Source organism: Haemaphysalis longicornis, unplaced genomic scaffold (assembly GCF_048455015.1).
Source record: "Haemaphysalis longicornis isolate Haplotype H1 unplaced genomic scaffold, Haemaphysalis longicornis Haplotype H1 scaffold_12, whole genome shotgun sequence".
Taxonomy (NCBI): domain Eukaryota; kingdom Metazoa; phylum Arthropoda; class Arachnida; order Ixodida; family Ixodidae; genus Haemaphysalis; species Haemaphysalis longicornis.
Genome location: NW_027526225.1, coordinates 114,422,236 through 114,493,529, shown reverse-complemented (window position 1 = coordinate 114,493,529; position 71,294 = coordinate 114,422,236). Strand labels below are relative to the sequence as shown.

At 49.1% G+C, this 71,294-nt stretch overlaps 3 protein-coding genes across 4 annotated transcripts; all 3 read left to right on the top strand.

Moving 5' to 3' along the window:
* The first annotated feature begins 4,142 nt into the window (after positions 1–4,142).
* On the top strand, positions 4,143–7,624 carry LOC144163312 (gamma-interferon-inducible lysosomal thiol reductase-like). The gene has a single exon (XM_077694241.1). It carries the CDS (start codon positions 4,433–4,435, stop codon positions 5,378–5,380), a length of 948 nt encoding a protein of 315 aa, XP_077550367.1. The 5' UTR covers positions 4,143–4,432; the 3' UTR covers positions 5,381–7,624.
* Positions 7,625–42,872: 35,248 nt separating this feature from the next.
* On the top strand, positions 42,873–43,661 carry LOC144161801 (gamma-interferon-inducible lysosomal thiol reductase-like). Its single transcript, XM_077692398.1, has one exon. The coding sequence runs from the start codon at positions 42,873–42,875 to the stop codon at positions 43,659–43,661; it is 789 nt and encodes a 262-aa protein (XP_077548524.1).
* Positions 43,662–50,072: 6,411 nt separating this feature from the next.
* Positions 50,073–64,572, top strand: LOC144163313 (gamma-interferon-inducible lysosomal thiol reductase-like). Of its 2 annotated transcripts, XM_077694242.1 has the most exons (4): positions 50,073–50,564; positions 53,499–53,799; positions 57,994–58,113; positions 63,831–64,572. In XM_077694242.1, the coding sequence occupies exons 1-4, from the start codon at positions 50,245–50,247 to the stop codon at positions 63,999–64,001; spliced, it is 912 nt and encodes a 303-aa protein (XP_077550368.1). In that variant the 5' UTR covers positions 50,073–50,244; the 3' UTR covers positions 64,002–64,572. The 2 variants fall into 2 exon arrangements, with proteins under 2 accessions (XP_077550368.1, XP_077550369.1); XM_077694243.1 differs by lacking the exon at positions 57,994–58,113.
* The last annotated feature ends 6,722 nt before the right edge of the window (positions 64,573–71,294 follow it).

The following is a 71,294-nucleotide window of genomic DNA, read 5'->3' as shown; positions in this document are numbered from 1 at the left end:
CGTCCGGACTGATTTCGCGTGGCGCCAAATGTGCGGGGGAAGAGTTTTCCTTACAAGAGCCATGAAGACAAAAATGTCCCCGCATTTCCCCGAGGGGAAGAATGTGAAAGTGCGAATGCACGAGTTGAATTTGCGCGGTTCGGTAATGTTCGCGAAAGAGAGATCACACACACACACACAACTACAAAGAAAGATGCATTTATTCACAGACACCTATTTGTGTTGTCGTTGTACTTGATTGCTAGAGCGGATCTCAGCTTTGAAATTTCGTGTCAGTACTCCTTTAAGCAGGTGCATTAGCCCTTCTCACGCCCGATTCTTGGCCAATCCCCCACGTGGGTATGCGCCATGTCAGCGGCCAGGCAGCGCGCGCCCATCTCCCCCCGTTGCCAAGGAAGACGAGGAGATTCCTGGCCAATCCCCCACGTGGGTGTGTGCCATGTCAGCGGCCAGGCTGCGCGCGCCCATCTCCACGTGCGCGGACATCGCCGGTGGACGCAGGTTCAGGGTCGCTTAAGAAGTGCATTGCACTTAAAACAAAAGTTTGTTTTATTCGAAAGATTAGGTGTTTCATAGTACCCCAAGTGCTTTCCCGGACGGAAAAGATGCTTCATTCACTGAGAAAGAAGGCAATTTAACCAAATTTTTAAATCTCCAGCTAAATTGTACATTTCCTAACTTAAATAATGGCGTCATATGAGCCGGTACATAAAACAGATACTTAGTATGTCGAGTCCATATAGATACTTAGTATGTCGACTCCATATTGTTTTCGTTAAAGGCACCCTGCAACACTTTCTCTAACTTTTTTTTTTGAAACATTAAATGGCTGCAGAACCATGGTCACCCAACACACAGTACTTAGATTAGGGGGTCGCAAAGTACCTCAGCCAAAATATACTGCTCTATGCTCATCAGAAAACTTGGAAACTCGCTCAAAAGATTATTCTCTCTTTCTCGGTCTTGGCGCTCTTCGACGGCTCGAATTTAAGGTCCCTAAAATTACTTTCTTTCAGGGACCTTACTCGAATTACGTCACTGAGGCCATCTAGCGGCTGTTGGCCGTTTTTCATTGTTGCAGCAATGAATGCTCTTCGATAGCAACTTTAAAAATGAAGCTACAAAAACAAAGCAGAAACGGCAGGCGTATCTGGGACGGTATTCCCGTGTTTTGTCCCTTTTGTGTCCCTTTCAAAACTGTCCCTTTTGAGCGAGCCCTGATTGGCTACAAGCGTACACCCGGATGTGACGCCATGCAAGCACGGCGAAGCTATGAGCCGTGGCTACTCGGAGCAGACGATTTGGAGCAGACGATTTTTCGTCGCCTTATTGTTGATTCGCTCGCGGAACAATAAACACATAAAATATACTCTGATACGGTTTTAGTTCTTTAAAATGCGTTTGCAAGAACAGTTACGGTATTTCAATTAAAGGCCCACTGCTTAACCGGAAGTACGTCACGATGAAAGGGACGCAAAAGGGACGTTTTCAAAAGGGACAGTTACGAGAATAACGCCCCTGGTGCGACGAGCAAATCACGTAGTGCCGCTCCGTGACGGAGATAACTGTAGCTTTCGCAGTGCTTCCAGACGCGAAGGAAAGAGTGAAACCGTTTATCGAAAGTGTTGCAGGGTCTCTTTAAGGTTAGACAGTGTTACGAATTAGCGCGTCACTACCCTCGGCGCACGTCATTCAAGTTTGAGGCAGTGCGGTGAAGTTACTCTGTGTTGCGGTAAAGCCAACCCTCCTCAAACAATTTACGGCAAGCCGGAGCGTGCTGGTGGCGCGGACCCTTGCTGGCGATTATTCACGCCCCGGTAGATGCAAAATCCGGAACAAATTGGTTGTAGCGGGGTCGTGTTCTTCCTCATTTTCCGGCGACCGAAGAATGAAGAAGAAAGTAGCATCACCGACAACGCCGCGCAAAAAAAAAAAAAAAAAAAAAAAAGCAGCGCGTATGCAACAAACAAATGAAGACACCAAGGTTAGCAAGCAATGTTCCGAAAGAACCCGCCTTCGCCGCCAGAAACCCGAACTGGAGGCTGCTGTAGCAGCTTTCAGCCAGGGCACACCTCGGACCACTGTATAAAACAAGCTGACTTGCAGAAAATCTTGCACCCCTCCATTTAAACGCGACAATGGTTGACGGCGAAGCTTTTCCGTGGGGGATTCTGTGATTGGCCAGTCGCACACTGCGAGTATGAGTTGCTCTATGAATAGTACGCTTAACTTTTCTAGAATATGCTTAGCAACTCTCGGGGGTGCGCTCCGTGGCCTGACATCCGTGCTTGGAATGTACGTCGCGAATCGGTACCTGCTGCCTGGCGTTCAGTGAGCGATTTTTTGAGTGGATGCCGGTTTCAGAAGTTAAACCCCAAGATGTGACGTTAGGCCTAAATGTCCTAAACCTCAAAATAGGGAGTTAGGCCTAGAGTCTTGTGGATAACAGCCTTACAGCAGGCAGAGCAACGCCACTCTTTTCGTGACTGGTTGTTTTGTGGTCTGAGTTTTGCAAACCACTTCGACCATGTGTAAATATCGTTTTCCTACATTGACATGTAGTGCAATAAATACCATGTGGAATGCTGAGCGCGAGGACGCGGGTTGGCTTCCCGGCCGCGGCGGAAAGCAAAAACGCCCGTGTGTACGAGATTTCGGCGCACGTTAAAGATCCCCAGGTGGTCAAAAGTAATCCGGAGCCCTCCACTACGGCGCGCCTCATCGCCTCCGTTGCGTCGGCGCGTTAAACCCTACAATGAAACAAATACCACGTGGAGAAGACAAACAAACGAATTGAGCAATCGGATAGACGCCGGCTTCATAACGCGAGGAACCTATTTGCGATACCGGCACCGGGAAGCATTTTTTGATCATGGGTGAAGACACAGAGAGAGAGAGAGAGAGAGAGAGAGAGAGAGAGAGAGAGAGAGAGAGAGAGAGAGAGAGAGAGAGAGAGAGAGAGAGAGAGAGAGAGAGAGAGAGAGAGAGAGAGAGAGAGAGAGAGAGAGAGAGAGAGAGAGATGTTTTCACTCTCTCTCTCTCTTTCACTTCACCCACGATCATTCATCATCGTCGTCAGAGAAAGTTTGCTTTCCTGCAGGGCGCACTAGATAATTCTGTCTAGGTTATACTACTGCCGGTTGACCGACTTCCTGGCATCCTCCCAATAAAAAAATGCCTTCTTCCAGCAATAATTGGTTGCTTAGAATGTATTCTTTGGGTAGATATGGTAGACCTAGCGTGCAATGCAACTTATAACTCAAATTTCGCGCCATAGTCTATAACATATTCATTTCGGACAAACTAAGTGGACAAAAGATCCAAACTGAGAAAACGTTTCCGAGACAAGGAAAATCACAAAATACTTACCACTGGTCTCTAAACTTTGCAGAAAGAAACCGCGCATAAACACAGGACTGTCGTTGCGCAAGAATGTAGAAAGGAATATCTCTGACTGTCAGTTCAACTTAGAACACGCGTTAGAGAAAAAAGACAAACAATGGCAAAAAATAAATGCTTTCGCGAATGCGCAAACTCAAGGAACGGCTGTAGCCGTAACAGAAGACTCCATGCATAAGCACTGCCGTCGATCCAGAGAGCTAAGTTCACTATCAGTTCGCGCCTAACCGAACGGTTAAAAAAAGTATCACATGACACCTTTCTTGCCGTAGAAGAGCACTACCAAAGTACACTTTGGTACTGGTCAGGGCTAAAAACACAGTGTCAGGAGGCTCACTGCAATATATAATAAATACATGTATAATCCCCCAAAAAAGACATGAATATGTAAGGAACAAATTTTGTTTCGACTGTAGGCGGTGAACAATAAACAATTTTCAAAAAAGAGATCCAAATGTCACGCCTAATTACTGGAAAAATGGCGTTCCCTGTCTGCCGTTTGTAGAGTTTAAAGTAAGCCGGCAGCTGGCAGCGTATAATTATCGTAGTCTTTGCAAGCGCATAGGTCGAAGGTCGAAAGGAAACACGAAGAAACAAATGACAAGAAAATCGCAAAACAATTGCTAGAAAAAATAAATTAGAAGATTCGAATGAGTGCCGCAGCTGAAATGAAATAAAAGTCAAGGTTGCTGGAGGCATAGAAGGAACGCTTGAAGTGAGCCGGAGTGGGGAAGTTGTCGCCAAACACGAGCTCGTTCTCTCCCATATGGCACCAGCCCGCAAAATGTCACACTCCCGGAGGCGCTATTGTGTTTCACTCTTTGCTTCAGCTCCGAGGGTCGGCATTGTTCCGCGTTCAAAGGTAAGGAGGAAGTGACGAAACGCAACGTCACTTCCCTTTCGCGCGCCGCCCGTGGCAGCTTCACGATAGATCGGTCATTGTGCTCGGGAGCGACCTGGTTGTATCTTCTGCAGGCTGCGAACTTCACACGGAGCCGCTAACACCGCCGTTCGTGGAGTGTCAGCGCGAACAATGACGCGCGTTAGTACCGGTGGTTTCCCGTGGCATGCTCTCGTGATGTTGTTGGTGATGTGGTGTGTAGCAGGAATGGCAGCAGGGGCGCCTGAACTCCTCACTGGGAATGAGGTCGATCAAGCCGACGATAACGATATAAATGGAGGACATCAATCCGAAAAGGGATACAAGAAGTCTTTTCCATTCAAGATTCCGTTCGCAGATAAGTGGAGTAAGTGGTTTGATTGGACCTGGAAAAAGAAATCAACACCTATACCAACAACCACTACCACGACGACAACCACTACCACGACGACAACCACTACTCCAGCCCCGACTACAACTACGGTTGCCAAGAAGAAACCTTCCGATCTCTCCGTCATCATAACGAGGAAAGTGAGAGTTGTGGTGGTCTACGAGTCGCACTGCCCATTCAGCCGGAGGTTCATCTACGGCCAGTTGTACCCCACCTTCCAGAAGCTGGGCGCCTTCATGGACGTCACGATCCTCCCGTTCGGCAAGGCCCACGTCGACAACGTCAACGCAACGGTTCCCCACTTCACCTGCCAACACGGGAGCAACGAGTGCATGGGCAACATGATCGAGACGTGCGTGGTCAAAGTGGTCAAGAAGAAGCTCACGGCAATCAAGATCCTGGCCTGCATGTCCACCAGCTATCAGCCGCACCTGGCCGGACCCAAGTGCGTCGAAGGCACCGGCGTCAAGTGGAGCAGGATACAGGAGTGCGTGACCAAGAAGGGGACCAAGTACCTGCTCCAAGTGGGACTCGAGACGTGGAAGATTCAGTCGTACGTGGCCCGCGTTCCCCTGGTCGTGGTCGACGGGCAGATGGACAACTACGTGGAGTACTACGCGCAGACGAGCATGACGACGCTCATCTGCGAGCACATCCCGTACGAGGAGTACCCATACTCGCCCTGTGGCAGCATCGGCAGGAGGAGATAAACCAGGTACCCTGTGAACGCAGTGCTCAACCGTCTAATATTTGGAGACCGAAAGGAAAAATTTCCCCTCAAACATCGTTTGTCTTGATTCATCCGAAACTTGATAAGATGCCAGAATTTCTAAAAAAAAGGGTATGTTAGTGAGGCCACTGCCTTACGTTGAGTGAATTTAATAAACATCACTAATTACACGCGGCTGAAATTGATAGGGGTACGGGCAGCTAATGCTTGCAACTTTGGTTGTCAAAGGGAAAATACGCAGCGTCTCTTCACTTGTTTTGAGCTGGGACGACTCGTGACATTTGTTTAATATCCCCGAAGCAGAAAGCGCTGTCACATCTGAACCATATTTCCTACAGATGGAGTATGTGCTTGTCACTGAATTTGCGCTACAAGAAACAATACAGGAGGTAACGGGAGAATGCGCATGTCTTTTCCTCTCTTGGGTGTGTTTCTTGTTGGGCTAAAATGTTTCGTAATGTCACATCTGGTTTCGTGTTAGAAGTGCAACAGCAGCGGACTCGTTCGGCGTGCGAGAATTCCGATTGTTTTTTTAGGATTTTCAGAAAAACAAACGCGGCATTTGAGAAATACATATTCCTTCCCGTTCTCTTGATGCTCATGTCAATTTATGCTCATGCAGCCATGTTGACAACTTGTGCAGAAGCTTCGAAAAAAGAGAGGGAAAGAAACGTACCGATCAGAGATTAGCAATGCAAACATATCGTTAGCATGTTCAAATTATACCAGAGCAGAAATTTCTCTTTTAAATGCCAGTAAACGCAGATGATTGCACTGTTTTGGGCATGCTTACAAGGAAGGAACGTGTAAATTGACGTTCGTTGTTAGCTATAAAACAATTTCAGCAAAAATAAAAGGCATCCAGCAGCTAAACGGGCACAACGTATACAGGAGTTGGAGTAAACTCAGGAAAAAATACTTCCAATGTAAAACGTCGCTCTGTATAAGTTTAAGGGAAGTAACTGCAGGGTGTAACTGGCTGCCAAAAGATGGAGTACTTCGTTGTACCTCTTGCCTTGTAGCAGCGTATTATTACAGTAGGCAAGCCTCGCATGTCAAGTTAAGCCGCGAGTGTACAAGAACTGTACTTGCTTTCTTGACCTTTTGTAAACTTCCCATACCCTGTATCCTGCGTCAGCGTGTTACAGTTTGAAGCAGTCAGGTCGTGGCTGCGTTCTGGAGAGGCAAAAGGGCAGTGAAGTGGTAGTCGGGATCATGAACATCTGTCACTGTCGAAACAACTGCAAAAATGGTTGATTTTCTATGCCCTGCGAAACAGGACGTATGAGCATTATGTATGAGCATATTGTGTGTTTCTCGTGTATAAGTTTTAGCACAAAATTGGCTTCGAAGATGAACTACCCACGCATGTCTTCCGGAAGTACCATTTCAAAGTAATTTTAATTAATACTGCTTGTCGCGGTATTGCAAATCTATAAATGTGCCCAATTCCGCCAGAAATACATAAAAGAGTGTGTTACGACTACAGACCCGGCAAAATGTGCAAGATTAGAATAAAAGTCATTATATCGATCATTTTTAGCCAAGCAAACTAAACTGCACCTTCTTGGAGTTGTGTCTTTTTATTTTAATAGAAGTCGTGTCAGTTGGGAATACGCCTTTTAAGATTTACGGTTCTAGGCGGGACACCATATTACCTCCAACATTTACGTTTTTCAGTGTCTTATTTCGTCATTTTTATCTTTCATTTTACTGCTGATCTCTGGCCTTCCTACATTACTTATTACTTCTGTTTGATATTACAGTGTGTGTCGTAGATGAATAAGTTTTTTTCATGTTGCTTGCTGTTGATGCCCTCTTCTGGAGAAGCGGGGATTTCGTTCATGCGTGTTTGTTTTTCTGTGTTCTTTTCGGGTTGTGGGTTTGACAGCTAAGCCGACGTAAATCAGCTTGTGATGACGTCTGCCGCTGACTACGCCAGTATATTAAGGACAGTACGAAAAGGGTGGCCTAGGCGTCAAGAAAAATAAACTTGTTGGCCTTTGTTTACCTCACACACTCTTATCTTCCGAGTGAAAAACGAAAATGGACAAAAAACCGCCACCCTCTAGTCTTCATAACCGGTTGTCATAAGCATGAATTAATTAATCCATAACGCGCCCCGCCTCTTTGCGGAGAGCCCAAATATTTGTCGACACATTTTGTTACGGCTGTTTTTGTTTACAGAAAATAAAAGCCTCGTACAGAGACCACGACCCTTGAATACCCCAATGGTCCGTCTGAAGTTTATAACAAATCCGAACTGTTTAGAGCTCGCCCTGCTTGTCGCCAGAGCATCTAGCGCTGCTTGTTGCCTAGGGCAGATTGCACACTTTTCTTCGTACCTTTCTGTTGCCAGACCGACCTTTCCTTGCAGCCAATGAAGAGCTCACAGCAGAGCAAGAGGTCTGGCTGACGCATGAACAGCGATTTGAAGTTGCAGACGTCACTGCGATTTTCCCCTGCTTTGCACATTCAGGGCTGGACTTAACACAGGTCTTTCCTCCAAGATGGCATGCGCTTTTAAATGTCACGCTCCTTTTAGAAGCGAAAAAAAAAATCAGCTCCTTAATTGAGCGGAACAGCGCCCTTAGAGGTTCGCATCGCGGCGCAGACGGCAGTAAACAGCGGAAGACTCGCGAAGGCTAACCTTCGGCCTTTGCTTCCGTATGAACTGTTCGCAGAAGCGAATATCATATTCTTAGACGTGTTGGAAGATTTAAAAAGTGCAGGGACGCTACCGCAAACAACGTGGCAAAGATTTGATGTTATTTTTAAGAGCTCCATCTCGTTCTGTATGAGGAAAGAAATAAAAATAATTTGTAAAATTTGTATAGGTCTAAGATTGTGTCAATGGCAATAGCATTATTTAGTTTTCTATTCGTTACTAACCTGGTGTCACTAAATTGAGTATGCTCCTTTTCCCGTCCTCCTACACCGGTAGTGTTAACCAAGAAGTTGGCCATATCTTTCCGAAAAAGCGTGGTAGTACGGGCTTGTCGGCACATAAATAACAATTGAACAACAGCGCTTAGACGGCACAAGAGATTGACAGATTGTTGTTCGATTGTTACATCTTTCTTTAAAAAGTTCTTTCTTGCACGTTTCAAAACTCATCTCTCTCTCACTATTATATATATATATATATATATATATATATATATATATATATATATATATATATATATATATATATATATATATATATATATATATATATATATATATATATATATATATATATATATATATATATATTTATATATATATATAGGGAATCCGAAAAATGGGAAATGTTGGGCTGGGTGAATAAAATAAGGGTTGGCAGTCAAGAAAACTTCGGAGAGCAAAGGGGGGAATGCGGTAGGTCATAGAAACAGATGAAGAATTTTTTAAGTCAGGAAAAAAGTGGTGAAAAAATTCCCGTTTAACTTCGAAATGCTGGAGGTGCGTGTTTTCCATAAAAGCACGACCGCAAGAATATCACGCGCTCTTGTTGTCATCGTGCGCTTCAAGCTTTGAGAACACCGTTGAACTTGCAACCGCGAACTTTGTCGTGCCTTGATGGCGTCGCAAAAACGGGAGGCGCTTTCCCTTCAGGAAAAGCTTGACGTACTAAACAGAGTTGTTGTTGTTGTAAACTTTATTAGAAAGGAAGGCCAAAGGCCAGGTGGGGTCGGGGGTGGGGGGGGGAGAGAATGGGGAGGACGGAGCACTGTTCTTATGATGCCGGTTTCAAGGGTTCTCTTCAGAAGTCGTCGTGCAGACCACTGCTAAATTGCCCGTACTAGGCCGCTTTTTGTGGCATAATGGCGATTTCGAAGAGTGTGTCGTGTGAGAGGGGTGTTGGGTCGATGTAGGTTGAGGTGTCGTGGTGAGGTGGAGTGAATGTACGGAATCGAGAAAACTTGGGGCAGTGTCAGATGAGGTGGTGGAGATCGGCTGCGATGGAGTGGTGGCAGTAGGGACAGAGTAGACAAGCAGCCAGTGCGGAATAGAGTCGACATTGCTACGGGCCTTGCATTGCCACCCGTGGCGTTTTCCAGTGATCGGAAAAAGCGGCAATCCTACATTCCCGAGTTTTTGAAGGTTCGAAAGCCGAAGTTGCAGAAATAGATGGTTGCAAGTCGAAACTACTCTGTTTTCGTTCATTTTCGAAGGTTTCCTCACCGTTGCGTGTTCCTGGTTGTTACGTTTTCTTTTCGCGGTCCGGTGAAAAATGTATGAACCGGGTTCCACTGTTTATAGAAATTCCTTGTGGTTAACCCATAATATCAAACACTGCCTTTCATAGGAGCTAGAGGACATCAACTCCACAAAAATCGGTTGTCTGCCCCTTTCATTGTTGTCTTGAGCCTTAATTTATCTGTAGCGGACGGCCGAAAGGAAAATCGTCTGCATCGTTCACGGTCTCCACACGAACAACCGCAATGACGTCACGCTGGCTGGAAATGCGGTTTCATGCTACCACATCCCTTAAAAGTTGACTTCTGTTGCATGATTAACATCGATTTTTTTTTTTTTTTCTCAAGCAGCGCCGCCTGTATAAAGTTGCCTGTCGCGTCAGCCGAAAATGGTCCAACAGCCACTTTCCTGTTTGTCTCTCCTGCCTTTTCCTGCGCTCTAGCTTCCTCGTCTTCTCCCGTCTCGGGGGCTCACTTAGAGTGCCACGATGCCAGCGCCGCCGTACAGGCGGTCCCGTACCGCCGCTATTGGGTCAAAGTGCTCAACGCAGAGTTGTTTTCGTTTCCCACAAGACCCAGCAACGTGAAATAAGTAAGATTATTCAAACTTCGCGAGTAAACCGCGTTGCGGTCAAAGTTATAGCGCGGTCTTGCTACAGTGACTTGCTGCGGCGGTGAGCGAGGGATCCAAAATGGCGGCGCCGACGTATACGTGTCTCAACCCTGCACGGCGCAGCGTGTAATTGAACTTGAAGCACCCTAGGGATGCCCGATTCCGCGCTCCACACCATGGATGAGCGGTCGCACTAGCTATCATATTGTTCCAATTGGAATGCGATTCACGTGACAAGCAATGTTATATAGGCGGCGTTAGTTCACGCATAGGCTGAATCACGTTACATGGACTAACAATAAGAAATTTATCCCTGCAGACTCGACAGTGCGTCATCGTAGCCGTCCCAGGTGGATCGGGGGGAGGATGGGGCAAGAAAAATTAACGGCACTTTCGAACACAGTTCTCGCATTAAAAATGCGCTTAAATTGGCCAGAAATTGTCAGAACAGCCTACGCATTCCAGGTACGGTAATTGGTCGATGTTAACAAATAACTCACTCGGGCGTTTCTTTACGGGCTTGCACCTGATATTCAAACTCGCGTTCTTAGTCAAAAATTATAGCTAAGAATTCATGCTCTTCTTTTTTCTGTAGAAATGACTTCATATGGTGGGCTGAAACAATTGCTCTACAATCGCCAGAGGCTAAATGAGTTGTTTACTTTAAATGCTATTTACCGCCCTTTTCGTCAGCCGAAGGTGCAACGCAGTTGATTGCAATTTGAAGTTTTTGAAGATGAGCCGAAGCCAAATAACAATGCCCCGACGGGCGAGGTTACAGTACAGGACTCGAGCAGAGTGACAGCATTGATTCACTGCTCAAACATGAATGAAATAGGCACCGGACACTGCAGTTTGCGCGCGACTCCAGCGCCGCCTCTCGCCCCCGCATAGCAACTCCGGGTCGGTGGATGTCGCGACCGGCCGTTCAGCGCAAGTAAAAACACACGCGCTGCGTGCGGTTCGACGTTGTGTATAATTGCAAGTTGCAGGGTCCGAAAGGATCAAAAGGCTACAGGAAAGAATTAGTGGTAGCACCGCTACTGCTGCGCGAAGGACAGCCACAATCGCGAAAGGCAGCCTGCCATCGTTCTGTACAGGTTTCGCGCTCGGGCAGCCGTGGGAGAATAAGCGTCGCAAGAAATGATTTTAGCAGTAAGAAAATTCAAGGAAGTAAGAAAGTCATGACATTTTTTGTCAGTGGAAGGAGTAAACTTATGAGTGCGATTACCGTTTGTGCGCAGCGCAGACAGGAAGGGCCGTAAAACTAAAACGTTTGCTTTCAGTGTTCATACACATCACGCGCTGCGATGAATCGCATGCCGTCGTAGTAGTTGCATAACACAAGGTATTACCGCTTCCACCACTATTGTTTTATCAGCAGTAACCTTTTTGTAGCAACATTCACGGCACCGAATGGATACCAAAAGGCGACACAAGAATATGCATTCACAGCACTTCGCGGGTGATGCCAAAAGCAATTGATTGATTGATTGTGGGGTTTAACGCGCCGACGCAACGCAGGCGATGAGGCGCGCCGTAGTGGAGAGCTCCGGATTAATTTTGACCACCTGGGGATCTTTATCGTGCGCCGAAATCTCGTACACACGGGCGTTTTTGCTTTTCGCCTCCATCAGAAAAGCGGCCGCCGCGGCCGGGAATCGAACCCGCGACCTCGTGCTCAGCAGCGCAACGCCTTAGCCACTGAGCCACCGCGGCGGGTCCAAAAGCAATGTCAAGACGGTCAATACGCATCCCGCTTACTGCCCTACTTGGTTCCCCGAAGTGTACATACTTCGGCCACGCATTCCAAGCGAGAGCGTGGAAAGCTATCAAAAGCCAGGTTGCATTCACTCGCACTGACTTCTTTAATACGTTTTGCGTACTCTGAAAGTTGAGGTTATTATTGTTTAAGCAGAGTATGGGGAGGAGGAGGAAATGCTTTCTTGGAGAATTCCGAACGGCCTGAACAAACGGTATCCCAATTAGCCGCTAAGACGACTCTAACATTACTCACAAGATAGAAGCCGAAATTAAACGGAATCTTCGTAAAGACAACCGCCACTCCGCAGCAGATTTCGAACTGTGTGGAACTGCGTTTACTTTTGTCAACAGCTAATAACGTTTGGAATGCGTTGTTAATTAGTGACAACACCAACCGAGCTGAAGAAGGGCAACCGAAAAAGTAACCGTAGTGTGATTGCGCGAACAGAGGAAACAATAACACAAACACGGTTCTGTCGTGGAGCGCCGTTGTATACGCTGGCTACTGACCTGAATTGGCGCTGTAAATAACCTTCCCTTGTGTCAGCTTGATCGTGGCTCATATTGAGTGGGAAAACACTGGGGTTTGAGAATTTAAAAATATGTTTAATTAACTGAAAAAAACTGGGATTACATATATAGACGGAGGAGCACTCAAAGAAGACGTCTGACGCACTGCTCGGGCGTGGGGCGACTCCCTTGGGCGAACAGCTCACACACGCACCACGCGAGAGTCCAAAGCTCGCACCATACACGCTCGGTGGTGTGAACATCCGGCCGCGGTCGCTGCGGCGGTGGTGGTTTCGAGTGCTTCGTGATCCGAGCCCGGTCCCCTCGGCAGGCCGCCGGTGTCTGCTTTCGTTTTCGCCTCTCGGCGCAAGCATTCCCGGCGCGATAATTATTTGATGCTTCGGAGACGGCTTACACTTGCTGATAATGGGACTTCGCAACGATGTCTGTCCCGTCAATTTCTTTGACGGCGCACACGCGCGCGGTAACGTACAATCTCTAACTTTTCGCGCACGCGAGGCCGACAGTAGTAGGTCAGCCCCGTAATTGTCCGGAAATCGCACAGATGCACTTGAGACACGGGGGAAACTATTCGCCAGAACAGTTTTCAAGGTCTAGACACCTTTCAAAAACAATTGCAGAATCGCAAAAACAAACCGAGAGGTGCTGAATATATGAACGCGCGGCCGCCGTCTGCCTCTCACCGACCCGAAGTTAGCTCAAGCTTCCGCGGGGCGGCGCTGGGTGTACTTTTTCGTCGCGCCCTCTGAGCAGTGACCGGTGCCTATACAGCGCTTGGAGGGGTCTTATTTATACCCAAAGCGCTAACGGTCTAAACAAGCGTTCCATCTAGATTGTGCACACGATACGACGGCACAGACACACATACCACTCTTTCCAGAGTTCGTGAGCAGTCGGTAGTAGCGGCGCACGCTGAGTCCGAGAGAGCGGAGAGAGGAGGTCTCCGCAGCGGACGCGGGGCTTCTGCGTCCTTGGGGCAAGTCTCGGCCTGTTGCGTGGGCCCGCCACCGCAGTTTGATCGCGCCGATAGCGAGGCGCCTGATCCAGGCTTGTTACAGCTTGCTGGAATTGTCGGCGGCAAGTGTGAGTCACTGACAGGGAGGGCCTGCTTGAAAGGCGCACGTAGTGGAGGCTTCTCCGCACAGCCGAGGAGTATTGAAACAAAGGCCAGCGGCGGGCTCATTCGTAACACCGTACAATCCGGGTGAACTTCCCAAGCGTCGTATAGCTACCCGAAATCATTGGCTCAAAGAGGCAGAGCGCCTTCGGCTGATACAGGCTTTCATTATTAGTCGCATCACTTACTCTCTTCCCTACTTGCTACCTTCGCCCACCGAATTAGCTAAAATTAATTGTCTAATTAGGAAAATTTATAAAACAGCGCTGCAGGTACCTCAGAGCACATCCACTGCCCGCCTTGAATCACTTGGGGTCTTTAACACCGCCGAAGAGTTCATTGAGGCGCATCTCTTGAGTCAGCTCACTCGTCTCACAGCCACGCTCTCAGGCAGAATGCTTCTCCGACGGCTGCGCCTTGACAGCCCATTCCTTATCGACGCGCCCATTCCCCTTCCCAGCCACATTCATGAGCTAATAACGGTGAGACCCATACCGCGCAATATGCACCCGACGTTTCATCGAGCGCGCAGGGAGCACAGGGCGAGGACGTTAACCAAGCGGTACCCAATCACCCCCTCCACCGTCTACGTCGACGCTGCGAGATACAGGAGCCGTGAAGCTTATGCGGTAGCGGTCATTAATGGCCCTGACGCCCCTCCGCTTGCTTCCCTTACTCTGTACACTAACTCCCCGGCGACCGCGGAAGAGGCGGCAGTAGCCCTAGCCCTTACCCTCAGGCCGTCCCCCTCCATCGTAATCTCCGATTCCAAAACGGCCGTTCAAAATTTCGCCAAAGGAATGATCTCGCCTTTGGCCCTCAAAATCCTTCTTCAAAATTCTCCCACCACCCCAGTCGAGCTGGTATGGACTCCGGCCCATACAGGTGTGGGAGGGAACGAGGCAGCACACAGGGCCGCTCGAGAGCTCACCGTCCGAGCTGGTCCTGGCCTTGAGCCCTTCCACGGAGCCCTATCAGCCCGCGACAGACTTGTTACCTTCAACGACATAACCTCGCACTACCGCCTCTCCCGCCGCCAACTACCCCCAGCCGCTCCGACCTTCTCCAACGAAGAGGAACGCCTATGGCGACTCACCCAGACACACGTACTCCCCTGCCGATATCGACTTCACCTAATCTACCCTTCTTTGTACCCCACCCCTTTGTGCCCCGACTGCGGGTCCCTCGACACCCAAGACCACTGCATGTGGCAGTGCCCCCAAAACCCATTCCCCCCTTTCACATCGAGTAAATGGAGCTTTCAATAGCTCCCCGGTACCACACGAAGTACAACTGGTTATACCCAATTGCAACAGAACAAAAACAGGCCAACCGGCAAAGAGAATTTTGTCCACACGAAGGTGGAGAGAAATTAACGGGAAAGACTTTCTTGCGACCCACCGCCAGGGAGACGAGCCCGGGGGGACCCCTCTTGTCCCCCCTAGGAAAAAGCCGGATAGGGTGGGTTGCTGGGAACGGGAACTTGGACATCGGGATGGGTTATGGGAAAAAGGGTGGGAATGAGGGAAGCAATTTTGCTCCAATCCTTTTGTCTGACTCTCTTCCAAGACTGATTGCTCAGCGAGGGCCTCAGACAGTGCCAATTGCCAAATATGCGGCCCCTGCCACGGGTTACCGCTCACCCATAGGGTCCGATAACTGGGCCCCAACTGTCGGAGACAGGAAGTACCCTATTTAGTGGCGACGGTCGCCTCCCCCCCCCCCGACCCCCAGCTCTGCGGCCGATGCGTACTAACGTCCTCGATCAACTTTCCCGCACCAGGTACTCACGAATCACCAGTGCAGCTTTCCACTAAACACGGGTACTTGCAACGGTCTCCGGACACCGGAAGTTTGTATGCGCACGGTGCCTCAACGGCCCGTTCGCAAGGTCCGCTCAGCATATTAAGGACCTATTCTTATGTCCTCCTCTTTGCCTACTCTGTCGCTCATAGGAACAAGAGTCTCTTGGCATTGCCTTGCATCTGGCAGAGGAGATCGGTCCGGGCCTACTAGCCGTTACTAAGCCAGGAGAGTTTCCCCGGTCGGTGTACTAACCTCACCTTTCCTCGTTTTCCCCGTGCGGAACACCAAGTAGCTCGTGGTAGCACGTCCCGTGGCAGCCAGAGAAGATCAGTCTATAGGCCCCTCGCAGCAAGGTTACAGGGGGGCGCGACCCCCCCCCCCCCCGGCCTCATACGGACTGTACAACATCTGGCCCCCATGACATTTGGTTGCAGGGGTATGTCACTCCCCCCGACGTATTGCGATCAGGTCGCTGGCCCCGCCAAAGCTTGCGGTTACAAGGGTCGCCAGTCCCCCGGCCCGTAATGGTTTCCCGAATTTAATCGGTATTCCCAATACAAACGACTGTACGCTGACCAGCACTTGCTACTTTTGCAACTTGACTTGCCGGCCTCCTCCCACGCTGGATTACAGGGGTGCGTTACTTCCCCCGGCCAAAGAAAGTCATAGTTGATCGATCTCGACACGCTTTCCTGCTTCAGTCGCAGACGGAGAGCACTGGGCGAAGGCGTTGTGCAGCTCGGACCGTGAGGTCCAGGCTAAGGTCATTCAGCGAGCTGCAATGGTCACCGGCCGGTTACCACCGCCGGTCACCCGCCACCCAGACTAGCCCCATGGGGCTCAAATAAAGTTTCTCTCTCTCTCTCTCTCTCTCTCTCTCTCTCTCTCTCTCTCTCTCTCTCTCTCTCTCTCTCTCTCTCTCTCTCTCTCTCTCTCCCAAGCGTTGTATTCCCACACAAGGGCTGAGCGCCAGGCCGGGGAGTCGCTTGTACCTATTTAACCGGTAGGTGCCCGGTGCCACCAAGGAACACGAACGCACATGGTGACTTCCACAGCCACGGTGGACGTTCAACTAGCAACCGCCTGTGGCAGGACATGCCGCCAGACTCTTTCACCCACCGGCGATGCGGTGTTGTAGAAGGCCGGGGGGCCCCGCCAGATGGACAAGGGTCAGGGGCTCCTCGCAAGGGTAAAGGCAGCTTTCCAGGCGTGGGTTCCCTTTTCAAGGGTCCGCACTCGATCAGGGACGCCTGTACCCATTAAAGAAACCGCTGGGCGCCCGGTGGTACCGAGATTCGAACCCGGTACCTCCCACATACGATGCGAGTGCTGGACATCTGAGCCATCGCTGCGGTTATTCAGTTCTGTCCTCTTGTGTTTAACGTTAACAGAAAATTTAGCAGGCACTTAAACTTCTCAAATGAATTGAAGGCGACAGCCAGCGATTACCAAAGACCTTTCCGCTGCTGGATCGTGTTTGCATGTGCCGTCACCCTCACCCGTCACGCAGCCCGCATCAGGCTCATTCTCGTTCCATTCTGGCACGGTACCAGGCACATTGGCCACCATAAGGACAGTGATTTAAAGCGTGTCATACGTGTGTGTCTTCCGCCAAATACAAATACGTTTTTCTTTAAGCTGCACACATCAACACTCCCAGTGAAAACATGGTTGCGCGAAAAAGGAATGTCTATTCCTTGGTCCGACAATTGCCGCTTATGTTATATCAACCTGAAACCTTTGATAATTGTTTTGTTTTGTGCCGGGAGGCGGTGTTTTTCTGGGATGTGTTTCAACGTACTGTTAAAAAGGATATGGAGGCTTTTGCCCTGCAGTGGGCGTAGATAGGCTGGTGATGATGATGACAATTTCGAGATGCTACTGGAGTGCCTTATGATATCTTTGTTGTGATGGAATTGTATAGCTTGTGGGAGCGTCGCATGACTCACCGGCATGCGGAAGCCCCTCTACCAACGAAGTTCATTTTTGGGGAGCAGGCGTCGTTGGTGCGGAGCACTTATGCGGCGCAAAGTGGCCCACTAGAATGGCCGCATTTCTTGGACGCGTGCGTCTACTTGCAGAAGTTTTGACGGACGGCTTATCTCAGCTGCAGTGCTCTGCATCTTCTTGGATGGTTGATAGCTTTTGTAGGCTGTAACAATTGCGATTTTCCATGCAGTAAAAAAAAAAGCATCAGGTAAGCGCTGTCGTTACCGCCCTTGGCTGATGCTCTTGCGACCGCGGTTCAAATCCCATTCGAGCGCAAATGTGCTTTTATTTGTGTTTTATGAATTTATTTAGTAAAAGTATGGTCACATTTTGCTTTTGATGAGAATAAATATGTCGGGTTTCTTACAAGTGTGTTCGCAATCGTCCTTTTTTCATTTTTTTATACTATCTGAAAAAAAAAATTGTGGTTTATGTCTCTTTCACAGGAATCGGTAAAGCACGAAAGTTGAAGGTGCCTTCACATGAGCAGTTGAATGTTAAACGAACCTCCTTCATGTGCGAAGGGTTCGCGAGCCTGACCCCACCAGACGAAGTGACGCCGACATGCAAGAAACAAAAAATAACCAGTTTATTCCGGGACAACAAAACCAAAAATGACATGCACAGAAACAGTAGCTTGAAATACATAACGGTCATGCGAACAACGCGACAGCGAAGGGTGACTCAATTCACGCCTATCCCCCGTACACGAAGGCGCTGGCATCGAGGCGCCAACTGTCGGCACTCATTAACGTCATGATGCGCTACTTCCCTTCGTCTCTCCTTGGCGGCAGCACCATCTGAATGACTCTTAGTGAAGGACATAAGACTGTCTCTCTTATGGGCCACGTCTGCTCGCCTTAGCAGCGACGTTGGCTGTCTGTCGCATCTTTCGTGTGCCCCAGCCACGGGACCCGTCGAAACAGCGTGCGATCGGCGCGTCGGCAATGGAAGGTGGGGAGAGAGAGAGGGGGAGAGAACGAGAGGGAGAGGGGGACTTTATTTTGATTTAAAAATTGGCCGCGTATCTGCTCCTTTCGTTGCAAATGTCGACGCAAGACGATGGTCGACTGGCGCCCCTGGCAAGTAAATGCCTACCTTCGCTTTCCCGCTCACCTCTCATGCTGTTCCTCCCAAGATAACACGCTAGAGAGGTTTGCTCAAGTCAATTTAAATTTACCCCGTTCCACTGCTCCCAGTCGGGTGCCTCGATGCCAGCGCTGCCGTACGGCAGTGACGCGCGTGAAGCGAGGCAACACCACCTCTACTTGGTGTTGATCGAGGCACCCGACTATAACGGGCATGTATGTATTTATTGTTCTTAGGAAAGGAAGATCCACCAACACGCGTAAATTGTCTCGCCTAGGGGGCGCACACCGGAACGCCTGTTGGTGGAGTGGGGGGGGGGGGGAGGATAGGTAGAAAAGAATACATACGAATAGGAGGATAGGGGAGAAGGTTGGCATTACAATGTAGTTGTATATAACACACACAAGGGTAAATATAAAACGCAAAAGAGAAAAAAAAGAGGAATAAGAGAAAAAAAGGAGTTACACATTGAGAAAATTAACATTACAGAGAAAGACTACAGATATAGACAACACATGAATCTACAAAGGGCAATGTTTAGCACACATGTAAAAGGGGTCACACACACACATGCATTTACTTACCAGTCCTGGACCAACTGCGGGCAGTCCGAGCACTGTTTGGACCTGAAGCCCCATAGGAATGCATAGCAAAATCGAGCGTCTGATCGCGTCTCGGGCAGTCCGCAAAGAGAGAGAGAGAGAGAGAGAGAGAGAGAGAGAGAGAGAGAGAGAGAGAGAGAGAGAGAGAGAGAGAGAGAGAGAGAGAGAATCCACCTTATTTGTAACTCTGGTGTTAGGGTGGGGGAGTGGCGGTGGCCCAGAGGGCCGCCGCGACGTCGAGGGCCCGACCGGTGACCAGTTCTTGGCGGTCGCGGTCCGAGCACCCCAGAGCCTGTTCCCAGAGGGTGGGGTAGAGTAGAGAGGGGAAGGGGTCGCGCGGACATTCGCAGAGCGAGTGATAAAGCGTGTCCGGCGAGTCACACAAGGGGCAGTTGGGAGAGGAAAACAGGTGAGGGTACGTGTGCACTAATAGAGTGCGATGAGGAAAGGAGTGCGTCTGAAGAAGGCGCCACATGTGGGCAGCCTCGGCTGTGAGGGAGGGGTGGCGAGGGGGGAGTTGTCTGCGAAGGAGGCGGTAATGTTGGGTGATGTCCCGGTATGTGAGCACTGAGCAGTACAGAATGGGACATCTCGGGAACGCTGTGTTTAGGTCGCGGACGACCCAGGACTGATAATAGAGGAGGCCCAACGTTTATAGGACCACGTTGGCCTACTCCACGAGCGTTCCAAGCGGAACGCGGAACCTATCTAGTGGAACCTTTCGTTGATATTGCCGTTTGACTTTTTAGGATTCCGCCAGGTAGCGCGAACAACAGCAGGGGACCGTTTTCTGCAGTTGATGTAGTATTTTATTTGATATCGCAAAAAGCAAGCATCCGTAAATTTTTCAATAAAGGAACACTGCAAATATCACTCATGTATTGATTTTCGGCCTCATATTTGTGTAATGTCTTGTTCTTGTTCAACAATGTTTACAGGTATGAACATATAACACCGGACTTAGACGTTTAGATTTGGCTGTGAATATATGAGTCTATTGCGGAGATAACGTTTCACTTTGCCGGCTGGCTGAATCGAGTGACAGACAGACAGACCAAAATTTTCCCGTTAATTAGCCCAAGAAAGACAATCGTATTTAAAATTTTGAGCATCGACCGCCACGCTCAGACTTGACTCGCTGGCAACGTCGACAGAGTTGTGATGGCAGCTCTCTTGCCACTCTCTCGTTCTCTGCTCCTCCGTCGCTTTCTTGACGAAAAAAATTGACAAATTTTGCCGACGTGCCTCACCTTTTGCCATCTTTACAATAAACAAATGGTTTCATTAAAATGGTACAAACATTATCAGCGCGTTTTCGTCGACAGAATGTTAACGACGATAGTCAGCGCTGGTGTCACGAGATTCGACGGCGTGCTGCTAGGAGACCATGGGGCTTGCCAGAGCGAGTTTTTGAGCGCGTCATCAGGATGAATAAAAAAGTTGTGGGCGGAGTGTGCAGAGTTGAAGACTGCAAGAAATAATGTTGAGCAATTTATTCCGCGGAAACGCTGCGACGAACGATAAGAATTTCTTGCAGTCCTACTGCGTCGCCTTTTTTTTTTTTTTTTTTTTGCGTGGGAAAACTTGATTTACGAGCTACGTCTGTTCTGTATGAAGCAAGAAATTAACAAGCAGCTGGCAAGGCTTTCTTTTAATAGTACGTTTTTTCTAGGGTTGTGAACTTCTGGCGAACGACAGGATGTATGAATGTGCTAAAATGGAAGTGTAGCCAACTGTAGTGAGGAATCGATAAATAAGGGCTTTAATATCGTGGCCAAAGATCCAAATGGACGTTGTTTGGACGCACACGAATATGGCAATAGTAATAAACAATATCCTCATCATGGCGGCTGCCACAGGTTATTTGCCATGGGCGCCGTACTACATAGGTGCGTATACGCCACTGCGCAGCGATCCCTCAGGGCTATATGGTTTGAGGACGGCACTGAATTTCAGGCGTGCATTAACCAGCATACACAAAATCCTTTTCGTGGACAGCCTTGGTGCAAGGAAAGCGAAAGCTCACACACACTAATTGTGCGATGTTCGCACAAACATTTCAGGTATGTCAGAGAAGGCAAGACCGTCGTGTATCGCCTTGTGCAGATAGTCGGTCGGGGAAGTAGACGAGCACACCAACCTTGATAATCATCAAGTGAAGGATACTGATGGTTATTTGGTTATTTTAATACATAACATTTATAGCTACTACATGCATATTTCTGATCATGGCTCGACTGGCCTCTGACCTGACCGATTGGCCGCGATGCAAGGAGCTAAAAACCCTCGGCGCGCATGCGTCGGGGTGCAATCGCATGCGGTATTTCACATTCCCATCCAAGTTGCGAAGGAATCATTTAGAACTGACTTCTAACTGGCGCGCCAAAGTCACGTTGACGGCAACTATGGGCTCGTAAACCGCTTATCAGACACGATATTGAACCACTCGTCATGTCAGAAAAGATCGGTACTCCCAAATGAACGCCACCCGTGGAAGACGAGCTCCTCAAGAGAAGGAAACAGCGTCTTGCATCCGCTGAGCGTCGCCGATACGCAGCGAAGGCAGACGATGGCAACCAACGGGGCCTACCTAATCTGCCCCCGGGCCATCGGGTCACTCGGGTAACCCGCAGTCACACACCTAACCCCACAAATTGACGCGCAACTAGTACCAAAATGGTTTAACACGAGTTGTTTGTGTGGGTCCTCCACCGAATGCAACTGTACCACTCTACCGAACCTGTACCTAACTACTTACTCTACTGCTGGTACTAAGAACTGGCCTGTTGCGCGCAGGTACCAAGGACTGAGCCGATCATTCAATCAACTGTGTCTATAGAAACTGCCAGCATTTGTTTATTTTCCCTTTCCCTTCCTCCTCACCTTTTTCTTCCATTGGGACCAGTGGTCCTCCTCTTAAAGTATAAGTTCTACTACTACTCTTGTAGGTGACGCTTCGTACGCAAGCGGTCGTGATGTGGCCAAAATAATAAAAGTAGTAAAGAAATCTTTAGATGTTACATACAAAACGAAGAGTTCTTCAAAACCTGAAAATCAACTAGCAAAACCACAAGGTTTAGTAAATTCAGTGCCCTCGCGCGAATAACTCGAAAGAGAAGATGAATAAATGATGATGATGAATAAATCTTTATTTGTCAAGCTGGTGCAGATGTGAGGGCACCCGCCCGGTGGGGGGCTTCCCTATTCCGGGATACCCTGGTGGCTGGCGGTCCAGGCCCTCTTCACCAGTTCACTCTGGATCCCAAGGTCCGGGCTCGTCAGGCGATTCACCCACTGCTTGTAGGAGGGGGAGGTTATTGGGGCAAGGCCTGGGGTCTTCTGGCCCTCCCAAATCTGTTGGTACAGTGTACCGGGAGTTGGACAGAAATTGCAGGTAGACGGGTATTGGGTAGGGTAAATCGCATGGAGTAGGGTTCTGGGGGGGTACGTATTTGTCTGTAGTCTTCGAAGGGTGGTGGCTTCTGCTCTTGTTAATTGGGAGTGCGGAGTCGGGAAGGTTCTTCGGCCTTGACGGTAATAAATGAGAATGTCAGCATACCTGACAAGCGGTTCTGTTTTGGGGGCCGCAACCGGTGTTTGTCCCTCTATGGTAATGGCCCAGTGTATAAGCTCGCGGGCAGCGGCGTGAGCCGCCTCATTACCTTCGAGAGATTCGTGTCCAGGTATCCAGACGAGCCGCGTTTCAGGTATGTGGGCAGTATTCTAAAGAATTTGAAGTTCCGTTTTGCTGATGCGGCCTCGTTGGTAACTGCGGCACGCCGCCTGCGAATCCGTCATAATTGTAATTGCATCTTTTCCCGTCGTGATGTATGTATGTATTTATTGCACAAAAGAAAGAAAGGAAGGCCCACCAACAGGCGTAAATTGTCTCGCCTAGGGGCGGACACCGGAACGCCTGCTGGTGTAGAGGAGGTGGGATAGGGAGGAAAGAGTACATAGGAATAGGGGGATAGGGTAGAGGGCTAACATAAATATAAAACACATGGGCAAGAATAACATATATACAACGTTAGGTGAAAGAAAAAAAAAACGAAACACTGGACATATAAATAAATATAAAAATACGGGACACAAAAGCTACAACTGTACGTAACTGCCCGGGTCGCAGTGGTGTAGAATCCCTGTGGGTGTATTTGTGTGTGTGTGTGTGTGTGTGTGTGCGTGTGTATGTGTGCAGGTGTCCTTTTTGCTACTCCTTCGTGTCTCATGATGGCCAGGGCAATAGCGGCTTCTTCAGCAGCTTCCGTTGATGTTGTGCGGACGGTGAGGGCGGTGTTACTTGCCCTGCTGCATTGGCGACACACACGACGTGGGCTGGTTTGTTTATGTATGGAGACGCGTCCGTATACCTTGTTGTTGGATTGTCGCCGTATTTATTATTCATGGCTCGTACTCTTGTTATGCGTCGAGCTTTGTTGTGGAGTGGGTGCATGTTTCTTGGGATGGGGGCTACCCTGATGGCTTGTCTGAGTTGGAGTGGAACCCGCTCCTTATGGTCTTGCAGTGGCGGTATGGCATATCCCAGCCGTCGCAGTGTAGCTCGTCCTGTTGGTGTTAGGCGTAAGCGTTCCAGTTGAGAGCTATGATGCACCTCCTGTATTTCCTCCCATGTGTTACGTAGTCCAAGATACAATAACCTCTTCGTCGATGTTTTTTGGTGCAGTCCTAAGGCTGTCATATATGCTTGACGAATCATGACATTGAGCCTGGATTTTTCGGACGTTTTTAGAAAAACGCGACGAAGACGATTCAACTATGCGTTGAATCGACTTTGTAGAATATTCGTATGTATGCTACACACCGTATATCAGTTCCACGGCCAGGAGTTCTGGTCAAATTTATTCTATCTCAAGCTATGCAGTAAATTTGTACGTCTTCGATGACTGCTTTCACCCCGACGGTCAGCCATTTTGGCAATTGCCATCAAGGCTAAATTAAGTCAACAAGAAAATCGGAATCTCATATAAGTGCGCTCACGGCATCACAAAAATTTTCATTTTTATTTTGAATTCATTTGTTGTTTAAAGTAGCTTCTTTGTTGTATTGTTGTTTTCTTACTGTTCTTTCTTTTCATGTTCGCCTTCGTCGTTTTATTTTCTTTCCTTTTTGCGGATCACATTATCCGAGGTTCGGTTGCCGCTTCGCAGCAGCGCGGACGTGTCTACACGCTTGACCGCTTCGTTGTGACTTCAAATCGGCTGCCCGTTCTCAACGCGGGTTGTCGCCCTGCATATGGGTTTCCCCAGCTTGTGTTCTGCAGGTGCGGGCCGTCGAGTGCGAGCCCCAGTACCCGTCGGTCAGCCGCACTCCATTTTAGAGAACTTTCAAGTACTCGGAACAAGCGCAGACTTCGCTCTTCGTCACGGACAGCTCGCCCCTACGCTTCACCGCTCCCGTCGAGGCTCCGGCCTCGCGGACGCAACCTGCACTGTTTGAGGTGTGCTGTGTGCGGAGGGATCGACCACAGTGAAAGTACGCTCCTCTACGCTTCTCTTACCTTCATAATCTTTATTTTCCTCTACCCTATCCTAATATGTATGTACCACTATATTCCCATTCCTGGACTGGGTTGGTTGAACGCAGGTGAACTCCCAGATGGGCTCAGTAATATCCCCAGTCTATTTCCGCCCCTGTTCCTTTAACTCTAACCACTAACAACAACAACAAAAAAATATATATACCCCGTGTACGCCACTGGAGGACTATGTTCAACGGCGGGGAGAGTAGTTAGTCGCCGTCGTGCCGATGGCCGCTTCGTCTATACGTCAGATATGGTATTCCTCGGAGGTGCGATGGAGCCCCGATCTTTTTAGGGCGCAGCCCTTTGGCGCCCATCTGTGGGCTGAGCTGCGTCGCCGTCGTCGTTGCCGGACGAACGGTGGCAAGACCGAAGATTGAAAGAAAGAAACGGAGGAGGCTGTCTCAAAACTTGGGAGGGGAGGGCGGCTCTCCGTGGAGTCGCCAGACGCTTTTTTCGAAAATGTGCGGGTGGGGGGGGGGGGGGGGGGGAGGGGGGGTAAGTGCTGTGCCCACACGAGGCGCTCGACTGCACGACGCTCGGTGAAAACGTGAGGGTGGCGTGCGCGCGACGATGATGTGCGTTCGCTTCCTAAGACGCAGTTCGCGGTCCCTTCCTGCGACACACTTCGCGCCGCCGACGCGGAGGTGCACCATAGCTGCTGTCGAGTGAACCCAGGAGTGAGTGCTGCCTCAGCGCGCTGCAGCCATCAGGAGTGAGGATAACTGCGAGTGAGGCAACCGGTCGTGCGCTTCGTCAGCCGCTGCAGCTACACGAGCTGCCAGAGTGGATGCCCAGCACCGCCGACGCCAGAACCCCGAGAGAGGCAACCGGCGCATGTGCTTCGTCAATGCCACTGCAAATACAAGTTTTCTGTAACCATACAAATATGACCGCGTGAAATTCTTTGCCTGAACATATTTTGCGCAGTCAGAACAGCTAAACAGCTCCGCCCAAATATCGCATTAGGGAGTAACGTAATCATCAGCCATTTTTTTTTTAGTTTGAGTTTGAGTTAATTTCACAACCATGCTGCAGGAAGACCAGGAAAAAAGCTGTTGAAACAGCTTGAAGGGCCCTGGCCCCTTACACAAAGAGCAGCAAGTAAAGCATGACAAGAGGAATTACAAAACAAGTTTAGTACAAAACAAGTGTAGCCCAAAACAAGTGCAGGGCAGTGTCGACACAAATCATAGCAATTAGAAATGTCAGGTACAGCATGAAACCAAATCTTATTACGGTGCATTGCGCTTGCAAATGATGAGGCTTATTGATTTTTTGGCGCAAGGCCAGCTAGGGCAAAGAGCGCCAATCAGAAGTGGTTGACAAGAAAAGTGCGTACTAAAACCCGTAAGCCAGAATAGCAGTGAAATAAATTAAAGGCAAAGGTGATCACCAGTGTATAAAACCATGTAGTTTTTAAGAAATGACAATTATAAATTTAACCTCTGACAAATACTAAAAAACGCGTTTCATGGAAACCATGGCGTCGTCTCCAAAAACAACGATGGATGTAATGGAATATTGGGCTTACAAATCATTTCACGCAGCTGTCTGAATGAAAGCGTTGAAACGGCGACTTTTAATGGTATGAAAACAGTATTAAACATTGTAGGCAAAAAGTACTGGATCATTTGTGTGCCGTAGTTTATGCGGCATTTTTTGACGTTCTTGTTTCTCCCGTGGCCCAGGTCGGCAGCGCAGTAGTGTTGTTCCTGGCTACGGTGCGTCACAAGCACACCTTTTATTTGAGCTGTTTGCATAGAGTTTCTTAGTAAATATACTAGAGAGGAAACTGCGCCTGGTAATCCATGCCGTCGGGGGGGTTTATGGGAAGAACCCCTCTTTTGGCTTTGACTTGGCATGACAGTTGAATTCTTAAGCGGTTTTTTGAATTTGCTTTCTTCACTATGCATTGACACGTCTACGAGCTACGAGGAAGCCGAATTTCTTCCTGCTCTGTGGTAGCCGTGTTCGGTGAAACAGCCGGCAGTGCGTGATCGTACGTAACGTTGTTCATGCCGCAGTCGAAGGACGTATGAGTGAGCGGGTAATATGCCGTCGTGAAATTTGCAGCTGACGAAAAAAAAGAAACAAAACGTACTTCGGCGAAGACAAGATACAACAGATACGGGCACCTGTATCCTTCCTATCTTGTCATCGTCAACGACTGTTTGACTCCACGTTTTCTTTTTTTTTTCTTGTTAAACTGTAGCTGACGGTCGGTGCACCGGTTCGCCACGAAGGCGACGTTTTCATAGGCACGTTCAAAAAGCTTTCCAAACTCTTCAAACAACTGATTATTTGAAATAATGGTATAAATAATAATATATAAGTCTCTAATGAGTCCCCCCCCCCCCCCCAAATATTAACATTGTTCGTAACTACCACCTTGGCCTGCAGTATAGCAGGCACAACTATTCCGGCAAAAAATACTTTTTTCTTAGTTTTAAAACAGCCTGTTTTATTTTCCACTTACATATTTGCACACTATTCTTCGCGTATTTGTGGCACTGATTAAATTTGCGGTCACTAAAACGTTTCATCAAAGCCAATGATAAAACTAAGGCGAGCGCATGATGTAATGGCGGCCCATGACGACACAGACGGCCTTGGTGTGAGCCGCATCGACGCTAGCGCCAGATTCCTCTCTAGTGTATATTGTTAGAAAATCTATGGCTGTTAGCAACTATCTCGCCTCTTTCGACGCCGTTTTTAAGCCAGATGCGGCTGTTTGAATTTTTGGAAAACATCCCGCTTCCTTGTTGCTAGGGAGAGACATGTGTGATAACGTGTTTGAAAAGCCATGTAGTCATCCGTAATAAATAATAAAAAGTTGTAAACATGCACCAATTACGGCAGTTTTTTGCGTAGGATCGTCAGATCAAAAGTTAATGCACAGGTGCAAGGCAATTTGAAAATATTAAATTATGAAAATATCGGGTCTGCCGTCTGCCAGGCAGTGACTCAGCGAACATTGGTTCCCCAAGTTGACTGCGTCGACCGCGAAGCCAGAGAAGTCAAGAAAACATTTCCAATTATGCCCAGCCGAATAAGTGGCATATCGCTGAACATTCAACGAACAGAAAATTTTACCGACCCCGCTTTGTATCGCTCCCGTGTAAACATTAGATATGATACTTCGAAGAAGCGAGGTGGAAAAGACTGTCGATAGAGCCTTATAAGAGCCAATCTCACAAATGCAAGTATATAAACGCGTGAGGGAGATGCCAGTGGGATCCATTAAAATATAATGTATACGAATACCAGTTATTACGGCAGTTCCTTTTCCCCGTCGCTTCTTGCGTATCGGAAAGAGGCATGCTTTTGAGAACGAAAACAAATTGCGACGGAAATTCCGCTTTTCTACGGAGAGTGCGAGAAAGGGCAGCAGGTGGCTACGCTTGCTGGCTGAGCTCGACGCAAATGCAGCAAGGAATGTGGGAACGTAAAGGACACGTAGACGTCAGACAGAGCGCCTGCGAAGTGCCCTTTGTCCAGTCCAGGCGACTCGGCGGCTCACAACAACGACGTTCTACTGCTCCGACAGGATGAAACCTCGAAGCGTCGTCGGCGTACTGTCGGCGCTCCTGTGTTTCCTCGCCACGATCTACGTCTGCCACTGCCAGAAGACGTACTATCAGGCTAGTTCCAGTGTCAGCGTCGTCCTTTACTACGAGTGCCTGTGCCCGTACAGCCGTGCCTTCATCACTCAGCAGCTTTGGCCGACGTTTCTGAAGCTGGGACGCTACATGAACGTGCGAGTTGTTCCTTACGGCAACGCCAAGATGATCACAGGATCACGTGGGTCAAAGGTCACGTTCAAGTGTCAACACGGCGAAAATGAGTGTTATGGGAATAGGGTGCAAGCGTGCGCAGCTAACATGGCGAAATCAATGAAGTTGTTCTTACAATTCCTCTACTGTATGTCTCTAAAGTCAAACGCGCATCTTTACGGCAAGTCCTGCGCCACTTCTGTTGGTTCCTTCAAGTGGAATTTTATAGAAAAGTGTGCCCGAGGACGCCAGGGGGAGAAACTTCTTCGCCAGATGGATAGACTGACTCGCGGGCATTGGCCCCGCATCGGCTACGTGCCTTACGTCGAGGTCAACGGCCACCTAAACCCCAGAGCGACAACAAACCTCTTCGCCTTAATTTGCGAACTTCTTGGATATATGAAGCCCAAAATTTGTCTGGCAGAGTGAGTGAGAAAAGGTCACAGCCCAACGAACCTTTCAGATTTTCAGTCAGTGCCGCCATTTACAGGATCTCACTGCAGTACAACCAAACTATTGGTGCTTTCCGGGGTGCGGTGGGGGTATAAAAAACGAACATGTTTAGCAATGTATGAGAAGACGACAGCTTGTTCTCGAAGATACTTTTATACGTGATGTCGTTAGGCCTCTAGTCCTGCGTGAACGGTGCAACACTGCACTGTAAACGCAAACTAGCCGGAAATGGAGTTTTAATCAAGTAATGTGCCCTGAAAAGTACTTATAGCAAAAAATGTACTCCCTAGGCATGGTCTAAAAATGTGGACGAACCTCCATGGTAGTACCGTTGCCCATCCGTGTAGCAAAAGGGAGGATTTAGAACCACTTAACACCATTTGTGAGATGGCGTTCGGTTCCTTGTATAGTACCACGTCCAAAATAAACTCCCCATCTGGAATAATCATCTCAAGCGGGCGGTCGCCATGTTAGTCTTCTGTTGTTTCCGTGTATCAGCACTTCAACCGTGGCCTAATGCTAATTAGAACGAGTAAGCAGGACGCGACGGTTGCATGCAGCTACAAACCCCATACCGTACGTATACCCGTACAGATGCTTCAGCCAGCGCGATCACAGGCAGAGAGCGCGGCCGTGTTGTTTCAATCTGTTTATTTTGGCGATACGTGTTGTCAAACTCTGCTGATAACAAAGAGGCAGTTCTCGCCGTTGCAAACAATTGGAATGCTCATCTGCTTCGCTTGCTTGCGCATATATAGACGATTGAAATTCTCGTGCCAGCGCGCCAACGCACCCGACTGCAGCGACTCAACTTGCCCTGGCGGCACGACTTGCTGCCTGGATGTAAACAACCTGCGTTCCGTGCTATCAACGCAGCGCGGCCGGTGGCTCGGTGCGGCCGGAGCTTCAAGCCTCGCCTTGGGCCATCGTTTTTTCTTATTTGAGAAGGACTAGCAGTGCCATTTGGTGGGTTTTATGTGCCCCTGTCACACGAGGAACGGCCGCTAACAGCATTTGGATACAGCGACAGCTGTGGACAGCTCGCTGGTAAGTGGTCTGTTATCAGTCGATGCGTTTGTCAAACGTTTGGATAGGGTTAACTGCGAAGTACCCGTGCCGCACACAGCACGTACACGCACGGGCAAAGAAAAAAGCGCACACTCGTTTTATTGTACTTGTTTGTGGCTTTTGGGGTATGCATTCGCATTCTCTTGTAGGCCGGTTTGTAACAGGGCATTCGAGATGAAATCGTTTGTCGCGCGCGGAGTCGTTTCAAAGCAACGTGACGGTTACTAAGGTAGCCGAATCGCCTCCGACAGCGGTGCATCGTCGGGCCCGGTCGGTGAATATTGTGGGACTCTGTCTCTCATATGCATCGAACTGCTCGTGTTCTTTTTAGTTAACTGCTCTACTTTGTAATATCTATTTGTTAACGCTCCTGATGGCTTGCCTGTCCAAATATAAGTCTTTGTGTTGTTTTCGTTCAAGGCTCTGACTCATTCTTAGCGCTCTGGTCGGCGAAAGCCGCGGATCAGACGGCCACCCCCTTCGAAAACTGTACCCTGTAGATTCGGTGGGGTTGTTTGCTCGCTTGAGTCGACTGTTCACATCTAACAGCGTACCCTATTAAGGAAACGGTGACATGCGTAAAAGATGCTATGAGCCTATCGAACGATTAAATACATATAGTGTGGACCACGACGGCGACGTGGTACGAAACCGAAATGTTTTTATTCCCTTTCGGATGATAATGAGGGGTATGTATGCAATCGGGGCCCATCAGTCGCCAGCTAAGGCCCCGTAATTAAAAACACAAATTCATGCCCTTATGGAAGAGAACCGAGTTTGCCGTAGCATGACACAAGTCTGCCGGGCATAAAAAAGGATATCATTTTTAGAAGAACAATGCACACACTCTTCTTTTGTTGGTAATAACCATACACAAAGTTACTCGATTCATCTGACACTCGATTTTGACACGGAGCTTGCAGCTCCAAAAAGTGCACTGTGGCTTTGCGTGACGGAAACTTCTACAATCACGGTAAATTAACTAAGGCAGGTGTGTGTGGCATGCAGCGTTGGTAAGTTTGCGAGAATAGCGTTTCCATTTCAGCTGTTTTTTTTTTGGTTGCCATGCAATCACAAGTAATTTGGTGCCATGAACGAGGTTTACGTTAGCTAACAAGGCTGTAGTAACGGTTGCGGCTACAAATGACCTTATGCACCAATCATGCTTGTCAGCTCGGTGACACAGAATATTAAGTTGTCAGAATACGGATGACTGATTCGCCTAGTTTATCACTACTGTAAAAAAAGAAAGTGTTTTCTGACCCAGTGAAGGACTTTCCTGTATGATTAGCTGTGTTATGACAGATGACCATACTTGATGAGACAAGCCGTAACAAATTAGCTTTGGATGTAACACCAGGAGGGAAATAGGTGGATGTATCTGCAAGTATAACTGAAACAGTGGGTGCCTGTCCGGCATGAATTCATTATTTGCTGACACGATTTTCTTCTGCAGATCCTGATACATGATCGAGTTGAATGACTTCATAGATCTTAAGGCAGGATAGGCTGTGCTGTACAAGGCAAGGCTGCATTCGGAAACCAAGTTGACCCCTCCAGCAGAAGTGAGTATTGCCACGGCTTGCAACAGCCGTCCAGCTCGAAAAAGCTGCACTTTTTCTATGAAAGTGAGCCACCATGGTAGGGGAGAGGCAGTGTAAGGGTTTGCATCTTTAACTGTGTGCCCATTCACTTGAAGCTGGCATCTTAAAGCAAGAGACAGCAGTTAACAAAATCATGCAATACCAAGTGTTTTTCAGTCAAAAACAAAAACTAATCTATCAACCTACAGAGACTTGCATTTTATCTTCACTGTCATTTAAAGTTGTGCTCGAGTATATTCTGCGGAAGTAATATCTTTTTTATTGCTGCCAAAGCCACGACGGTTAATGTACTGGCACTTGGTTTTATGAAGCCTTTGCATTCCTAATTTAGGTACTGGAATTCGCAGGGAACCTGGCCTTACAATTTTATTACTGTACCGAATTATTAAGTTCACTTAACCATAGTGTCTGTTTTGAATTTTACGTGTGGGGCATTTTTTTCTTTTTTGCTTTTTCAGGCAGATGTTCCTCTGACTCCCTGCCTGCATTCCGTGAACGGGGAAGTTAGCCTGCACATCGATGGCCAGCGTGTCTTGACTGCATCATCTTTACTGGGAGGACTGTGTAGTCTGTTCGCATCGTTCTGGGTTTTCAACATTCAATATCCCAAGAAGGCACACAGAGTTCTAACGTTTGTGGAACATGCCTTTTTGGACCTTGCCAGCACCAAACCACGTGTGAAGGATTTAGAACTAATTAACTTTTATCGCATCAATATCGCTCACTAATATTTGTTTTCAATCCTGTAATCATTGGATAGTAGTCAAAAAGAATTCCGTATTATATTTCAGACTTTTTCTTTTTTCTTTTTTTACTGAAAAGGGGATATTTGATGGGCCGTTCTGTATGCAGATAATACAGCTACCTTTCAGTGACGCAATAATATTAACAAAATAATTTAACTTGAAACAATTATCTAAATAATATTGGCAACTGGTGCGAAATGAATCAACTAAAAATTATCCGAAAAACACGAATTTCATGACTTTTTGTTCTCACTCTAAAGAAGCTGTCGCGATACCACCCATTCTGTTCTATATCATTGCAATTAACCCGTCAGACTCGGTCACTTTTCTTGGCGCATTTGTGTCTTTATCAAAACGCACTGGTATTTTCCGCAGCATATTTTTCGTTCTTTATATTACTCATTTATCCATAGCCATCTCACTGCAGTCTGTTTCCTACATCATTTATCTCTTGTGCCTTTACCACCTACAAAATGCTTGTTACCTTTCAATATCAAATCGTTGCACAGCTCTCGCTCATTTCACCACAAATTGAAAAATTGTTTTGTTGTTGTAAACCACTGCAACCATGCAACCATTTTTTCTTCACTTTGTGTATGTAGTACTAATGCGTACTGATAAGTTCTGATAAATACTGACGCGTTCTCGATCCTATAGTATTATATAATGATTTCATTTACCATGCGGTTGTGTTTGTGCCTATCTGTTTTTCAAGTATTTCCAGTTCTTGTATTATTATTGTTTCTACAATTTGTTCAACTAGCACACAGCTCTCGCTCATTTCACGACGTACCGAATTTTTTTGTTGTTGTTGTAAACCACTGCAACCATTTTTTTTCACTGTGTACTGAGCGCTGATGCGTACTGATAAGTTCTGATAAGTTCTTCGCGTATTTCCAGTTCTTGTAGTAATATTGTTTCTACGGTTTGTTCAACTAGCATCGTATTGCTGTCTTCAATTCCTAACTGGCGTGTTATTTAGCAATGTACCATTTGTGATTCCCAATATGAGGTCGCCATAAGTATTTATTTCGGAACCTCCTTGTGTACACCATGTACCATGTAAACGTGTCTGCGAAAGTTCGTTTGAAATAAACCTGAAATCGAGAAAAACCGTGTGAAATCAGTACTCCCGCAGGGAACTAGAAATTCTCCCTTGTGGCCTTGAAAACCTCCTTTCGGAAGGCCTACAAAACTCCCCAAGCTTTCGTCAAACTCCATTCAAAAGAAGTAAATGCTTCCCTTGAACCTCCTAAAAACGCCCCTAAACTAACATAAGTACTTCCAAAAGGAGCCATAATAGGCTCCTATTCAACCGCCTAAAAATTCCATAAACATCACTTAAAAACGCCCTTCAGGAAGTAAAGAATACTCCATTTTGACCTCCTTATATTCTCCCGAACATTTCTTAACACTCCCTAAATACATCCTTTCTATAACCTAAAAACGCCCTGTTTTGAGGAGGTAAACAAAACCTCCCTGTTCCATGTAGTAAAAAAACTCCAACAAGGAGGATCACTAGAGGACAGGCGAAAAAGAACCTCTAGGGAGTATATGGGAGGGAAAAAAGTTTAGAGTGTGGGGCTAAGTGGCATCATCCCATGAGTACGCTTTGTTCCGCAAAAGTGCCTGGTACTTAAACTATGACTTAAAATAAACATTTCACTTAAAGTTTAGCACTGAAAGACATGTATTGTATTCACTCAGCGATATCTGCTGCTGTTTTGAAGGCTAGCGACTGGTTTTCTAATAAGCCTACGGGCGTCGATGAGTATAACGTAGGGAAACTTCCGCAAAAGAAAAGTGCTACACTAAGATGAATTAGAATACAGTTTACTTAAGCCTTTATATGACTAGGGTGTGTGAGCTTAGAATGCAGACGCCTGAAATAGGAATGCTGCCTATAGGAAATCCTGAACTGGAGCCTTATGCAGTCGCCGTTCTGGTATTATTATTGTTTAACAGTGTAAAGGAAATACGTAAGCCCTTTCACTACATCAGTATCACTGCACATCCGGACTACGCCAAAATTTCCCTTTTAACCAGCAAAGGCAACAAAAAGAGAGAGAGAACAGACTTTATTTACAGATCCTGCGTGGGGTTGCCAACCGGCCGCGCAGGGCTCGGGGCTTCCCTTCTAATGCCCTAGTCTATTAAAAGTCCTAGGGCACTGGGCCTAGATCTCGGGGTGTGCTCCTGGCAGGGCGTCCGGTACTGGGGTCCCACGGCACCCGGTAACCGGGTCCTTGGTCCCCTTTCTCTTCTGCCTAGCCAGGGCCTCCTCGAGCCGCTGGATCGCCCATCTCTGTGATGATGAGTCTATGGAGCGCAACCAGCGTTCCACTTGCTCGGGGTACGTGGCATCCAGGGACTGCCCGTCCTCATCGCGCACTTCACCGCCGCACTTCATGATGTGGCCGAGTGTCGCTAGTTCCCTTTCACAGACGCTACACACTGGGTCTGCGAACACCTCGGGGCAGATGTGGCGCGCCAACGCCGGGGTTAGCACGCATCCCCGCACACATGGGGGAGCTGCCGAGCGTCGACAACCGCAACGAGGAGGCGGACGCGGCGGCCCGTGAACTCGTCAGATGCCGGGACGCCAGCACCAGCCTCTCCGCGGATGCAGGCGAAACCAACGCCGAGGAAGACCTCGAGCCCCTGACGGACTACGGAGAGATCCTAAAGCGATTCAGGGGCGAGAGGAGGGAGTACCCGGCCCCGCACCACGAACTATCCCGTGCGGAGTCGGTGATGCTTCGTCAGATGCAAGTGGAAGGCAACAAAAAAAATGAATGTTCGTTCACGTACATCTAGTATTTGAACAACAGTGACCCACATTAGATGTTCCAAAAGTCCGTCTGTATTTGTATACTTTTATTAGGATCTTTAACCGTCGTGATTACACGGTTGGTCGCACGCAACCGCGTAACCATGCAGCAGACTAGGCTTGACGTGTATGCGAAAGCGAACGCCCGCGCGCTGTGCCTGTGGTCATATTGAGTCATTAACTCGACCCCGTGTTACGAAAAAATTATATTCAGATCTAATGCTAATCCGGTAAGCAAGCCTTGTACGAACTTTCAGTGCCTTATCACCATCAAGAGACTTTCTGGCCAACCTCTGTGCTGCCCAGTACATGCTGGCGACATTTAACCCGAACTATATTAGAATGTTATCTTCTTGTCTGCCCGGTGTTGCTTTAACCCGCTCTTATGATTGTGGAGGCGGGGTAACCTCTTTTATGAAGAAATCAGTTTTGCTGGTGTGTTCGGTCGCCTTGCTTATTTTGCTTAAGACGAGGAGAATCGTAGCGCAGGCCTTATGATAAGGGCATGGAAGTACTTTAACGGGGCCTGAAAGGCGTTTTGAGCACACTAAATGAACTAGCGCAATTGTTAGATTGAGTCGTCAACGTCATCTGTGCCAAGCATTACTCTTCTACGCGCAGCGGAAAGCTCACACTTTTGTTGAAATTTTGTCGCTTTTTTCTCACCCTTCCCTTCGTATTTTTGGCCGCCGCCATCTTCACATGTCTACGTCATCGATTCCCAGATGTTCGTCATGAGCTAGACATCCTGCTATTGGGCGGCTTTTTCACGCACTTCCGGCAAAGATACGAGTCGTCTGCTCAGCGTCGGCTAGCCGGCTGATCTGCCAGCGGAGTGCCGGAGTGCTTGGACATTTTACGACAAACGAAACAAGTGTAAACAAACGCTTAACCGTTTGTATTGAATGCAACACATCCATAACACGATATGGATATTCTCTTACCTGAGTACGTACCATAAAGAAAGCGTCTAAGCCCCGTGGCACTTCTTTCGTGCAATCGCAGAGAACGTCCTGAGCCGAATGCCATACATTTTATTCAACTTCAAAACAATGCCTCCTCCTGCCCGTCGTAAATTCGGCACTCACCTCGCGCGCGGTTTGCGGGGACGAACAGCAAGTCACTTAACCCTGGCGCACAAGCCGAGATGGCTTTCAGCCATGCACACTGCACATACCACATGCGAGGTTGAGTCGTACGTCGCCCGAGAAAGATAATCCAGACCACGGGAAGCACTATCCACCCGCAGAAGCACAACGTCGCATTTCATCGCGAAACAAAGGCGTCCGCAACACACACACCATCGCCTCCTGTAATGCCAAACGCATCTCGCACTTCCCAATGGGAGTGAGTGGTACGCCTGCAGTGCCCACATGTCGCGAGATGGGGCCCCGAGCTGAACCGGGATCACGCAACCGTAGCTGACTTTTAGAGCGGTTTGTGCCTTGTTGCCAAGGCAACCGATGTTTCAGATTGTCAAAGAAATGGCGCTCGCTCCAGCGCTAGAAAGCTCAGAGCGCGGCGGAGCATGTTTTGCCAACGTTGCCGCTCTCCACCACGCGTCGCCCCAAGCTGAATTGGTCACATGATTGAAACGTTTTGTGCACGGGTTCTGTATCGGTTTCAAATGTCTTTTTCACATGCCGGCGGCAGGAATTACCACCGCCGCAAAATAAGACCCGGCACCAGCGGGGCCACATCTGATACGGCGCTTTTTGGATAAACAGTGCGCGGTGCATCTCAAAGGGAACGAGCACACGATCCTCCCCGTGCGGCTGCGAGTTCGCCGCCGATAGCAACTGCACCAACGCACACCGCGAAAGGGCAAGGCCAGGCCGCCGCACACATGCGGCCAGATTTTTCGTTCGCTTTTCCAGCCTTGAGCGGAGTGCGGGATTCATGGTGTCAACAAAGCTTGCCCGTAGCAGACTAGCAGCGCAATAGCGGAAGTACGTCACCGCCGAGGAGCGCAGCATCATGGGAGGGAAGGCTCGCGCGCCGTCAACAACGGAGAAAAATTTGAAACGAGGAGGAAATGCGGCGGGACGATAATGCGCGGTTTTTGATTTAGGATTTCTTAGCTAATACTCATCGCTTTAACAAAATTCTTGCGGGAGGAGATTGCTAATACATTGCTTTATTTGGTTACATGTACATCCATGCATCGACGGAAGGTATTTCAGGACCCCTTTAATAGAATGAATGAAAATGTGCGCTTGTTGTGAAAAACAGGACGACACAAGGAAGAAGTCTAGGGTTTGACGGAAGCCCGTCTGGTCGGGATACATGTTGAAGTAAAAAACGGAGACACCGACCAAAAGAAACTGTTCCAAATGTTAAAAACGTTGAAAAACTTTAAAAAGAAACAAACAAGACGTTTAGCCTCCGCTACGGAAGCCTTGTTCAAAGGCTTCTGTAGCGAAGCCAAAACGTCTTGTTTGTTGTTTTTTTTTAAGTTTGTAAAGTTTTTAACCGTTTCTTTTGGTCGGTGTGTCCGCTTTTACCTCATGACGACAGGAAGCACAAAGGGGAGACAGACATTTAGACATGAAATGCCTTCAGCAGTTCACACAACCCATTGTCAGATTTAGGTCAGATTTAGCGGGTGCTTGAATGCGTACTATTATGAGCAATATGAAAGGGAACACCGGAACGCGTAGAAAACACCCCCAGACACAGCTATGAGTGATATGCAGCGGCCGCCGCCGGAAACACAGTGGAAAGGGGGACGCTATTCTAACAACTATTCCCATTCCCGCTGTGCGTCTTATCGGCTGTCGAGCGATACCATATTATCTGCGAAATGGCGTAAGCCGATGCTCTGTAGAAATGCCAGCGGGGTGGGAGTACCAACAGTTAGGGGAACAGCGGCCTCCTTTCCCCTTTTGTTTTTCAAAGCACCATCCGCGTATCGCTCCGAGTCTGCTTCGAGGCTGTTTGCCACGCGTTCCTGTGTTCCCTTTCATATTGCTCACAATAGTACGTTTGTGAACACGGCCCAATCAGTATTAAGCTCGAATCCGATAGCATCCAAACACAAATCGGAACGGATCACAGTTAGGTGATTTTCCGTTCTACAATATATAGGTACAGGCCAGGTACTTCAGCGGCGACACAAAAATTAATAAATGTGTTGATATTTCACGCCCCGCCCCTAAACTGTCTCAAAAAATTCCGCCCTTATTTAACAAAAAAAAAATACGTACAATAGAGCAAAAATAACATTGTACAATTATTTTACAGTCTAAAATAACGTGCATGCTAATCCGTCGTCGGGCTGTTATGAAAGGTCAGCTGAAAGCACTCCATATTATTCTCTGTGCGAGTGTCCTGCTGACCCATATTCCCGCTCCCCTCCTCATCCCACTGGGAGCAAGCCATTGCCAGCTCCGAGGAGTCCAGCCAAGTTCTGGTCGCCTCCCGAGCTTTGGCGGTCGCGGCGGTTCTCTGGTTCTCCGTCCCCCCGCCTTGTTAACCCGATTTCATAAAGAAAATGTTTGTCTCTCTCTCTCTCTCTCTCTGATCATCCGTGTTAAGAAAATGTGTGTATGTATAAATTTTTATTAAGAAAAGGGGTGGCCAGTGGCCTAAGAAAAGGGGGTTGTTTGGAAGGGGGTGCAGGTATCCTCTAGGCCCTAAATTCTTAGGACTACGCCTGTCTCTTTGGCGGAGTCCCCCAGTGAGAGCGATATCTCCTTGGCATGACTAGGATTCGTGGACGGCGTCCACTCTTCGTACGATGGCACCTGTTGGGCGTGTCGGGCACGGAGTTAAGAAAATAAAACTTATAGTAGGTGATGATGAATAATAGTAGATGAAAATAATAAAAGAAAATAATGGTAGATGATGATGGCGAAACAACGATGGTGATGAGGTCCTGAATTCTTTTAGCGTGTACCCCCAAAAGTGGATTGGTCGGGGCTAATTCACTGATTGTACTTCGATTTGATTGATTGTGGGGTTTAGCGCACCGACGCTTCACAGGCGATGAGGCGCGCCTTAGTGGAGGGCTCCGGATTAATTTTGACCGCCTGGGGATCTTTAACGTGAGCCGGAATCTCGAACACACAGGCGTTTTTGCTTTTCGCCTCCATCAGAAAAGCGTCCGCCTCGTGTCCTTAGATTGTTCTGTCATGGGACTTTAAAATAGGAATTTATTTTCATACAATTGTATGAAACTCTATGCCAGAGCTGAGCTGTACCCACGTGGGGGATTGGCAACAACGCTCAAAAAATGTGCCTACCGGACCGGGCCACAGCTGGTGGCTTGTTTTCTTTCCGACTCCCTTTCCTGCGGACTTGCTTAGTCCGCTTAGGTTTATTTTCGCCCTTCCAATGCCTTCAACGTCCGAGAAAGGCCAATCGACGCTTTTCGTGACCCCTTTGTACGGCTATTTACGACAACATTCAGTTTCCAACTCATTGCAGGCCGGGCACTTCCTATTAAACCTAGCGCCGTCTAGTGGTTAGCTTTTAACAGTGCCGCAATCTCCTTGATCAATGCTAAAGCGGGCCCGCTGTTCGGCCTCTGTGGCCTAGCGGGGAGCGTCATGGTTTTTAACGCTTGCGTGCTGGGTTCCAGACCTAGCAGGTATACCTTTCTCACAGCGGAGCTGTTTTGGGGCTGGGTTTGATGACATTCTGTCCTGGTTTTGTGTCACCTTCCTTCTCTCCGGAACAGGTTTCTCGGCCGCCAAAAACTGGATCCGAGTATAAAAATTCCCCCGCATTTCCCCGAGGGGGAGAATGTGAAAGTGCGAATGCACGGTTGTCGGCCCGCTTGCGGCGCTTGCGCTCGGCCCCCGCAGCCCACCGCCTCGCCGCCTTCTCTTCCATCTCTTCCATCGGGTTTGTAGTATCACGTGTACACCACGCAGTTATGAAGCCGCTATAACGCCGCTGAGTCGCCAACGCACGCCGCTGACGACGTAGTTTGAATGCGCTAAAGATATAAGGCGCGTCACTAACACTGATATCACCGTCGCGTCCGTGGCTTGGTCGGTAGAGCGTCGCGCTGCGGCCGCAAAGTCCTCGGATCGAAACCTGGCGCCGGATGCTGTTTCTTTTTTAAATATAGAGGAGCACTGCGGACGCCGCCGCCGCCGCCGGCGGTGGATGGTTTGGGGTCGCTTATAAAGTGCATTCGCACTTAAAAAATTCACACAAATAAAATAAAATAAACACAGGTACTAGGCCTCCATATTTTGATATGACGGCTGTACTGCCCCCAAAGAGTACATGCCCCGCAATGCAACTGTGCATGGAGGTGAAGCAGACTTTCAAAAAGTCGATGTAAGCTTTGTTTTTGTAATCTGGCTTTTCCACACTGCCTGTTGCGCAGTGAAGCACGGCATCCACGGAGGAAGGATGAGTAAGTACAGAAAACGGCACATCTCGTGTGTTGTCAAAGGTATCCCTAAACAAATTTATGACAATTAGGCGCTAAGACTACTCTACCCTTAAGCCGAGTTTCATTTACTTGTCGTAATTTGGTCACAGTGAAGTTGCAAGCGTTAAGAATTGCTGTCTGCTGTCAATACATGGTCATTTACGGAGCGAGTATGGTCATAGAGTTTCATACTAATACACACTAGAGGGAAATCTGGCGCCACTGTCTATGGGAGCCGCGCTTCAGCGAGCGTTCCGTCATGTACCTAGCAGGCACGTTCCACTTGTCCTTGGCATGGCTCACGAACAGGCTGAAAAGTTGCCTCTGGCTGCAAAAAGCAACGATATTACTGCAGAAGTTTAATAGAATTTGTTGTATTATTATAAAATTAAAGCTACAGAAAAATAGATTCGTCAGGTATTATTTAGAAGCTTCATGCAAGATGAAGAAAAAAAACACTGTTCCCCGTTTTTATTGATTTTGGCTTCAAGACGAAAAAGAAGCCACGTGGCTAACCAAGCCAAGGAGGCGAGGAACGTCGCTAGCTGCAACGGCGCCGCCCACTATCCGCGAATGCAGCGCCAGATTTCCCTCTAGTATATATCAGTATGAAACTCTGAGTATGGTTACGGAAAATGGCTGCAACTGTTGTTTTGCAGGAACTGCCCGGAAAAAAAATATATGACAATAAGCCGCTAAAGCTACCCCAACATTACGCACCACAGCCTCGTTGGTTCATCTTTCTTCACAGAGGGGAAGGGCACTGAATTTTTTTAAGCGAAAGCTTTTTTAGTGGCACCGATGGCGTCCTGTCAGTAAACTAATGCATTTACCCATAGTCCGGTTGGTCGAGCGAAAAGCTCTGGTAAGATCTCTGTTCACGTCGCGTGCCTGAAACCGGGTTTCGATTGTGTCAAGACGGTTACTTGAAAATCACGATAAAGGCGCGGTTCTAGATAACACAATACACGTATCGATCACGAAGAAGGAGTGCAATTGTGGGCCTTTATCTCACAAACCCCGTATCGGCCTGCATTTAGATCGTTCGTCGAAGCGTTTACTTAGTGCTCCAAGAATCGATGCGTGGGTTCATTCTCGGTTTGCGATTGGGGTCTTTTGGAGGTTTGACGATCGATTGGACGCAACCTTCAGCAAAGGTGCTGGACGCACTTTTAGCTTTCGCGTTTCTCTCAACTTTCTTTAGGAAGCGATGGTATTTTTTTTCTTATTTCCGCGATTTTTCTATTAGAGAAACGCTCCCATAGATCAATTCTACGTTTTTTTTAAGTAGATATGTTATATCGGTGTAGATGCGGAGAGGAGCCTATAACCTGGTTTAGTTAAAGTTCTGCATCTAACCGAAAGTACCCGGCCTGCAGTGACGTGGAATGTGGCCTATATAGGTTTATATATTACGAAGCAACACGCCTTAAGTGTTTTTTTTTTTTTGCTAAATGACGGCAATTCCGCGCAGTTGATGAAGCAAGTGATGCTGCGTGTTGCTTTGTAGTTGACATGGGAATGGCATCAGCAGTTTTATTCACAGAGACGGCGCTACAGTCCATCTCTGCGTTGTCAGCCTCGCTACACCAAGCCTGCAGATCAGTTTGATGGACTTCACACCGCCTAGTTTTGGCCATTGCGGTATGTGTATCAGACCCTTGGCGTGTTAATTTTGGAATTGCTGTGTTTACCCCATTAGTGAAACAGACCATTGACGAACCCACTTAACCTCACCCTCATCCTTTAGCCCTTTCTCCGAGCACGTATAAAGAGTCCACCCTATACGTCAATAAAAACTTCTCCATCTCTCCCACATGTTTATTTTCACAAAAACGGATGTCAGTAAATTGTTTCTATTGTTTTCGATAGCATTTCCTCTTTCAGTATTTTGACATTCATTAAGAATATTCCTAAATGAATCTTTTCAATGTAACTTAAAATTTAATCCCAAATTTTTTTTTTAATTTTTAGGTTGATATTTCCTTCGTATCCATATGTGACGGGTATTAATCGAGCAATATTCTCCTGCAATGGCCAATCCCCCAGAGTGGGTACATTAGACTTCTGCGTATGGCGCCATAGCCACGCCCAGAACCGAAACGGCTCGTCTGCCGTGCTAAGCCTATTCCGATTAGTCTGACTTTTACCGTTTTCATACTGTTCTCTCGGTTGTTTCTCTTGTTTTTTGCTCTCTCTATCCTTGACCTTAGACGAAATTCTTTCTTCTGCTCCACTATTTTGCAATATGTGATTAAATACCATGAAAACAGAACTCTTCTTGGCCAATCCGCCTTAGTGGGTATGCGCCTATTTTGGGCCACCACCCCCACCACCAATCATTCCGCAGCCAGGGAAGAACGATCGAAACCATGAAGTCGTGGCGACCCGCGTTCGCATCCGTCTTCCTCGCGGCCTTCCTCGCCGTCGGCTCACCGTCCGGCACCTCCCGAACCCCCTCGGGGCGCACCAACCAGGTCAGGGTCAAGCTCTTCTACGAGACCCTCTGCCCGTACAGCCAGAAGTTCATCACGAAGCAGCTCTGGCCCACGTACCTGCGGCTGAGCGCCTACATGCGGGTCACCCTGGTGCCCTACGGCATGGCCACGCTAAGCGAGACCATCGCGGCCGACGGCCAGCGGGTCAACCAGATCCGCTGCCAGCACGGCCACCACGAGTGCGTCGCCAACATGGTCCAGGCGTGCGCGGCGTCGCTCTACAAGCGCACCTACCGGCTTCTCGCCTACGTCGCCTGCATGGAGTCGTCGCCGACGCCGCACCGGGTGGCCAAGACGTGCGCCTCGCGCGTCGGCCTCAGCTGGTCGGAGCTGACTCGCTGCGTGACGTCCAAGAAGGGCCCCAGGTTGCTGCTGAAGATGGGGCGCAAGACGTCGACGCATAAGCCGCCGATTAGGGGCGTCCCTTACGTCGTGGTCAACGGCAAGCAGGACGAGAGCGTCCAGGATAGGGCGGCCGAGAACCTCTTCGCACTGGTGTGCTCGATGTTCGCGGAGCCGGTGCCCGTCGCCTGCGCTACGGAACGGCCGGGGGTTGTCACCGGTAAGGCGGAGGTCCCGGAACAGGCGAACATCACCGGCTCGTCAGTGGCTACAGCGACGACGGTGATGAAGGAAGACGCAACCACCGCGAAACCGACATGAAAAGGAGGGAAGAATGAAGATGACAATAATGGGTTTTCATACAGGCTGGTGTTGTAGGTTCAGCTCACTCTTCGTTGTAGCTACAAGGCCGGCAGCAATAAAATTAAAAGCATTCGTTATTACGCTGCGTACGAACCATGAATGCGCTTAATTAACAGTAACAGCGAATGATGCAAGCATGTGCCGCTGTCGTATCTTTAGAGTGATGACGCAATTGCATTTTATCAGGCCCCATACCGGTTTGTGCATGAAACCAGAATATAGATATGAAGGGATGAAAGCTGAAATGAGTCATCGCTTTCTGTTGCGGCTCATGTACGGAATCCCTCAAGAGGAAGAATCAAGCTAGGTGTTATTCCGATCAAACGGTGCATTGTGGGAAGCATCTGTAAACATCGACGGAAAAGTGGGTCTGAAATGTGTTTGAAAACAGCAGAGTGAGAGCTCGTATTTAACTTTTATAGAAGCTTAGTTGAAAGCTTACACACATACCTTTTATATCTTTTTATGGAGATATGCTTCATGAAGAGATCCAATAAAACGAAAGTAAAAAAATAGTTACAATATACGAAGAGTTCATACGGGGAGAAGTGACTGCGTAAGATATCTAAAGTCGAATCCTTCCCGCAAGCAGCAGCGTTAACCCGAGTTTTTCTTTGTTGTCAGCTCTGCTGTGTCAATCGTAAAGTCAAGCTAAAGAATTTATTATTGAATACGAGAAACAATACTGGTAAAGAATCAAGACAAATGCTTGATGGTAGCTGTAGGAAATTCTTGCTTTGCTCTATAAGTATTCTAAATTTTGCCGTCTGGTCTTGGTTACCCGCCGCGGTGGCTCAGTTGCTAAGGCGTTCTGCTGCTGAGCACGAGGACGCGGGTTCGATTCCCGGCCGCGGTGGCCGCTTTTCTGATGGAGGCGAAAAGCAAACACGCCCGTGTGTACGAGATTTCGGCGCACGTTAAAGATCCCCAGGGGGTCAAAATTAATCCGGAGCCCTCCACTACGGTGCGCCTCATCGCCCGCGTTGCGTCGGCATGTTAAACCCTACAATCATCATCATCATGGTTTTGAGCAACGGGGATGTGTCTTGTCTTTGCTTGATAATGAAACAACCTAGACCAGGAACGTATATTTAATTACAAAGTACGAGCGAAGAAAGTCTTATCGCGAACATGTAAGTTAAGGGTGTAGCGTTTGTTTCGAATGTTGCCACATCCTTGGTGTCGTAGTTTTTCATAAAATTTTCCAGGGGCATCGGCATCATTCCTAGAGAAAAACAAGCCCCAACAGCGCCGAGTTTCATAGCAAACAGGTTCACAGACGTATTTGGCAAAGGAACGTACGTCATACGAAAAAACATGACGTCTGAGTCACAGGCATGCGATGAATATTCGCCAAAGTCCAGTTGTTACTGACAACAAAGGTCATCCGGAGATATCGCATAGCGGAATGAATTAGGTGCCCAGAGAGAGAGAGAGAGAGAGAGAGAGAGAGAGAGAGAGAGAGAGAGAGAGAGAGAGAGAGAGAGAGAGAGAGAGAGAGAGAGAGAGAGAGAGAGAGAGAGAGAGAGAGAGAGAGAGAGAGAGAGAGAGAATACACGTTTATTTTATCAAACGGCGATGGTTGAGCTGTCACTCGGTGGCGTGGGTTGACATAAATTCAGGTAACAGGGCTTTGGCGGCAGAATTTTTTGTGCAGGCGGGAACCAGTAATCACCACAAAAAATGTTGGTGGTGCCCGGGAGGATTAGTACGCGGAACAATGCCAGTGCAAAAACATATGCTGTTGCGGAAGGTGTATGTCCTTTAAATTAAACAAGCGTACGTCACTTCACGCAATCAAATACGCCTAAAGCAAACTGCTGCCGAAGAAAATTAATGCCTGAAAATCAAACCTAAGTATACGTTACATGCGAATTTATCACAGTCCCGTATAACCTAATGTCTCGTGGCATAAAACGTATGACGATGTGGTGATGACAACGAAAAACGAGTAAGATTATCACAGTTCACCTCTGCTTGTTTGGACGATTTTATCCCAATATACATGTGGTTGCGGAGAGTAATCTCACAGACAATTATTTAAACAGCGCAAAGTCCCGTCTTTCTAAACATCTTATAGGCGGCGATCCTCGCTAAATGTGAAGCTCATGTGAGGAACCCAGAACGCAAGGTAATATAACAGGCTGCGGTGATACGCACGACTTCACTGGTGTGGTGTGAGACCTTAAAGATTCCACCCCCCCCCCCCCCCCCCACCCCCCCCCCCCCAGCCTCTCAATATACCGTGATGAAGTGAAATAAGTTGAGTCATTGCCTTTACACATTGCCTATCCAGATCGCATCCAACACGTCTCGAAGATTAAATAAGAAATTACGCTTTTCGCGCCCATGCAGTTCCACATATGCATTTAACTTCTCTGCGCTTCCTGTAGCCATTCGCTTGTGGAATAGCCTTCCCGACAGCATTGCTTCAGAAAACAATCAGGAAAAATTTGCCCATCTCCTTCACGAGCATTTTCACAGTAGCACGTATAATTAACGGTGTCATCTTGTTTCTTTCAGTAAGCAAGAGGTTTTTGAACTGTTTGCGATATTTTCCATGTATGCCCTATTTCTGGCTTGTATTCAGTTTCATTTACGTGCGTCACATGTTGATTGTATACCAAAAATATGTTAATCCTTTCAGACTTCAAGTCTTTTTTTCTCCTCAAATGTTACTGCAAACTTTGTATGTCTTCATTGATTTGATTTATCTGTACGGAACCGTGAAGTATCTTTGCCCTAATTTCCTACAACGTGCCTATGTGAATGTTTTTCTTTTAGTAAAGTTTTTTTTAGTTAAGTTGATGTGTATGAGACTTCACAGTCCATAGATTATCTGTTATGCCTTGTATCGGCTGCTTGCTCTTTTAATGCTTGTTCATGTATCCCCCTCGCTCAATGCCCTCGGGCCTATGAGGTATTTTAAATAAGTATAAAATAAATAAAAAGAGAGAGTTGGCGAAGTACACAGCAGTGTTCTATGTGCACTGTGCCAATAATTACTTAAAACTTACTCCAGCTCAGAAATAATGGGTATAAATATGATAAATTGAGTGAACACCTTTGAAAAACCGATCCTGTGAGAAAAACAAAGAAAAGAAACGTCCTGGATACTTGACATTTCTTCTGTGATTTCTGACGTCTCTGACTTGTGCACAGAAGTCGGCGGCTGGACATCGACAAGAATGGCAAACGCGCATGCTTTCTCCGCGACCGATGCTGAAGAATACGTGCGGACGTGCGTAGGTAGCCAGTGCCGGCAGGGTGCACGACGCTGTGCGTATAGCATTAGTCAACATGAAATAAAATCTCTGAGTTCCATTCGACAGCGTTTATTGTTCTTTCGAACAATTGAAAGTATGCATCCGTGCACAGAGTGGGTATCACCCATTGTGCCGATATGTGACTAACGCTTACAAAGATATCCTTCGGGTTCCTGCCACCTTTCATACAGATTTAACGTAAAGGATGATGAACCAAGTACCCATACGGCATCCGTCTTTTCCCTTCCATACTTTAACCACTAGTACCTGTTCCTAGTGAAGCATTTTTAACCGCACAGCTGTTTAATCTCTCGGTCGCGCCGTCCTTGAAGAGAACGTATACCAGGAGCGCACGTGAGCGCGCGTGAGGTTAGGTGCGCCGGGCGTCGTCCAGGCTTGTGCGTATGCTCGCGCCACTCGAGGGGCTCGCAAAAAAAAAAACATAAATAAATAAATAAATAAAAAAATTAGCAGACGCTTAGCTCGGCTATGCCAGGATATACGTAGCGTGAGCTAAGGTTCATCTGGTTATTCTTAGGATTGCTGGTTGTATAGGATTACCTAATTACCATGCTCTGCTAAAACGATTTCCAATCCAATCCAATCCAATCTAGTCCAGTCCAATCCAATCCAGTCCAGTCCAATCCGGTCCAGTCCGGTCCGGTCCAGTCCAGTCAAGTCACTGCTCCTCGCCCATGCGCAGCACGGCTCTCCAGGAGCCACGCGAAACGGCTATTAAGTGGCTCCGGCACAGCGTCAGACTTGGTTATTGCCCAACGAAGGCGCACAGATATACATGCGCCGGCGCCAGTGCATCTCCCGCGGCTATGACGTCACTCCTCTGGAATGCGCAGACCGGCGAATGTGCAGACCCAATTCTCTACACACCCATACTCCAATTAGATTGTATTTCAATCCAACACAATCCAATTTAATCCAAGCCAATCGAATCAAAGCCAATCTGATCCTATCCAAACTAATCCAATGCTCCTCGCGCTTGCGCAGAACGGCCCTTCAAGGTCCACGCGAAACTGCTCAACCTCGGCCAGTGTAGCTTACGCTACAAAATACCGACCACCCGTGATCGTGCGCCCGGTGACAAGCACCTGGCGTCGTCCAACTTCACCTTTCGAGAATACCCTGCCCAGCTGTCGTGGGGTGATCCAGTTCACGCCGAGTTCGCGAAGCCGGTTTCCGCCGGTTCTAGCACGTGCTAACACGGTCCGCTTTGGGAGAGGTGTGAAAACCTGTGGATAAAACGATCTTAACTTGCCAGTCATGGAGACCTTCCTCCGCCGTCTGAATGGGTGCCGTAACTCCCTCCCCCAATTTCACCCGCTGTATAATAATTTCACACGCTGTATAATGGCGTGCGCAGCTACTAGAACCTTGAGACAGCCCTACTACGTTTGTACACTCGCCCTCTGCCCGAACAAAAGTTTTTGGGTATGTTGGCTGACAACAGGGAGCAAAGCCTAGACGTTAAAGCCCTGCTTACATTCCTTAGTGACTCCTATATGAAGTGACCCGCCGCGCTGGCTAAGTGACTAAGGCGTTGTGCTGCTGAGCAACAGGACGCGGGTTCAATTCCCGGTCGCGGCGGCCGCTTTTCTGATGGAGGCGAAAAGCAAAAACGCCCGTGTGTTGGAGGTTTCGGCGCACGTTAACGATCCCCAGGTGGACAAAATTAATCCGGAGCCCTCCACTACGGCGCGCTTCATCGCCTGCGCTGCGTCGGCGCGTTACACCCTACAATCAAACACGCCACTCTGGATACTCGGCGATAGGTTGCGAAAAAATTTAACCGTGTGCAGAATATTTTTTCTGATATTTTTTATATGGTCGGTAAGCACGCGCTGAACAGTAAACTGTGATAATCTGATTCGGCGCCCAGTAGTACGTGAGACGTTTATTGGCCTTACTGCAAGTACATATTTCGTTCGTCGATTTCACTGTTATTTCTCATACCTTCCACATTCATTCCTTGCTCTTTTTGTCCCCGTACCCTCGCCCCAGTGGTAAGTAGCAGGCCCCAGATCAGTTTCTCAGGCCGACCTCTCCTCCTTTTTCATAAACATTTACTCTCTCTCTCTCTCTCTCTCTCTCTCTCTCTCTCTCTCTCTCTCTCTCTCTCTCTCTCTCTCTCTCTCTCTCTCTCTCTAGTACAGGGCGGAAAAACAGGAAGCTCGAGCAAAGCGTGCTCATCGGGCCAAGCATCAGCTTCGGACTAGATGCACGTTCTTTTACTAAAGTTATCTCTCTCTCAGATTCGGAGGGAGAGTGACGAGATAGTCACGCATTCTTAAAGATCCACTAATGCAGCCTCAAACATATCTTGCAGGATGAAATTGGTGATAGCTTGTAGAATCAATTTTGTTTTTAACAAAGTTTTCTCCCTTTCTCCAGGTGTCACTCCCATTGGGCCTTGAGCCATCCCAACTAAAAAAAAAATTACCATACCATTCTAAACACAGTTAAGAGAAGAGTGAAAGGTTACATCAAAACTGGGTCAGAACGGCGTCAAAACCTTCGCTTAAAGTGCGTCCAAAACCTTCGAAGACCCAAATCGCAAGCGAAGAACGAACCCACGCGACGATTCTTCGCGCACTAAGTAAACGCATCTACGAGCGATCTGGATGCATACCGACACGTGGTTTATGAGATAAGTGTATAACATTTTACTCCCTCTTCCTGATCGATGCGGGCATATTGTCTCATACAGAACCGTTTCTTTTTCGCTACAAACATCCCACCTTCTACTCCCGCTTCCCCCACTTGACCTAGCATCTTCCTGCTGCAATAAGGGCTCTCTCTCTCTCCTTATCTATCTATCTCTTTCTCTCTATCACTTTCTCTCTTTTCCTTTTTCGTGATTTCCAAGAGACCGTTTTCAAACAACGGAAGCCAGGTTTCACGTACGCACCGTGTGTCCCGAGATCTTTGAAGCTTTTAGGTGGACCAACCAGTCTACGGGGAAATGCATCAGTTTTTGGACAAAACGTCATCGGTCCCAATAAGAAAGCTTTCGCGTTAATAAGTGTTCTTCGTTCGTTCGTTTGCTCGTGTCAGTGAGTCCACCGTAATTATCCGCGGAATCAGCAGCGGCAGCGACATCAGCGCGTACAGCGCCCATCAGCGTCGCGACCCACAGCTAGCCTGCAGGGACCTCAAGGAGCAGCTCCCGCACCGCACAGCGGGCCCCAGCGGGTCAAGACAGCGCCATCGCGAGGCCCGTGGTGCCCCGCAGATCCGATGACAGAGCCGGCGCCCTCGGCATGGCTCGCTCCACCGCCCCAATCGTGTTGCCGTCGCTGCTGTGGCTAGCGGCGCTGACCGCGGTCGGCGGCGCGGCCCGCGTCTTCCAGATGGGCCGGCGCTACGACTTCTCGCAAATTCCCAAGACGGCCCGCATCCAGCTGTACTACGAGTCGCTCTGCCCCTACAGCATCGCCTTCATCACCGAGCAGCTGTGGCCCACCTTCGTGCGCGTCGGCTACCTCATGGACGTGCAGCTCGTGCCGTTCGGCAACGCCTTCAAGGAGCAGCCGCAGACGCAGCAGGAGCAGCCAGACCAGGCAGCCGCCGACAGCGCAGAGTGCGTGAGGAACACGGCTCGGCTCGGAGCTATTCAGACTGTTTTGGGGAGACTGAGGGAGGCCAGCACTGGAAGGCTTATCTGTATTGTTGGAGTCCTGTTACGGGCGGATTTTGTATTTTAAGAGCACTAGATGCGCAGTTCTCTAGAAATCTGTGACTCTAAAATCTCCTCAGAAAAAGGGGAGGAGGAAAAACTATTACAACGCAACAACAAGTGTCGATAATGTCCCGGTCCAGGTTCACCAATGCCAACTGGTCCGAGGCTAGCCAAGCCCGCCGTGTTGTAGGATGAAGGCGGAGAAAACGGGGGGACTTTGCAATTCGCAGTAGTCAAGCGACGCATGGCGCCATCTAGGGGAATGTTTGAAGCTATGTCCACGTGCATGTGGCCCTCATTTTAATCGTTCGTAACCGCTTGGTCTCGTGTGTAGTAGTTTCGCTCCTGCGAAGCAAATATCCTAACCAGGGTTCAAATTCCGTTACTGCTTTTTCCTTTGATTTTCAAGGGTTTGTCATATTTGAATATTAACATTCGTTATCACGCATATAATCTATTTATAACATCTTTATGCATTATAAATGGGATTTCGGGTATTTTTGTTGCCTTTTGGTCAGATTTTGCTACTGCGCTCCTTGTACGTCTTGCGGGTTTTCCCCTTTTAGGTCGGTTTTGGCTATTTCAGTTTAATATTTTTCTACACCGTGGGTTTCAACTATTGCATGTCCGTTTTGGCTGGCGTTTATTTCAGTTAGGGTGGTTATGTATGCTTACGTTCATGCTGTGATATAACCCTCATAAGAAAGCTCAGGTGACGGCTGGCTGTACTGACTAGGAAACGCACATACGCGAATTGCAATGGGGCAGGAGAAAATACATTGTTATAAATTAGCGTATGGTTCGGGACAGTTGGGACATGCGCGAGAGTGTCGGATACGATAGAGAAAAGAACAAGCAAGTGTAAGGAGGGTATTTAACTGTATCCGTCGAAGAATGCGTAGTTGCGCGGTGGTTAGAGATTTCTCTGGAACAGGAAGTGTACGGAGAGCTTCTTTCTTGTTCTCATAGCGAAGTTTGATTTCAAGGGGATTCCTAGCTAACAAAGAGAGCAAAACTTGCCTCGGTAACGTCATGCGCGTTGAGCATGCGAAGAGTGGGTAGCCTGATGTCAACGGGAATGCGCCATCTGTTTTGTTTCTGATCTTAGTTCTCGCATGGATATTTGTTACTCCCTATCTCTTCCGCGTAGTTCGGCTGTCTCATGTGCAAAGTTTCGATGTGAAGGTGGGTGCATTAATTGTATTGTCAAACAAGCACTGTAGTCTAAAGCGCAGCGAGCTGCCATGAAGCATTGTCAGAATTGCCACAGGCATGGCCTTAACGGAAAGGTAGGTGGGTATCTTTAACGAACAAAGATTTCCCTGGTGTTATTCAAGAGATTACTCGCCTGTAATGTTAGTAGCACTGGTAAAGAGCTCTTAGTAAGTACTTCTCAAAAACCTCGAAAAGTGATGCAGCGTCGGCATAGGCATATACAGGGCCAAGGAGGCGAGTTCACGTAAAAAGAGGTTCTTTTCTAAACGGTATATTATTAAGAGCACGACGGGGACCTCAGTAAGAGCTGCACAAGTCGTAGACCGATTCAAGACTGAAATAAGACAGGAAATACTGGGTGAAAGCATTTTTTTTTGTTCGGGTCACTTCGGTCTTAAGTTGTCAGAATGGTGGAGAGACTAGAGAAGTGAAGGAGCCGTAACGTCTAGATGAAGTCACTACCAGTTGCGTTTCTGCATCGGCCGGTGTATATTTAAGTAACCCTCCATTGCTCACAATTGACACGTTTCGCATCAGTGACCTTGCAGCCACCCCTCAGTGCCCTCGGCATGGTCGCGTGCTCAACTCTGAGATCCCGTGACGGACTTGTTAATCTCGGTTATGGCTGGGTTACGCTGTGGTTTTTAGGTACCAGCATAATTCGTACCAACGTAAACCCTTTGTCAGTAAACACAGCTGTTGGGAAAGTTGGTGCATTATGACTGAAAAACTTCGACAACGACACAAAAGAAGAACGACGGGAAATACCTGTATAAATACGAGACGATGTTTCAAATAAATGTTAGTTTGTCCCGTCGTTCTTCCATTGTGTCTTTGTCGAAGTCGCGCTCTATCTTGGAATGACCCTTTGTCATAATTATTTAGGCCAATCCTGATCCTTCTGGACCACAAAAAACTCATACAAAAAACTTAACCTTTAAATGTGACAAAAGTATTTTATGACAGTAACAAAGAAAGGTGTTTTCTCCAGCTTCCCGGCATAAAACATTCCAGCCTCGCTAGGGACGTTAGCTTGTACATTGAATTTTTTGTGGCCTGTGCATTATTGACATGGTCTAGAAAATTTCGACAAATACTTGCATAACTGGCTTTGCCTTTACGTTAGCTTTCGTCCCTAACTTTTCCGCAATGCATTTCTCGTTTTTGGGGACGTATGAGCGGGCTACAGAGGGTGTTCAGGCAACCCTCCTTCAGACAGACAGGTCTTCTTTCAAGGTTTTGTAGCGTGAGCTACACCGGCCGAGGTCCAGCAGTTTCGCGTGGCTCCTGGAGAGCCGTGCTGCGTATGCGCGCGGAGCAGTGACGTCTCACGGCGCCCATCTGGCGCGCCGGAGCCGCCGCCGCCACGACTGGATTGGATTGAATTGAGTTAAATTGAATTGGATTGTATTAAATTGGATTGCATGGAAATTTTTTTAGCACCAGTAAGCATGATAGTCAGCTAATCCTAGACAACCAGGAAACCTAAGAATAACCAGCTGAACCTTAGCTCATGCTACGTATATCCTGGCATAGCCGAGCTGAGCCACTGATAATTTTTTAGCATACGCGTTTCTGTTTATCTGTGAAGAGCTTAGAGTCGCTTCCATTCTCCCAAAGCAACATGGTCGGCGACGGCAGCGCCAACCTGGTGGAGCGCTTCCCGCTGGGCCGCCGGCGGGAGCAGGAGCCCGGGTACCACTACAGCTGTCAGCACGGGCCCGAGGAGTGCTTCGGCAACGTGGTGCAGTCGTGCGCCGCGCACATCTTCAACGACACCATCCTGTCGCTGGCCTTCGTCACCTGCATGTCGCTCGCCCAGAGGCCCCAGGAGGCCGGCGAGGAGTGCGCGCGGGGCATCGCCCGCAACTGGGACGCCATTCAGCGCTGCGCTCACGGGGGCAAGGGCCTCCGGCTGCAGGTTCGTCGTCGCCCCGGTCCGCCTCCGTTGTTCCCTGGCGTTGTGTTGTAGTCTTATTGAGTAAGCAATGAATGGTGGCTGTTGCCGAAAGTTTTCGCCGTCGATCCGCGGAGAGAGAGTGACAGAAGAAGAGAGAGCGACAGAGCGCGTGAGAAGAGGCGTGACGTCAGCCGAGACGGCAGCTATATTGGCCTGTGGTGGCACCGCGTTCGCACCGGTGCCGACCTAGTTGCTAGGGAGACTAGAGCACTGCACGGGCCTGATTTTAAGGCCCAAGCACGGCCCGAGCCCGCTTCGCGAAGCCCGAGCCCAACCCGGGCCCGTAACACCTAGCCCGAGCCCGGTCCGGGCCCGGGCATTCATAAGTGAGCCTGGCCCGAGCCCGGCCCGGGGCCCGCCATCTCAAGCCCAGGCCCGGCCCGGCCCGGTAATTAATTTTTTTGGCCTAGGGATGGCCCGCGCGTGTGTGACCAGGCCCGGTCTTTGACGCTGAAGAAAGTTTGTTTATTATATTCCGGGCTATCCGACAGAGTATCTAGTCTGTACAAGCACGTCATGAACTGAAACGCAAAAAATAAGGGTTTAAAAGTGCACGTAGTTTAGCTTTCACCGTCTGCAGTTCACGCCACATCGGCGTAACAATAGCTCGTATTCTTGAACGAGAGACATCATCACCTTTGATTACCAGACTCTTGGCAACTTCACGTGGTTGTCTCGGCCACAAGTTGGTATTGCTGACATTTTTTGATCCGCATTTGAATCAACGAGTATGTACGCGCGTTGAAATACTTCACCTGCAGTGGTTGTTAAGCGGTGGTGTTTCTCCGGCACGCGAGTTTGATTCCCGGCCACGGCAGCCGCATTTTGATTGGTGCGACATCTGAAACACACGTGTACATACATAGACATAGGTGCAAAGCTCCAGGATTTCTGAATTAATTCATTCCCCTCTTGGGCATTCCTTGTAATCGTATCTTTGGTATGTTATACACCAAAATTGAAAATCTTGATGCAGTACAAGAAATGTCATTAAAATTGCAGTATAGTGACCATCAGACCTAGCAAAACACGTTTTTAAAACAGTGCGTACAAATACACCAAGAAGCGCGCAACAATAAACCAAGAATATTCATTTTGATGCTCTTTCCTACACTTCACGTCGGACCTATTAACGGCCGTGCCTATGAATTCAAGCCCGAGCCCGGCCCGGGCCCACCAATAATCGACTTCGGGCCCGGGCTTTCGGGCCGGCCCGGGCCCGTGCAGTGCTCTAAGGGAGACATCAAGTGGAATCGCTGCTCGCGCCCTTCTCTTCCCGACACACCCGCCAACGGCGTCTCAACGAGTGCCGTCACGGCTGTTCGCTATCACGTTCGAGCAGTATACATTTGCTCCCGTTCAAGGTGTTCTCGGATAAACTTTAGTACTCAGCACATTTTTGGATGCTCTGGAGCTCTGTAATTGAAAAAAATTCGGATTTTTTCACTAGTTTAAAAGTCGGATACTTTATTTTAGAAACGGGCGAACTAATCAAAACCTAAAAATATCGTTAGTTGTTAAATCAATGTTCGTTACTTTAGCGCTGGTAAATGTAGCGTTAATAATTTAGCTCTTTGGTCAAAGTTGCGTGTGCAACACCAGGTAGAGTGAATAACAACTGGTTCATTCGTGTCTGAGGATGGCATAGTGCGCTACAAGACGGTAAGAGAGTGAAAGTAAAAACAGATGCTGTCGCTGTGATTCCGTTTCGCTAGTGTTTGTAAGACTAGACTTTGTCTCGTGGTTTTTGTCAGCACTAGCATTTGTCTTCACTTAAGGTGAGCGCTGTTCCATCAGAGTCCATACATGTACAAATATCAGGACCCGAGATATATCGTCCCAAGGAGTAAAATTTGTGTTTCCCTCCTCAGCTCACGTCGAAAAATATCGATAGCTCCCCACCCCATTTAAACAGAATGAAATGACATAAAGTGTAATGAAATGAAGAAAACTGAAGGGAAATGTAAAGCACTGCTAATAGGAAGTTACGACCACAGTGAAGAGAATCAGCGAAGAGTAGCCGAAACCGGGACACTCTCCTCCAGGCATTAGGTTTAACTTATATAGATCAACGTCGTTCACGTTTGATTGGTCTTTACCGGTTGTTTTCTTAGCTCGAGTTCGGCATAGCCGTTGAGCTGCGGATGATTTATACAAAGCGTTAGATGTTAGCCATTCCTCTTCAGGTGTACCCACGCCTCGTATTGTTGCCGTCTCCTGTCAGTAGGTGAGAAGACTATTCACAGTCACTGGGCTCGGCGGTGAAATTTTTTCCCAATTTCACGGCGACAGCAGCCGCCATTTTTAAGCTGTTTTGTAACATTACGTCACTTTTAAGCAGCCTGAAGTTGCCAATGTGTGACGGGATCATTCCCGCCAGCTGTTTCAATTACGTCACGGCAGACAGGCGTACGTTTCATGTCCGCTGCATTTAGTATAGTTTTTCATTACCGGCCAAGAAATATACGCCTTCAGTAAAGAGAAATAAGGCAAACTTGAGAACTGGTGCCCGTAAACGTCATGAAACGTGAAAATAACGACAAAACACACAACTTCTTTGTCAACCGGAAGCACGTGACCAAAATTGAAAGCCAATCAGAAAAAAACTTTCGGCAAATTCACAGTTTACTGTGAATTTGTGCAATTGATAATTAGACAGTGATGTTCGGTACTGGGGAAAAATTACCATTTCTAGATTCAGAAATTCTCTATCCTTATCATTTTTCCCCGCAGGTTTCCCCAGATTTCCCTGAAAATTTCCCTCCCCTCTTATTTTGCAGCTGAAAGATTTTTACGTGGATTAGTGGCCGGTTTTGGGTGTTAGCTGTGGCCAACTGCATGTCTCCTTTACGGAGCCTTCGGCTTCCGGACGCATACGTCGTTCAGAGAATGAGTTGTAGTGTAAAATAAATTGCAGTGCATCGGCCGCTCCGCAGCATTTGACTTGGCGTTTTACGTTTTGTACCAAAATGCGTGCTTAATTCGCATGCTAGACCTCTAATTTAAAACTGCCCGTATGAAAACGAACAAACATTGCTGAGTAAGAGATAATTTTACCTGACCCCGGAACTGCTGGAATGATCTCTTTGACAGCCCCCTAAGGTGCACCCAAAATACGTTTTTTGTATATTGCGCAGGAATTTACGCGAACATTCTTTAGCCCTTCAGCCGGTGCCGCTTCATGCTTTACTAGCTGTTTTTAATGAAATGTTATTTCCTCTATGCTGCCTCCTGTTTTGTTAACTAGATTGGAAGCGATCTTGGATGCTTGTGGCTTGCGGTAACACGACTGCGGATATTTGAACATCAATTCGGGGAAATGTTAAGGGAACTTTTTAAAAGAAAACAAAGTAATGAATGATGTGAGGTCCGGTTTACTGACATTATTTGTACTTTTACTGTTAACGATTCCCTTTTTCCCTGTTGGTCAAAATGACAGGCGAAAATTCCCCGAAAAAAATTAGCAGTGGCTTAGCTCGGCTATTCCAGGATATACGTCGCGTGAACTAAGGTTCAGCAATCCAATCCAATCCAGTCCAGTCAGGATCAATCCAATCCAGTCCAGTCCAGTCCAGTCCGGTCCGGTCCGGTCCGGTCCGGTCCGGTCCGGTCCGGTCCGGTCCGGTCCGGTCCAGTCCAGTCCAGTCCGGTCCAGTCCAGTCACTGCTCCTCGCGCATGCGGAGCACGGCTCTCCAGGAGCCACGCGAAACAGCTATCAAGCGGCTCCGGCGCAGCGTAAGACTTGGCTACTGCGCAACGGAGGCGCACAGCTGGCTGGGCACGCGCCGGCGCCAGTGCGTCTGCCGCGGCTGTGACGTCACTCCCCTGGAACGCGCAGACCGGCGAATGTGCAGACCCAATTCTCTACACACCCGTACTCCAATCTACACACCCGTACTCCGTACCCGTACCCAATCCATTCTAATGCTCCTCGCGCTCGCGCAGAACGGCCCTTTAGGGTCCACGCGAACGAGCTCAACTTTGGCCAGTGTAGCTTACGCTACAAAATTGAAAATTCCACGCACGGAACATCACTGGAATAGGGAGGGCCTCCGTTCGAACAGTGGGTAACTAACGGCACAGGACGTGCTGGAGATCTGCTAAGCGCGAGGCAGCCACGATGCTGATCGCCGGGGCCGCGGTCGCCATTGCAGGACCAGATGAGCGAGCGCACGTGGAACCTGGACCCCCCGCACCACTACGTGCCGTGGATCGTCGTCAACGGAGAGCACACCGACGACATTCAGGCCATGGCGCAGACGGACCTGCTGCAGGTGCGCGCCTCCTCCCCTGCACGCTTCTCTTTCAGCGCACCAAGTCCACCTTCCTTCAACTGTGGCCAGTCATGGTGTTTGGACAGCGCGCTTTAAAACAGGACCACAAAGAAAAGAACCGGACATGGCAAGCACTGATTATCAACTGATATTTATTCAAAACGAGGAAACATTTATGCAAAAAACATCGAATCTGTGAATGAGCTACGATAAGAATAACATCCAGACACTGATAGAGATAACAGGAATCATTTTTTCTTGCTCCTGCGTTTAACTACAATCAAGAAAGGCCACTTCTTTATCGTGTAAGCAAATGAAGGCCCGACTAACGCACGTTTCACCACGAGTGGTTTTCTTGAAAGCCTCTATTATCTCTCGCTTAAGCCGATTGGGATGACGGAACAATACGCAGGAGCAAGGGAAATTCCTTTCTTTTATCTCTATCAGCGTTTGAATGTGATTCTTATCGGAGCGCATGCGCAGATTCGATGTTTTATGTATAAATGTTTCTTTGGTTTGAATAAATCGCAGTTGATAGCCAGCGCTCTTCTAGTCTGGCTATTTTCTTTGTGGTCCTGTTTTAACGCGCTGTTTCCAAAATCCATGCCGCAATACCAACTCACCCAGTCCTCCATCCTGCTGTGGCCAGTCCCAGAACGTGTGGGAATCTATGCTTCACGACTGAAGCGATTTCCCCTTCAACAACCCTGGAAGAAAAGTTTCGGCAAGGACAGGAAGGTTTGGGCAACTAAGTCGTAGCGAATGCGCAAACGTAAATGCTACCGCACAAAACATTTCAGAACCTCCGAAGTGTGGATTGTCGCAAGAATACGTAGTGTGCCTTGCAATATTCACCAACAAAGTCGGCTTCAGTATTGGCAGCGCACCGCTGGGAAGATGTTCTTTCGGACAACATAAACAGTCTTATGAGAAAAAAATGGGCGTCCTAGGGCGGTAATTATATATATGCTACCTCCATATATATCTGGCCGTTTAAGGTTGGCTTCACCGTTGTACACAAAATACTTGCTGGAGAAATTTTTTAATGGGCGATACTAGAAATCCGGGGTCAGTAGACGCATTAGGGCATGTTCACGAATACGTACATAAGAATCCATTTGTTCCTACAAAACACTAAGACAAGTCCATTTAACGTCCGGTTTGCTGCGACGTACAGATGAATTCATGGGAGAAATGATAGGGGCAATATAAGCGGTCGTATATGAAGGTATTAAGACCGTACACAAACACGTAGCATTCATATGCCGCCGATTTACCTATAGTTCATGCCACAAGCTGGGTGGAGCACTGTGTAGGCTACATTGCTGTCAATATAGCGCCTACTGAGGGCGCCTAACTCACCTTGAAGGAAATCGAGAACAGGCGCCGGGGCCTTGCTGTTCCACCTGCCGAGAGGGGAGACTGAAAGGTCATTCAAGACCCCCTTCACGGTTAGTTAGGTGCCCCCATTGACAACAACGTAGCCACCACAGTGCTGCATGCAGCTTGTGACATGAACTATTGAGTGTGAGTCCCTTGCAGCCATATATGGCTATGACTAGCAAAACGTAGGATTATTTTTTCAAAGGGCGAAGCACCTTAGGTGCTCGGACTGTCGGCGTCTCCTGTCGTCGTCTCATGCCGTCCCGGTAAATCAATTTGTTATTCGATGGTCGAAAAACAAGTGCATAATGAATGAAACCGGTTCAAAATAGACTAACATGATTTAACGTAATTTAAGATACAGTACTAATCCGGATTGACCTGAGTTATTAACAAAAATGTGTTAAATCCCGCCTCAAAATGTGTTAATCTCCCTCCTGTAAAGCATACTTCTTAGCGTGCTGCGGCGTGTCACACGAAGACAGCTTACAGCCAGTTTGTCTCTCAATTGAGAGTTTTAGTACAGAAATTGCCTTTCCGTACGCTAAACGCTAAATTTTTGTGTCCCGCTACGTAAAAACCGCGAGCGGAGTTTTAGTAGAGCGTCTCATCAGTTTTGCGTAGCGGCACGTTAATGCGTACGGCGCCATCTGTCTAATGTTTTGCGAAATGACTCGCCGGCTGATCTGCGAGCGGAGTGCCGGAGTGCTTGGAGATTTTACGACTATCCAAATAATTATAAACTGACACTTTCCCGTTAGTATTGAATGCAACACGGCCACAGCACGGCATGAATGTTCTCTTACCTGAGTAAGTTCCATAAAGACACCGTTGAAGTCCCGCGGAACTTCTTTCGTGCAATCGCACAGAACGCCCTGAATTGATTGATTTTAGGGTTTAACGCGCCGACGCAACGCAGGCGATGAGGCGCGCCGTAGTAGAGGGCTCCGGATTAATTTTGACCACCTGGAGATCTTTAACGTGCGCCGAAATCTCGTACACACGGGCGTTTTTGCTTTTCGCCTCCATCAGAAAAGCGGCCGCCGCGGCCGGGAATCGAACCCGCGACCTCATGCTCAGCAGCGCAACGCCTTAGGAACGCCCTGAACCGAATGCCCGGGTTTGACGCATACATTTTATTCAACTTCAAAGCAATCCAGAGAGGCGTTTCGAACGAACACAACGTCACGACATGCGTTGCAAGTCTGAACTGCGATCGACCGGCGATCGGTTGCCTCCTCCTGCCCGTCGTAAATTCTGCACTCACCTCGCGCGCGGTTTGCGGGGTGGAACAGCAAGTCACTTAACTCTGACGCTCAAGACAAGAAGGCTTTTAGCCACGCACACTGTACATACCCGATGCGAGCTTGAGTCGTACGTCGCTCGAGAAAGATAATCCAGAGCATGGGAAGCACTTTCTACCCGCAGAAACACAACGTCGCATTTCATCGCGAACGCGCCCACAACACACACACACACACACACACCGCTTCGGTCGCTGGCCTGGCTACAAAGCTTCGTTCGGGCAGTCAGCGATGTCACGACGATACAGAGCTGCGCGGGGGGTTATGTAATAAGCACTCGACGTATTTAAAAACACAGGGGCAAAGAACTTGGTTCATCGGGAGCAAATTACTGTCGACAGAAAAGCGGAATCGTGGATGCTTGCCGGGCTACTTGCCGCTATGTTGGAAACGCAAGCGGCCACACGTACGCACGCTATTTCGCTGAAATAGCGTCCGTCCGCTAAACGCAGAAGTGGCTTCACGTACGGCGTATGCGCAGTGAGAACGACGCAAAGAATTAGCGTTCGCTAACTCTTTGCGTACGGTTGCGTACGTTATTCTAAAACTCTCTATTTATTGCTTACATGCGGTTCAACGCAAGAGAAGGCGCCACCGCCTCAGCAAGCACGCGATTGCCAATCAGCGAGCGCCGTGTGGCAGGAGAGAGACGTGCAATCTTTGAATACACTTATACACACTGCACGCTTCGCCCCTCCCCAGGTTTCACGTTCGTGGAGATGGCCCGGTTTTCTTTTCAAGTTTTATTTTGTTTGCACCAAGATGGCGAGCTGGGCGAGTTGGTACTGGTTCATGATGATAGAAAACAACCAGCGCAAAAGAGACGAAGACAAGAAAGGCTACAGACACAGCGCGGTATACCGCGCTGTGTCTGTAGCCTTCCTCGTTCTGTTTCTTTTCTTTGTTTATTTTCTCCAATGATGTAAATTTATACCATTATAGCGATGAAGTGTCTTTACTTCGCGTATTATGTTTCTGTACCGTGAGCTACACTGGCCGAGGTTGAGCAGTTTCGCGTGGCTCCCGGAGAGCTGTGCTGCGCATGCGCGAGGAGCAGTGACGTCACACGGCGCACAGAACGTTGCTCGCTGCTCGGTGTCTCTCACACACTCCACGCGCCCAGCGTCTTCGCCGACCTCCGTTCCGCACGTGGCGGCCCGGTCCACTTGATGATCGTGCGGGGAGTGGCCGGCTTTGGATCCGATGGCTCGTGCGTCGCAGCAACACCGGCGTGCGCCTGTGGAACCAGCATAGCTCTGGGGCGATTGGTGACGCTGCGCCGGAGCCGCTTGATAAATATACACGTGTCGCATAATGCGTATACCATGTGTGTGTCATTGAAGCAGTAGTTAGAATGATAATCAAGCTAATCCTGGGCAACCAGGAAAGCTAAGAATAACCAGCTGAACCTTAGCTCTCGCTACGTATATCCTGGCATAGCCGAGCTAAGCCACTGCTAATATTTTTTCTGAAGGAAGCTTTAGTGTTCGCACTGATGGCGTCTGTAACGCGAAAACGCCGAAGTGAAAGGAAAGAACGGCTTCCCGTGGCCGGAATTGAACTAGGGTTCACCGCGTTATGAAGTGGACGTCTATCCGACTGCTCCATTTCGACATGGTCGAAGCGGTATGGAAAACTTCACGACAACCAAAAAATCCGTCACCAAGAAAGCTTCGTGCTCAACCATCGTCGTCATTTCATGGAAGGGTGCAGGATATTTCGAAGATGCAAGGTGTACTGCAAAACAAAGTTGAACTATTTATGCTATTTTTTATTTGCGTTCTGAACGTTTCCTCGCGGACTTTTTTTCTCTATTCCTCGGTTTTGGGGGGAGATATATAGGATGCATATTTTTGCTTTGTCATATCATTTTCGTGATTTCTTTTATTTGCTTTTTCGAAATTTTGTCCGACCAATTATCTCAACTCACGCTATAATAACGACTACAAGTGTTGCTTCCGCTAGTATTGCATTTTCGTGCAAATGCAGGGCGTTACACGGTCCTGGCTGTGGGGGGACTCTGAAAAGAATGCTACGCCTTAATATAGCGTTTTAGCACTCCTTAGGCTCCGTCTGTTATGTTCGTACTGTGCTGAACTGGACCCGACTGCGCCTGCGCGCGTGGGCATGGCGAGGACGAAACCCCCCACCGTGACGAATGCGCGGGCATGGCAAGGGCCTGCCCGCGGAACTATAATCCGCCCTACCGGAACGAATGCGCAAGTGCCCAGACGGGTCCCGGTCAACAAGCTACGCCCGTAACGGAGCATACGGAGTGCTAAAGTTTTAGCAGTCCGGCCGTTCCGTGGCGTGCGTAGCTAGCGTGTTGACCGGGACCCCTCTGGGCACTTGGGCATTCGTCACGGTAGGGGGATTAGTTCCACGGGCCTGCCTTCGACATGTCCGCGCCTCCTCGCCCTTCCTCCTCGCCAATCCGCGCGCGCAGGCGCAGACCGGTCCCGGCAACCCGGTAGAAACGTAACGAACGGAACGGGCGGACTGCTAAAACTCTTTATTAGCAGTGGCGTAGCTCGGCTATGCCAGGATATACGTAGCGTGAGCTACGGTTCAGCTGTTATTCTTAAGTTTCCGGGTTGTGTAGGATTAGCTGGTTATTATGCTTACTACTGCTAAAACGATTTACAATTCAATCCGATGCAGTCCAGTCCAGTCCAGCCTAGTCACTGCTTCTCGCACATGCGCAGCACGGCTCTTCAGGAGCCACGCTAAACGGCTATCAAGCGGCTCCGGCGCAGCGTCAGACTTGACTACTGCGCAACGGAGGCGCACAGCTGGGCACGCGCCGGGGCCAGTGCGTCTGTCGCGGCTATGACGTCACTCCTATGGAATGCGCAGACCGGCGAATGTGCAGACCCAATTCTCTACCCACCCGCTCTCCAATTGGATTGGATTTCCGAATCCAATCCAATTCAATGCTCTTCGCGCCTTCAAAGTCCACGCGAAATTGCTCAACCTCGGCAAGTGTAGCTTACGCTACAAAACTCTCTAATATTAAACTTCTGCCCGCAGATGGTATGCGACGCAACTCCCGACGGCCGCAAGCCTCCGCCGTGCTTCGAAGACATGGAGCGGCGCCGGGCGCTGCAAAAGCTGTCCGCGTCCGTGGAAGAGCGACTCGGCGACGGGGCTGCGCAGCCCGGTGCAGCCGCCGGACACAGCCTCAAAGACGTGTGGCTCTGACCACTCCGTTCGTTCGCGGGACCAGCCAAATTCGCCAGAACCCGAGTCGGCATGCGTGGTGACATAGACGACGCGCTGGGCTGTGAATCGGACAAACTCTGCCGTGTGCTACTCTCACGGCAGCCCCATGTTATGACGGCCGCTGTGATGTCGGTTTTGCGAAAGCTGGATGAAACTGTTCCGGCGCTGTCGCGGATCGACGTCCCTCTGGTCTTCCGAGAATTTGATGACCGAACGATTCTGGTGTAGATTTCTTACGATTGATACATATCCTGTAGCCCCTATAATTCTTCTGGCGTACGTTGAATCCCGATTTTGGTGGCAGGTGGAGGTTAACTACAGCGCAGTCGTCTAGCCACTGGAAAGCAAGACCGTCTCGCTTTTCGGGGTTGCGAGGCGGCTTGCGGGTTCCTGTAAGCCCTCGCAATACTCAAAAACCAGTTACTTTTGTATGTCCGCGCGCCCGGCTTCTGCAGCGCGCAACCAATTATCTATCTGTATTGTTTTTCCTTCTCTTTACGTTATGTAACCTACACCGTACGCCATTTGTGCGGGAATAAAAAATTTTCTGGTGTGCAAATAATGATTGATATGTCTCGTCGGTGAGAGCCGGACAAGCCTTACATGTTTCCGCCCAAATAACCGGTGCGTGCACTCAAACCGTGATAACGCAAGCACAAGTGACATTAATGACACCACTGCAAGCGAACCTGCCCCGACGGCGGTTCGGCGTCCTGTATAGATGGCGCATGTTTGCGGCGCCGGCCTTGCTAAGAAGCATGCAATACAATAGATGGCCGGTAAAAAGCGCAAAGGTTAACGGGTACATTGGTTTCTCCCGCGGAGTGTCGCCACTTCCGTTTATGGAGCTCTGCTGGCCTCCCGTACGCCGTCGGCTTTTACGCGCGTGTTTGCTTGTTGATCGGTTTCCACCGTAGGAAAAAACGCGCATGCATCGGTAATTTCATAAATAACGATTTACCCTACTGGGGGTTTATCTGACAGGTAAGCACCCTGTGACAAATAATAAAATTCCCCGCATTTCCCCGAGGGGAAGAATGTGAAAGTGCGAATGCACGAGTTGAATTTGCGCGGTTCGGTAATGTTCGCGAAAGAGAGATCACACACACACACACACACAACTACAAAGAAAGAAAGATGCATTTATTCACAGACACCTATTTGTGTTGTCGTTGTACTTGATTGCTAGAGCGGATCTCAGCTTTGAAATTTCGTGTCAGCACTCCTTTAAGCGGGTGCATTAGCCCTTCTCACGCCCGATTCCTGGCCAATCCCCCACGTGGGTATGTGCCATGTCAGCGGCCAGGCAGCGCGCGCCCATCTCCCCCCGTTGCCAAGGAAGACGAGGAGATTCCTGGCCAATCCCCCACGTGGGTATGCTATGCGGACATCGCCGGTGGACGCAGGTTCAGGGTCGCTTAAGAAGTGCATTCGCACTTAAAAAACACGCACTCGCGCGCCTGAAAACCACCGGCGTACGTGAGGGCAGGAGGGATCTCGAACCGGAAGCGGGGGGAGCACACGGCACACCCGTGAGCATTTGCGCTTTTTACCGGTCACCTATGAGACGGGCGGCGAGATGATAATAGGGCGAAGTGCAGCGGCATCTCCGAAAAGAGGAGGAGGAGGAGGAGGACTATTAATTGTAGGGAAGGCTATAGGCTCGTTCGGAGAGAACAGGGAGATAAGGAGGGAGTGGCGGCTCCGTGGTGGCTTAAAGGCTGTGGTGGCTGGATGTGTGCCCCGTGGAGGGTGGTGGGCCGGGGGGGTGGGATGAGTTGCAATGCGGAGCAGGCTCGCAGCTCGAGATAGCTGGCGCAGGACCGCTATCTGGGGAGAGTTGTGCAATCAGGGCCGACGTCCCTACTCTGTCCTAATGCAAATCTATATCCTGGCTAGCGCCACACCTCGCACATATCTCCTTACAGCTGACACGCTCGGCCACAGAGCGAGTCGGCGACCACAGCCATACTCCCTTGAATTTCAACATTGTCAAAAATGTGCCGCAGGTGTAAGTAGCAAGAGCTGTCGTGTGTAGAGGGGAATTTTATGCTGCGGCCTCTTGTAATACCACTTATGATGCGGTTGCTCCTTCGGCGACGACTACAGCAGTGCTGATTTGTTTAACCGCGTCGCATTCATCGGAAGTGATAGTTTACATGCCTTATTTTTCAAAGAAAGTCTACGCCTACGTGACTAGTCCTAAGCTAGTACTATGAAGCACAGCGCTTTGCGACTGGATGCGCTAATCAGCGGTTATTAACGCCAATTGATTGGAGCTTTACTTCAGTTGTTTCTGAATGTTAGTGCGAGCGCACGCACGCACACACGCACACTGATGAGCACGCACACACATCTGTGCTTGGAAAACCAAAAATAAGCGACCTCACGCACCAATAACGGCCTCCAAAAGCTCCATAAATGTTCCAGCATTTGAAATTTTATCTACCGCGTCCGAGAAATGGTGCCGAAAAAATCCCGCCATCTCCACGAAGTGAATGATGATGAGAGGGGCGAAGCTAAAATGCTTATCGGTAAAACCGTGAAACATTCGCCCACACATCACGTAAAGACTCGACACGTCAAGCTTCCCACCGCTCCGTTGACAAGCCCGTCGACGACGTCGATGTTTGTGGTGATTATGTAGGGCTTGTTTGGGACGGTGAGAATCTCCATGGGTAAGTTGGCGAATTCGGTGGCCATCGCCTTCTGCAGAACGTTTTGTGTCGCGTACCCCCGGTACGTGTCTTCAGATCGCAGGCGACGAACGGCAACCTCTTCTTCCTCTCGTCCTTGTTTGGTAGCAACGAACGCGTTGAACGTTTTGACCTCTTCGGCCAATCTTTGGTTGGCCAATCTCTAGGGGGATCCTGCCATAGTCATCATCATTCCGCCGTGTATGGCAGCAACGCGGGGTGGGAAAGGGCCCGAGCAAGAGTCTTGAGCTCGCAGGCGACGGACAACAACCTGTTCTTCTTCCCCTCCTCCCTGTTGGGTAGCAACGAACGCGTTGAACGTTATGACCTCTTCGGCCAATCTTTGGTTGGCCAATCCCAAGGGGGATCCTGTCACAATCATCATCAATGTGCCGTGTACAATGTGCCGTGTACGGCCGGGACAGGGCCCGAGCAAGAGGAGCTTCGCCCCTAAAAGGTCGATGCAGAACCGAAGCACGCATCGAGACGGAGAGGCACCCAGCGGTGCCATGTTTGACGGAACGGGGGAGGATTCCGCTGTAGCGGTGGCCATTCGGTTCTCCTCGCAGCTGCAGCGGCAGACGAGCCCAGCCCGGCCCTGGCGGCGACAATCGCTGCGCGGCCTGGGGACGTGCCGGAGAAACCAGCGAGCCGCCGGCAGCTGCGCGGACGCCCTGCGGGAAAAGCCACGCAGGCGTTCCGCGGGGAAGGAGCCGAACTGTTCCGGGGCCGGGTTTGCTGCGTCAGGCAAGTCACGCAGAGCTGCACAGTAGCCGAGGGGGCCACCACGCCGGACCTGAAGCTGCTGCAGCTGCGGGCGATGCGCAACCGTGCGGAGAGGAAGGCCCAGCGCTCGTGGAAGCAAGCGGACTAGACGGCGTACCGGCGAGTGGACGCGGCTTGCCACCGACACGCCAACCGCCTGAGCTGGCAATGCTGGGGCGAGCTATGCGTCAGCTCGGAGGCCGACCTACGCAGCCGCCGCCTCTGGGGCATCTTCAACGCCATCCTGAAGCCCCAGAGAAACCGCAACCCCCCGGCTGCCATGGCCATCCGCAAGCAGGCCAGCTTTGCGGCGCTGGCCCACCTATGCGCTGCAGACTTCCTGCCGCCACACCAGGCGGAACCAGGGCCCGCTGCTGCTGTTGCTGGGATGGGGGAGGTGCACCACCCCGTCAACAACGCCCCCATCACGGAGGCTGAGCTCCGCAGTGCCCTCCGCAGCTGCAAGCGTACGTCGGCGCCAGGAGCGGACGGCCTCACCTACCAGATGATGCGCAATCTGGATGAGGTGGGGTTCGGCCGGCTCCTGGCCACCTACAACGTCATAAGGGACACGGGCCGGCTGCCACCTAGCTATCTTACGGGCCATCCCAAAGCCAGGCAAGAGCCTTGTGGCCGTCACGGTGTACCGGCCCGTGGCCCTCACATACTGCAGCTGCAAGCTGCTCGAACGGGTGGCGCTGCGGAGGATGAAGGCGCCTTCGACAACATGCAGCGTCATGCCATCTCTCCGGCCATGGAGGAGGTTGGCATTGTGGGCAAGCTGCGGGGCTTCGTCGAGGCGTTTCTGACGGACCGCACTGCGCAGGTGCAGGTGACGTGGTCACCCCACAGGGCTCCGTCATCAGCCCTTTCTTCTTCAACAAGGTGATGGCAGCCCTGTCAGGCTACCTGCCCAGAGGAGGGGGCCACCGAGTGTACATTTCGGTGTACGCCGACGACATTGCCCTGTGGGTGCTGGGGCCCAAGGGTCAGGCGCGAGCCGTACGGCAACTGCAGGCGACCATGGATGCAGTCCTGGCCAAGCTGGCGGGCGTCGGCCTACAGCTGTCGGCGAGAAAGACAGACGCCATGCTGGTGCATCCGGACGCCGCCGCCCGTGGATGGAGGCGGCGCCCGACCATCGATGGCGAGGAGCTCCAGTGGAGGACCAGGGTGCGCTACCTGGGCCTTACCCTGGACCACCGGCTGAACTTCCGGCAGGCAGCCAAGGAGATAAGAGCCAGGGCTCAGCTGGCCACCACGGCAGTGCACAAGTTGGATGCCTAGGACAGTGGCTGCTCACAGCGGACGGCTCTCCGGCTGTACAGTGCCTCCGCTGTGGGTCTCCTCATGCATGCGCTGCCGCTGGTGAGCGTGCCGAAACGAACCTGGCGGCAGCTGAAAAAAAGAGATCACCGCATTGGGGTCCCCGCTTGCATCGGCCTGCCGCAGAGATCGCCGTGCGAGAAGACGCTGGCCGAGGCGGGGCGTGGACACTCGAGATGACGTCTGACAAGCGGGCGCTTGGGCCACATTGACTGGCTACGGCGCGCCAAGGGGGGCGGCCCGCTGCTGCAGCGACTGAGATGCCACCACCACCCATACTTAAATCTGCGCACTCGGACGGGACAAGGAAAAGAAGACACAGGACGGGCGGAGACTCACAACTAGTTTATTGAAAAATGGAGCATGCTAATATACCCACACCAGCACATGCGCACACATGTCACCACCTCACTTAGTCCTGTGGACTGCAAGAATCCGAGTAGGAGATGAGACGCCTCTCTTCGCACAATCCAGTGGTCCCTAGGAAAAATAATGCCCTCCGATGTAGCATGGGGCACTCCTAACTTCTGGAGATCACGAAAAAAGTTCGTCCGCTCAGGGTTGGTTTTGGTGTGGTGACATTGTGTGTCTGTTATTTTAGGACTAAGTGAGGTGTGATGACTTTGAGAGTTTTGATATGGTATTGGGGACGATTAGGCGGAGCAATTGCCGGCAGCTATGCAAGGCTAAGTCCGCCTTATTCAACAATACTTACTTACTTACTACATGTCACCACCTTTATCACATGATATAACGGTTTAGAAATTCATATTCATTTCCATACAAAGATATGGATGGTTCACTTACACACTGGTCACCATGCTTTCGAATGAAAAAGGCCTCGATTAATTCCCTTGCCACCTGTTCTCTGCTTTTGCTCAGCACCTTTGTCTGAGTCAAATCTGGCTCGCATGGCTTGCTTTCACAATCCATGCAATGGTGCGGGAGGTGGTATCCAGTTTTATTACGCATACTCAGCGGGTGTTCCCTTAAACGGTCGTAAGACAGCGGCCCGTTTGTCCAAAGTATACCCACCCGCATGTGAGCGGGATCACGTACACCACGCCGATTGCGCACTTCACGTATGGCGTCACATATCGTTTTAGGCAACCTGGTGTCTGTTCCATTCCTTTCAGGATCTTGGGCACAGGCTAGCCAACTTGTTAGGCGCAGAAAAAACGACCGGCACTTTGTGCCTGTTAGCCACATTTTTGAGGTTGTGTGCCACTCGATGGATGCATGGAAACACCACCGGTTTCTTGCGCCTAAGGCCGTCTGTCCTTTGGGGTGTGTTCCCTTTCAACTTCTGAAGCAAGGACTCGGCCACCGCTGTCACAACCATTAAACCCAGCAGCAATCAATCGGGCAACCTGAGCATCGAAACTTTCCTTAATCTTGTGATGGCAAGATTTTGTTAGTACTCCTTGAAAGCAAGAAGGAGCAACTGCCTTTTTTACTGTCTTCGAGTGCGCAGACAGGTAAGGCCACAACCCTTTTCGTACCTTCGGTTTATAAACCAAACACACATGGTCTGATAAAAGCGTGACGTTAATTTCTAAAAACTGCAAGCAGTCATGGTTAGGCAACTCATGAGTGAAAGACAGGCATTTTCCCAATCGTCGGAACTTGTCTAAAATCTGGTTAAAGGAGCCATGAAGAGAAAACAAAAGTTTGTTTTATTCGAAAGATTAGGTGTTTCATAGTACCCCAAGCGCTTTCCCGGAAGCAAATGATGCTTTATTCACTGAGAAATAAGGCAATTTCAGCCAAAATTTTAAATCTCCAGCTAAAATTGCACATTTCGTCACGTGAGCAATGGCGTCATACGAGCCGGTCCATGAAACAGATACTTAGTATGTCGACTCCATCTAGCACCCACACGCGAGTCGACCGAGACGGCGGCCATTTTAAAAATACTAGTAAAACCTAGTGCACCCGCAGCCCTAGTCATGGAATCGCCTGATCCGGAGAACAAAACTCTCGCCGAGGAGCTCGGGCTTGCATTTAACAACCTCACACCACTTGAACGCTCAATGCTTCTAAGTGCACGAGCGGCAAGAGTTGTGGGATACGCGGTGGACGGGAAAGCGACCATTCCGCGATAGCCACAACAGACGAACGCCCAGCCGTCGGCACCGCTGCCTCGTCAGCCCCGTCGCGACGGACGAATACAGACTGGTACGTATGTGCCGTATTTTCAATTTCAGTAGCAGTATCGCTTATGCCAGTTGGCCGGTGTCGTGTATGGAAAGCCGTTCGCTCGAGCTCTCTGCTCCGACCAGAAAGATTCGAGCGTCAATGCGCGGTGTGTACGGCATTTTTTTTTCCCCAAGGTCAGAGCGCTTTGACGAAGTCGGCGACGAGCGCCAGCATGCCCGGGTCCCTGCCGTAATCACTTCCTCGGAAATGAAGCGAGCACACTCGTACTTCCTTTAGCTCTCTTTCTCCTCCGTTTGCAAAGTTCACAAAACGTAGCCACATGCTT

Excerpts from the sequence above, each read along its gene's own strand:
- LOC144163312 (XM_077694241.1), top strand. The coding sequence starts at position 4,433 with ATGACGCGCGTTAGTACCGGTGGTTTCCCGTGGCATGCTCTCGTGATG.
- LOC144161801 (XM_077692398.1), top strand. The coding sequence starts at position 42,873 with ATGAAGTCGTGGCGACCCGCGTTCGCATCCGTCTTCCTCGCGGCCTTC.
- LOC144163313 (XM_077694242.1), top strand. The coding sequence starts at position 50,245 with ATGGCTCGCTCCACCGCCCCAATCGTGTTGCCGTCGCTGCTGTGGCTA. Across the intron at positions 53,800-57,993 it reads GCAAGGGCCTCCGGCTGCAG|GACCAGATGAGCGAGCGCAC; the intron begins GTTCGTCGTCGC and ends TCGCCATTGCAG. Across the intron at positions 58,114-63,830 it reads CGCAGACGGACCTGCTGCAG|ATGGTATGCGACGCAACTCC; the intron begins GTGCGCGCCTCC and ends TTCTGCCCGCAG.